The sequence below is a fragment of the Barbus barbus genome (assembly GCF_936440315.1).
Source record: "Barbus barbus genome assembly, chromosome: 3".
Lineage (NCBI taxonomy): Eukaryota > Metazoa > Chordata > Actinopteri > Cypriniformes > Cyprinidae > Barbus > Barbus barbus.
The window spans coordinates 4,986,341-5,050,923 of record NC_136731.1 but is presented as its reverse complement, the minus strand read 5'-3'; the positions used below and the strand labels follow the sequence as shown (position 1 = coordinate 5,050,923).

Here is a 64,583-nt window from a genome sequence, read left to right as displayed (position 1 = left end):
GGAGGTAGCAAGGGACTCATTAAAGATGGAAGTGAACAAACCAGCGAGCTGATCGGCGCAGGACCTCAGAACACGGCCGGTTATCCCATCAGGTCCGGCTGCTTTCCTGACGTTCACTCTCTTTAGCGCCCTCCGAACCTCATCCTCCGACACGGTGATTACAGGATCATCGCTGCTCTGCCTGCTGCTTCCTGACGCGCTGTTCGGCAGAAACACGCCGCCGCCGTTGCCATCGAAGCGGCCGTAGAAGATGTTTAACTCGTCGGCCAGCAACGGATCTGCTCTCACCTCCGCGGAGGATTTGTTTCCGAAGTCACAGATGGTCCTCAGTCCCTGCCACATCCGTCGAGAGTCGTTGAGCTGGAAATGAGACTCAATTCTCTCTCTGTATCTGTGTCTGTGTTTGGCGGCTCTTACTGCGCGTCGGAGAGCATAGCACGATGCTTTGTACTCTCTCGTATTCCCAGACAGAAGAGCCTCATTGTAAGCGGCAGTGCGTGTGTTAAACGTGGCACGGATTGTTCTGTCCACCCACGGTTTCTGGTTGGAGAATGTCCTTATCGTTATTGTTTCTGTAGCTTGCTCGGTTAGCGTGTTTACAAAACTTAATGCTACATCCGTGAACTCGCTGACGTCAGAAGAACTCGCCCGGAACATGTCCCAGTCGACGTCATCAAGCACCGCCTGCAGCATAGTCTCTGAGTGGGAGGACCAGCGCGTCACTACTCTCTGCACCGGAGGTTCCTGAACGAGCCTTTGTTTGTATCCCGGTGTTAGAAAAATGGCGGCATGGTCCGATTTGCCAAAAGCCGGTAGTGAGCGGGCTTTGTAGGCATCCTTGAACTGAGTGTAGCAATGATCCAGTGTGTTTGGTCCTCTAGTTGGACAGGATACGTGTTGGTGAAAGTTCGGCATGACCCGTCTGAGGTTAGCTTTGTTAAAGTCCCCCGCGATGATAAAGGCAGCGTCAGGATGTTTGTTAATGTAGCCGCTGAGCACATCGTGAAGCTTAGACAAAGCCAAGCCGGTGTCCGCCTGTGGTGGAATGTACACAGCAGTAACAATGATCGCTGAGAACTCCCGGGGCAGATAAAATGGGCGGCAAATAATGGAAAGATGTTCCAGATGAGGCGAGCAGGAACGCAACAGAATGGAGATATTCCTGGGATCACACCATTTCTTGTTGATCATGAAACATACTCCTCCACCCCTGGATGTACCGGCCTCTGCTGTTCTGTCCGTCCGAAAGACAGAGAAGTTATCACTCGGCATTACAGCAGTGTCCGGGACCGAGGACGAAAGCCACGTTTCTGACAAACAAAGGATGTTACAGTCCCTTATGTCCCGTTGGAAACTAATCCTGGCTCTAAGATCGTCCATCTTATTCTCCAAGGATTGGACATTAGCGAGGAGAATGCTTGGAAGAGGAGGACTGTGAGCCCTTTTCCTGAGTCTGACTCAAATTCCAGCTCGCTTCCCGCGGTGTTTCTTGATCCGTCGCCTCGGGGGGTTATTGTTCGTCTCTGCGTTCCGAAGAATCTCCAGAGGCCACGCAGGATTCGTGGATAAAGTGTCCTGAAGCAGGTTGGTGTAGCGGTTTCCAATGTCCAAAAGTGTTTCTATGTTGTAGGTGATCAGTGCCGACGTGAAATGTGTAAAAAGAGAAAGTAAAAGTAAGTAAAAAAGAAAGTTAAAGCAAAATCTCAGCGGAGCGACCCGAACGGCGTCCGAACACAGCGGCGCCATCTTTGAGCCAAACACACATCTAAAAATTGATTTATTTCCTTGTTCTGATGTGTCTCTATGAGAAAGAAAATATATGAATACTGAGTGTTGTTTATTTTAGAAGCTGCAGCTTTTATCGGAACTGGATCCATGAAGAAAAAGCAAGACCTGTTAATAACCACAGTCAATAAAATAAAACAAAACATGTTTAACAAAGCAAAAATGGAAATGCTAAAAAAGTTTAGTAACTTAAAGGTATTGATTTCACTTTCCTTAATAAGATCATGAATTCTGCTGTACAATGACTAAATGGAATCTTTTCTTGTTTCTTTGTAAAGCTGCACATAAAGAGTGCTCTTAAAAATGAATTACAGAAAGCAATAGAACGCTCAAAATCACAAACCAGCAAAAAGACACGGATGGGTAAGTATGTCATCCTACTATACCACAGAAGAGTACAAAGCTAAGTCTTTTGCCATGTGAAGTATTGATTGATTAACCTCAATTGTTGTCTTTCTAGATGTCTCCAGTGAGATTGAACAGCTGGAGAGACTTCTAGAGCAACTGTCTGACTGATGCTCATCAACCAAAAGAAACATAACAATTATGCAGTTAAGAAGCTCAAGAGAAACAGCACAATATCACAAAAGAAACACAGACTAAAATGTGCTTTTTTGTTTTCTTAAGTTTTACAACATTTTTTAACTCAACATTTGTTTGGTGGATGGTGAATTTTCTGTAAACTTGTGAATTTTTATCAAATTTCTGAACTTTGGGTTTTATTTTAGGGTTGCATGACAATACGTGTTGTTTTTAATGTAACTGTTTTATTGCAAGACATGGAAATTACTTTTAAAGATGTAGCTGTCCTGTTTTCAAGAACTTTGAGTAAGTAATTTCCATTATGTTTTCTCCTTGATAGAATTATATTACTTCATATTACCCTCACCTCTGCAGATAATATGAACCTTATCAATAATTTAGCAGTTTGGTTAATATTCATCAGTGATCCCTATGAAATATGGTGTTCCAATTTCTGCAAATCTTTCATTTCAACAAAATTTACTTACTTTATAGTTACTAATGACAAATATTTCTCTGTTTTATTAAGTATACTCTATGTTCAGTACATTTAAATCTTGCCATTTTTCCCTGAATTGTATTAGTGATCATTAAGAAAATACATATTTTGTGTTAAGGGGGGTGTACTCATTTATGCTATGCACTCTATATAACCACGGCTTCTTGGGGCTTGTTGATTTCATATATATCCATGTTCTTATTCTTAATGCATAATTGCTGTTTTTGTAACCATGAATAAATAATAAAATGTTAATTTGCAGTTATTCAAGTTGGCAATGAAAGGTGGGACAGACACCAAAGATGGAGTGTGGAGAATAATGGCAGCAACAATAACGAATTTGCTGGCCAATAATATAAATATGAGGGGTGTAAATGGGAAAATCAGCTTTAAAAGCGGATTTAAATGCCATTTTTAAGGTTGCTAATATTGTTTTATGAGTCTCCTAAAACAGGTGTACATGCATCCAAGGTCAAAAAACACTTTAGTTTTCTCAAAAAACAGCTTTAATTTTACCTCATTTCTGATTTTAACTTTTAATTTAGTTATTTGGATGCATTAAAGAGCAATTTTAGATTGTAATGTTCTAATATTCTGCAAACTATAAAAGGTACAGCTGTCACAAAACCAGAGAGAAAGGCTGCATGACTAGAAACTGTAAAAAATAAATAAATAAAAGTCAAATAATAGTATGTGAGAGAGTCAGTGGTAATATCATTGTGTTCCTATTGGTCAGTGTTAGAGGAGCTCAGCTTAGCCTGACAGTTGGTCTGCTTTAGACCAGGGCTGCGTTTCACAAAAGCATCGTAAGCCTAAGAAGTTCGTAGAAATGATCGTACGACTGATCTTAATATTACGGTCTGTTCCCAAAAGCATCGTAACTTAAGTAGCACTTGAAAATCTTCGTAGATCTACGAGTGCTCTGGAGTAATCGTAAAGCCTTAAGTGCATCGTAAGGAGACAAGAGTTATGAGGGCACCTGCTGGACAACTGGAAAATTGCACCTAAAATTTACTCTTCAAAGTCATTTTTCTTTTTTGTACGTATATTTTTATTCATTTATATTTTCTACTCATTACACAATTCAATATAGAAATAATAACGAATAAAGTAATAAAATAAAAATGACATAACTGAACATGAATAATTGTTAGAATGAAAAAAATAAAAAAAAGTACACTGTTGTATATGGACATTTCAAGGGTAGTACAAATGTTGTATTTAACAAAAAATATTTAATGTGCTGACGCAAATAAAGGAGGAACTCAAAAAAATGTGTCAATGACTTGCTGGCGTGCATGAAACCCAGCCATGTATTGAACATGTCTTGGCTGATCATCATGAAGTCGCATCTCAACTTCATTCTCTTCCTCCACCTCTTCATCTTCGATGTCCAAGGGCACTCTTGCCCGCACTGCAATGTTGTGCAACATAGCTGTTACTGTTATTACAGCACAGCACTTTTGTGGCACAAAGAGAAGACCACCACTGGACTTGTGAATAGCCCGAAAACGTAGCTTCCACCTCCCTAAAGTGCGCTCCACAATACTTCGGGCAACACGGTGAGCCTCATTGAAATCTGCCTCACTGTTACTGACAGGATTAGCAACAGGGGTGAACAGATATGGCCTCAATGGATATCCGCTGTCACCAAGCAGCCTCCACTGTCCTTTTGAGTTTTGGGCCTCTTGACCCACAGATGAGTTGGTAAAGATATAGGAGTCATGTGTAAGTCTGAGCTTTTTCAAATGAAGAACACTTGCACTGACTGATCTTAAAATATATCAGTGCCTTTTTTTTTCGTCTCAAGATGGACACCAGTAATGTTTTTTTCTACTGCACATTTATAAAAAAATTACTTAAATCTAATTGAAGTATGGCCTAATCCTGGCCCTGTCTGTGAAACTAGCCCATAGGGCTTGCATGCATATATATATATATATATATATATTTTAAAAAGGTACTACATGTAGCCATTTCAATTTGAAACACTTATAATAAGAGTTCTTCTGCTTTATAGTATTTCATTGAGCCTTAGGCTTTGAGTGGATTAACAAACATCAAAACGTTGAACGTAAACAGTTTTTATTGATTCAAGTTTGTAGTTTGTCCCCCAGGATCTGCAAAAGACATTGCAAAATGTGATAAGTGTACATATGGAAAATAATATTTCATGTTGCACAACATATTATATTAAAACATATAGTTATTCATGATTGAACAATGTTACCTGACGCATCTGGCAAGATAATGGGCACTGAAATGGAGGGCCTTGCAAATCTCATCTCCTCCAGTGAAAGTCTCCTCTCTTCCAAAGCCAGCTTGGCCTTCTTGAGTTCAATGATTTGCTTCTGAAAGTTGTTGCTCATCTCATTGGCCTCTTTAAGACATTGTCTGATGTCTTTTAGACCATGTAGTTTCTCTCGCTCCAGCTGTACTAAGTCCTGACTACAACCACAGACATTCTCAAATCGCTGAGGTGTTGTGGCTGTAGCCTGAACAACTGAAGATAGAGGCTGGGGCATGGATGGACTGTTGGGAGGACTGGGAGATGGTAGGTGTCTGTCAATAGGAGGAGAACCTGATTGCTCTTGTGAACATGATGGACCTGGCTCAGGTTCAGGTTGACGCAACCCTACTCCTCCACGGAGGTCCATTCCACCACAAATCCCATCTGAGGCAGTTGTTCCAAGAATTGACAGTGCCTTTTCTTCTTCTGCTGTAAGAAGGGGGGGCGTCATTAGGCCCACCACCTGTTTTATTAATTGTTGTCCTCTGCAGTGCCCTTTTTCTTTTAGCTAGGCTTGAATAGTCCTGCCACTTCTTCCTGACCTCCTTCCCTGATCTTTTAATGCCCCTTGTTGCAGTAAGTTTTGTAGCAATATCGTCCCAGATTTTTTGTTTTTCTTTATTTGTATGACTACCCTTAAACCTGCTGAAAATTATGTTTTTGTAGCTCCACCTCCTCTAAAATAATAGTAATTTCCTCTTTTTGAAAGATGTCTTTTCTTTGTTTTTTGGTTTCAGCCATTTTGCTAGTGTCTCCACCCCTAGGTATGTGCTTATTTACATTTTTCTCCTAATAGCAAATGCACATCAGGTGAAGACAATTAGGCTAAACTTTTTCAAAAATAAATGTAAGAGCTTATTTATTTTAATGTGAGATAAGCAATTGTTGATAAAGAAATTGATAAGTAATTCTACTTAAATAATTAAGGTTTCATATAAATATCGAAAATGATGCTGATGTCATTTCCGGCAAGGACCGTTAGAATTTGTTTTATGCAAGATTGGAGCAAGACAGTGTTTTTACAGTGCAACATTTCCAGTTAATTTATGTTTTTAAACTTGCTCAAGAAGAAATTAAAGGACTTTTTTATGTTATTCGAGTTGAATATACATTCACACAAGTAGAAGAAGAAACGGAAATCAAAAATGAGATAGATTGCTATAACAGCATGTGCAACAATGACGAGCCGCGTGACATTTCAGCACTTGACCAACGGATAGCGACTCCTAAGTAGCACTTAAAGCACGGCTACGTGCGACTGTGTTAAGTGCATTTTTGGGAAATGCACGTGAAACAATAACGAACGTTCGTAAAATGACTCGTAGAAAACGCTCTTAAGCGCTAAGATCAATCGTTATCGGGAAACGCAGCCCAGGTTAGTTTCCCAGTATAAGTTGCCACAGTGACTAAGCTTGAGCTAGGCATATGTTAAATTTGCTTTATGGAACCAAATCATTTAATAATGAGTCAGACTAAATGAAATAAGCCTGGCTTATTTGGTTAACTTGTTTTATGAAACAGGTCTCAAGGCATTAAAAGTGATCATATTTTCTCCATTGTATTGTATTGCATCGAATCGCATTGTGTTGAATCGAAATCGAAATCGTATCGCATCGGTAGCTGCTTCATATGTATCTTTAATGTATCGTATCATTGGCTATGCATCGAGATGCGTATCGTATCGGCCTGAGTCATGAGATGCACATCCCTAATAGACAGACATATAATCCTATAAAAAATAAATATACCGTATTGACCCGAATATAAGATGACCCCCCCCTTCAAGATGTGCCTTTTGTAAAAGGCTTTTTGAAAACCAAATCTTGGGTTTTATTAAGAAAAAAAAAAATTCTTAAATTATTTTCATATTGCCTATTTTAATTTTTGTTTCGAAAGTATGGTAAATACTGGTAGAATGTAAACAATCACATTTAAAATATACACTTTTTGATATACCATAAAAATAACAGGTAGCCCATCTGAATTATATAAGAATTAGGCTCATATTATCTCATAGTAGCCTACCAAAATTTCATTATCAGTAGAAGTGAAATCTTATAGGCTACTGTCTTACATTTTAAAAGTTTGGTCCCATCAGGCTAACATGACAGTCTCGACTCATGCTGCTGTAAGCTTTTCTTTTTCTTTTGCTTTCACTCGCGATCTTCTAACATTATTGCAGCACACAATGCATTATGTATTTCTTGGCACACTCGTTTTACACACATTTGGCACCATCTATTGTTGTAGGTGTATTATTGACATGTTAAAGTATAGACCCTGAATATAAGACGATAAATTTGATAATTGACTAAGATAATTGTTTTTGTTACATATTTAAAGTAAATTGGAACATGGAGAGAGATAAATTAAATTAAAAAGTAGTGACTTTTTGAAAATTGTCCTTTGTTATCAGAAGCTATATTATATATGAGAAATCAGCAAACAACAAAACTGCTGAAAACTGTGATGAACAGGTGATGAGTAAAACAGGAGAGATACACCTAAAGCTGCCCATCTTTACTGATTTTAAACACTATGGAAGAAGGAACGTGTGCTTGACACTTGACACTGATACTGTATGTTTTAAATTGTACATAATTGATTTTGAGCTTTATCTTCAGAATCAGCATATAGAAAGACAAACTATGTACATACCGTCAGATACGACAGGAACAACAGCCACAAAAATGAACATGAGCAGGTTGAGCTGACGTTTTGTTAGGTCATCTGTCTGGATCATCAGTGTGCAATCAGACACATGAAGACAAGCTGTTGAAACAGGATTAACTTTTGTTTAATTTTGAGGAAGAGATTTGTGAAACTGCATCTTATCCAGATAGACCTGTTCCAAATAAATGGGATAATATAACTATGACAAATGTAATACATCTGTAAATCTATTATTAACAGATCAAGATATATATACCATATATTCTGTTTGTGTGTCTGTCCTCATTGAGTATGATATCAATCCCTGACAGCAAAAGCCATCGGCAGGAACTTCATCTAAGGTTACACACAGAAACCTGACCAAGTTGTAGTTTTTTGTTGTTTTTCACTGTTCCAAATGATTTTACTAAATGATTTTCACTGTTGTGTTTACCATATCTGACGTTCATTGATCAACTGTGAAACAAATAAATACAATAAATCTGTTCATTATATGAAACTACTGGTTCACTTTAGAAGACATGGATTAAACTGCTCATATGGATTATTTTTTATCCACGTCTATTCTGTAATTTCATTAGTATTAAGAAAATTAAAATTGTTTTAATTTGTGTCCCTGAGACTAACAAAGTCTGTATTTTGGAATGACATGAGGGCGAGTAAATGATAACAGAATTATTAGTTTTGGATGAACTATTTCTTAAAGGAGTCATCAGATGCAAAATTCACTTTTCAAGTTGTTTGAACATAATTGTGTGTTGGAGGTGTGAGTTCACATCCATCCTATAATGATGAAAATCCACCCAGTGTTTTTTTTTTTTTAAATCCCCTTTCTCCAATCAGGCTGTTCTGAGAATCCTGTCAGAATGACGTAGTTCTGTACAGCCCCGCTAGGAAAATTTAAACACTACAACAATAACGAAACAAAACAATTCTTAAAACAGAAATACACAGAAACATACAGCATATTAAACCACAACAAATTCTGTAAATAATACATTTTGTGAAATTACAACCTATAAAGACAAGATATCATATTTTCTCTCCACTATCATTTTTTTATGTTATGAGAGGTTGCTGCGGTTTCTTCTCTTTACTTTTAAAGTTTGACTTTTTTTATTATGAGGTGTACATGTCGTGATTGTTAAAGGTCGTAAGCACTGTTTGGTTAAGTTGGTGGTGCTTTTCCTTTATATTCTGTTTTCTCTTGTTTTTGATCAGTAAGGAAGCTTTTGTAATTTTATTATCTGAATTCTGAATCTATAATCTGAATTTGTCTTATTCATTTTGGTCTTGCCCCCTCCTGAAGTATGTTGCCCATTTAGTCTTTTTCTTAATAAATTAATTTCTTGCATTATTAAAGTGTTTGGGTGTATTAAAGTCTTGGGAGTGAGAGCCTGCTATTTTTTTATTTAGATTAACACGATTCATAAGTTGGGGCTCATCCACCTTCTCTGTGATGCCTCCCGTTTGGCGAGTAATTCAAAAGTGAAAGTGAAACTGATAGGACTTGTTTAGGGATTTTCACGCACCCTTCGAATCTAAGAGACTGCGATTGCCTGGAATCAACCTAGTTCAAAGACATGATCGTTTTGTTTGATTTTGCCCATTTGAAGATGCACCTACCGAACTGTGTTTTGATATCAGTATTATTGATGATCGCTGATGGTAAGTATGATCTGATTTACAACTATGCAGGGCTGCCATAGTTCTACAGGGGAGCCTATACCTCGATAATAATAATAATAATAATAACAACAGAATTAACATATGCTAGTTATTGTTACGGGGCTGACGAGACGTGAGACGTGCAGATCCATATGCAAGGCTTTATTACTAAACATGGTCAGAAAACAGGCAGGGTTAGACAGGGGCAAACAGGTATGGCAAGGGCAAGACAGAGCAATCCGTGGAGCAAGCGTGGGTCAACGATGAGCGAACAGTATCCAAAGGGGCAAGGCAGAGAGAGAATCCAGAGACGAGAGCAATAATCCAAACGGGGAGCGACCAGAGTCCAAACGGCAAGGCAAAGGGGTAAATCCAGGAAACAAAGGCAGGGTCAGACACGGCAAGATAAACAAGGCAAGACAAGACTAAGACTATGATAATGGCTCTGTAGAGTTGCTATCGCTATGCAAGTGATATATGCTAACAATACTCGGCCCTGAGCAAGAGCAAGTCCCAGGCTTATATGGTGTGTGGTGGTGATTGGAAAATGGTGATCAGGTGTGTGTGATGTGTGAATGGTGACAGCTGTGATCTGTGCAATGGATTGTGGGAAATGGAGTCCAATGTGCTGTGAGTGTAAAAGTCACTGTGGTGAACGGGTGACCTCTAGTGGTGGTTGACAGGGAGAGCATGGACCAGATTCGTGACATAGCCCCCCCCCAAGGAGCGGCTTCCAGACGCTCTTATATAGTCCAGGAGGGCGGTGGAGCGGAGGCGGAACAGGGGGAGGGACGGAGGGCCAGGTCCATGAGGAAGTGGGAAGACCGGGGACTGAGGCAGAACCGGCAGAGCAGGACACCCAGGCGGAACCGGAGACCAGGACAGAGCAAGAGCCCACCAGGGCGGAGCAGACGGACCAGGAGCCCACCAGGGCGGAGTAGATGACCACCAGACCGGAGTAGAAGACCACCACGGCGGAGCAGACGACCACCAGACCCGAGCAGAAGACCACCATGGCGGGGCAGAGGACCACCAGACCTGAGCAGAAGACCCTCGCCAGGAAGCAGACTGGGCAGGAAACCATGGCAGAGTCTGAGATCTGGGGGAAACAGAGACAGACAACACAGGGAGAGCAGAGACAGACAATACAGGGAGAGCATTCATGATCTCAGGGGGCGTGGCAGGGCAGGACGAGGATTCATAGACTGCGTTTATAGCCGTGACAGGACAAGGCGTGAGCTCACAGACGGCATCTTTAGCCGTGACAGGACAGGGCGAGAGCTCACAGACGGCCTCTTTAGCCGTGACAGGACAGGGCGAGAGCTCACAGACGGCCTCTTTAGCCGTGACAGGACAGGGCGAGAGCTCACAGACGGCCTCTTTAGCCGTGACAGGACAGGGCGAGAGCTCACAGACGGCCTCTTTAGCCGTGACAGGACAGGGCGAGAGCTCACAGACGGCCTCTTTAGCCGTGACAGGACAGGGCGAGAGCTCACAGTTGGCCTCTTTGGCCGTGACAGGACAGGGCGAGAGCTCACAGACAGTGAGTTCAGGGGCGGCCTTCATGACCGTGACAGGGCAGACAGTGAGTTCAGAAACGGTCTCCATGGCCGTGACAGGGCAGACAGTGAGTTCAGGAACGGCCTCCATGGCCGTGACAGGGCAGACAGTGAGTTCAGGAACGGCCTCCATGGCCGTGACGGGGCAGACAGTGAGTTCAGGAACGGCCTCCATGGCCGTGACAGGGCAGACCGTAAGTTCAGGAACGGCCTCCGTAGCCATGACAGGGCAGACCGTGAGGTCAGGAACGGCCTCCGTGGCCGTGACAAGGCAGACCGTGAGTTCAGGAACAGCCTCCGTGGCCGTGACAGGGCAGACAGCGAGTTCAGGGACGGGTGCCACCACTTCGGGAGGTTCTGCAGCGGAAGCCGCCACCTCTGGAGGCACTGGAGCAGACTCGTGGACAGGAGAGGCCTCAGGAGCACAGTGTGCAGCCCACACACTCAAAATGGCAACCGCCATAACGGGAAGTACCGAGGTCAGGGGAACAGTCTCTGTAACAGACAGGGTTGAGGCCCTGGGAATGCCAGCTACTCGCACTGACATCAGTGGTGGGTCCATCACACTGGATATCAGAACTCGAAGGACCGACCTTGAATCCTTGGGTGTGACAGACTCTGGCTGGAGCACTGTGACGTGGTGTGACTCTGGCTTGACAGCGGAGACGTGGTGTGACTCTGGCTTGACAGCGACGACGTGAGCAGACTCTGGCTTGACAGCGACGACGTGAGCAGACTCTGGCTTGACAGCGACGACGTGAGCAGACTCTGGCTTGACAGCGACGACGTGAGCAGACTCTGGCTTGACAGCGACGACGTGAGCAGACTCTGGCTTGACAGCGACGACGTGAGCAGACTCTGGCTTGACAGCGACGACGTGAGCAGACTCTGGCTTGACAGCGACGACGTGAGCAGACTCTGGCTTGACAGCGACGACGTGAGCAGACTCTGGCTTGGCAGGGACGACGTGAGCAGACTCTGGCTTGGCAGGGACGACGTGAGCAGACTCTGGCTTGGCAGGGACGACGTGAGCAGACTCTGGCTTGGCAGGCATGACGTGAGCAGACTCTGGCTTGACAGCGACGACGTGAAGGGGTGCTGTTGCTGCCGCCATTTTGTGAGTGAGTGCGGTGTCGCGTTCCTCCGCGACACCCACAGTAAAAGAGCCCACACACAGCAAAGCATAGTCCATAAATTGACTGAGTGACGCACGGGGACCCTCACGGATTAACTGAGATTTGAGCGGCTGATTAATGCCCTCACAAAAAAAGTCTATTAGTGCATAGTCCGGCAGATCAGAAAAATAGGCGAGGTCTAAGTACTCCTGTATGTATTCCTCGAGCGGTCTCAAACCCTGCTCGAGGGTTAACAACAGTCGTGCAGTGTCCATACCTGGCCAATGTCCTCTGGAAAAGCCGCTGGATCCTTGTGTGGCCGAGTATTCTGTTACGGGGCTGACGAGACGTGAGACGTGCAGATCCATATGCAAGGCTTTATTACTAAACATGGTCAGAAAACAGGCAGGGTTAGACAGGGGCAAACAGGTATGGCAAGGGCAAGACAGAGCAATCCGTGGAGCAAGCGTGGGTCAACGATGAGCGAACAGTATCCAAAGGGGCAAGGCAGAGAGAGAATCCAGAGACGAGAGCAATAATCCAAACGGGGAGCGACCAGAGTCCAAACGGCAAGGCAAAGGGGTAAATCCAGGAAACAAAGGCAGGGTCAGACACGGCAAGATAAACAAGGCAAGACAAGACTAAGACTATGATAATGGCTCTGTAGAGTTGCTATCGCTATGCAAGTGATATATGCTAACAATACTCGGCCCTGAGCAAGAGCAAGTCCCAGGCTTATATGGTGTGTGGTGGTGATTGGAAAATGGTGATCAGGTGTGTGTGATGTGTGAATGGTGACAGCTGTGATCTGTGCAATGGATTGTGGGAAATGGAGTCCAATGTGCTGTGAGTGTAAAAGTCACTGTGGTGAACGGGTGACCTCTAGTGGTGGTTGACAGGGAGAGCATGGACCAGATTCGTGACAGTTATATAGTTGCCAGAGTCAACACTAGCAGAGAGTGTTGCTTTTCTTTTCATTGAAAAGTAAACTAAAAGAACCAGTGTATTAGAGAAATGGTTTTCAATCTTTATCTTTTCAATCAAAGGTAAAATTAATAGTTTTTGTGCACTAATAATACAGAACTCTTTATAAAAAATAATTTGTACAGCAAATTTCTACACAGCAGAAAGAGGCCATTTCTGTATTTATAGTTGTTACATGCTGAGCAACCTGGTGTTTATTATTTAATAAATATTGTTTATTCATATTTTAGGGTTGACTGTACACAGCCCCTCTGGTCCTCTGGTTGCCCCTCTGGGATCTTCAGTGGTTTTACCCTGTTATGTTGATGAACTTTTACCAGTGGAGGGTCTCAAGGTGGAATGGAGAAGAGCAGACTCAGAAACTCTGGTTCATCTGTTTCTGGAGGGTGAGAGCCGAGCAGAGAAACAGCAGAAGGATTATCAGGATAGAGCTCATTTCTTTACTGATCAGATTAAAGATGGAAACTTCTCCCTCCGTCTGAACAATCTGGGAGCTGAAGATGAGGGACGATACACATGTACAGTTCACAGTCAGCAGGATTCTGGCGAGACTGTGGTTCAAATAAAAGATGTTGGTGAGTCTGGATCACATGAGTTTGAGTCTGGATCACATGAGTTCCATCATTTTTTATGATTTAAAAAAAAAGTAATACTGGACATCAAATTCACTCTATATCTGATGTTGTAACTGTTTATTTCATTCTTTCAGAGCGTTTGCTAGTATCAGGATTGAGTCGCTCCATATCTGCGTCTGTGGGTGAAGACGTCACTCTGAATTGCTCTGTAGACTCTCACATCCCACCTGAACAGTTTGAAGAGGTTTCATGGAAGAAAACAAATGAAGATATTCTAGTTCTGCTCTATCAAAACAATAAGACTTTTCCAGATTCATCAGATGAGAGATACAGAGACAGAGCTGAGTTCTTCACTGCTGAAATCCCCAAAGGAAACTTCTCTCTCAGACTGAAGAGTGTCAGAACTGAGGATAAAGGAGTTTACGTGTGTCAAGTGTTTGCTGGAGACCTTTCAGCCAATGCAACTGGAGTACTGGAGCGGATGGGTGAGTAACAGATAGACTTACATTACACAATTGAGCTAACTAACTAACTGGTAAACAAACCAGTTTACTCTTTCAAGTCAATACAATAGAGGAATTCATTTTTGGTTTGGCTTCTTTTTTTTCTAGCTGCAAGGAATTTTAAGAAAGTAAATACGCAGTGCATTCAGAAAGTTTTCGGAGCCTTTTCACTTTTTCAGTTTTGTTATGTTGCAGCCTGATACTATAATATTTAAATTCAGTACCCCATAATAACAAAGAGAAAACTGAATTTTAGAAATGTTGTTAATTTCGTAAGAAGAAAAAAAATGAAATAATGACATTTACATAAGTAAATGTACACAAAACACAAACTTTGCCATGTGAAAGCAAACCGCACCAAGAATAAAAAGCAACATTGTAATCCTTTTAATCCCAGTTTCGGAACAAAGCAATCGATCTACAGGTGTGAAAGTAATGTGTTGGAGATTCATCTGTATTTTAAATATTGCTAAATATTGGTAAAGACTAAGTCAGATGTGACAAACAATAGTGGGTACATGTTCTATCTGCCCCACTAATAAATGAAACCAACTTTGTCTTCTGTGTATAGAGTCTAATCTCTGTATTTTGCAGGGGTCCAAACTAACATCATTTAATTATCACAGTCTAAAAATGTATTGGCTCATTGTTACTGTAGTGGCCTTTGGGAAAACATAAAAAATTAATTATGAAAAATGAATTACTATCTTTATATTATGAAGAATTGTATTGAATTTCTATTAGTACTTACAATACTGCTGCCAGCATGAGCTTCCACCCCACTGTCAGCACCGCTGCTCAAGTTTTCCTGCGCGTCAGAACATATACAGATCTGCTTAGCACAATGCAAATCTGTCCTTTTTTGTGTGAGAAAATCAGTGTATGAATGTTAAAAGTAGTGAACTCTGGTGAATTCAACACGTGTTGAAAAACACCCAATTCCAATAAATGTGATCGGGCGCGAGAAGACGAACGCAACGATGTCAACGAAATCATTTCATTTTGACCTGAGGCCGAGTCAAACTGTTGACCTTGATTCTAATTTTAAATGATTAAAACTTGCAAAATGTGTGAACAATTCCTTTGAGGACATGACAGCTTGTTTTAACATTTGCACTTAATTGCATGAACATGCTGTGCTGAACGCATATTGTATATTGTGTTTACATACTGAAGTCTATACAAATATAACATCAAACCATTTTCTTTCATAGCTCAGTTCAGAATATTGCCATTGTGAGGCTTAGTTTTGTTATTGCAATAAGGCTAAGTATACATTCTCTATTTCCACAAAATAAAAAAATAGGACATTAGTCTGGTTTTAAAAGATGGGATGTTTTTTTTTTTTCAAGGGATCTATAAAATTATTTGCCATTTTACTTCCTGTTGATTTGATCTGTTGAACTATCATTGTGAGGAAACGTGTGCTTAAACAGATCATTCTCAAAGTGCAAAGTTTCTCAGTTTAGGAGGCATAAATATGGATCAGCTGATTACAAATAAAACTTCAATTTGGACAACTCTGGATCTCCTGTGGATTTTCACGTATTATTGTGAGAGACAATCGCCAAATAGCAAATAAAAAGTTGTACCGTGAGGATGTGTTGCAACTTGTATTCGCCGATTCTGACTCTGAACATTCCCCACACAATACACACACACACATATAAAAAATGTAGAAGAAAAAAAAAAACAGTTTTTTATGGATAAAGCAGATCGCTAAGTTACGCCCCGCTCAGATGACAGTTGCGTCACAGAAGCGTCACTGCCGGTGTTATGGATCAACTGGGGATCGTGTTAACTGGGGACATGCGCGTGCACGCTAATAGTTTTACCCGAGTTTCCAGCAGATGTTGGACCTCTACAGATTCGTCACAGGGAATTTTAAACGGAACAGATTTCAAAGCTTTCCACATTATTTGTGAATGTTTGTATCATTATTGGACTCTGTTGTTCCCCTGTCCATATTCCAATGTATCTGACGCGGTTTAAGGGAAGTTTTAATGGGTTTTCAAGTTGCGTCCCTGACCACGTCCAGATTAATTTGTTTAGGCTAACTTGCATTCGTTTATATATATATATATATATATATATATATATATATATATATATATATAATTTTTTTTTTCTTTCTAATGACACCTGAAAATGCATTAAATAAGGTGTTACTTTGTTTCTTTGCAACGCGTGTGTAGGCAGTTGTTCAAAAATATTACTTAATTTGTGTAAATGAATTTGAGCAGCAATATTGCTGTGGTCAAAGGAAAGTCAAGCATTTAATTTTCTTTCTTTTTTTATATTTTGCTAAAGAATGAGTGATAAACAAGCTATAGTTTTGCATTATGCATATAATTTCGAGTTGGTGACACAGATAAGATGCAGTGAATTATCCTGAATAGGGAATGTTCAACAAACATATATACATAGGTGTTGAAGCAAAATCACACACACACACAAACACTTTTAATAATACATAGCTTCAAAGCAGCTTTACATAAAATGCTTTTTCTTTTTTTTTCTTTTTTTAATATGAAGAGAAGTCTGCTATGTCAGAAATGACTGTCGATGTAATGTCCATATTGCAGGAATGTACAGTTTTATAATAGAGGTCTGTCAAGTCAAGTGAGGTCACCTTTATTTATACAGCACTTTATACAATAAAGATAGTGTCAAAGGAGCTTAACAGTGTTAAATACTGAAATAGTGTGTCAATGCAAAGAAAGTTCAATTCAGCTGTAAAGTAGGTCTAATATGAGGACAATAGTAAACAGTCAGTTTATCAGTTAAAGTCAGTTCATCGTTGATTCAGTGCTCAGTTTAGTTGTGCTGATGACTGTCGAGGTGAAGAGGTCTTCGCAGGGGATCTGTCTGTAGGGCACATCTACTTGACATGGTCTCTACTGACATTCAGAGATGTTGTGGTCTTCTCTAGGAGCTGATGCACCATCAGGACTGGAAACGGGCTGGATCTGGGTAGTGAACATCATTCAGTTAAGCACAAACATGTTTAGGCAATGATTGTGATCATAATGATTACAATATAAGGATAATTTTGCAGTTTTGTATGTTGATTCGGAGTTGGGATCATACGTTTTTTGCAGGGGTTATCTCTTCACAGGTGTTAGGGTCATCTAAAATCTTCAGAAAGGCTGAATCCGAATGTTAGTGAGTTTGTTACCACTGAAATGAAGATAACTGGCATAATTCAAAGTTATATATATTTAACTCCCAAAGACACACAAAAACACTTTCACAGACTTTTTCATTAACTGTTCCCATCTGGTGGAGTAACCTGCCCAATTCAATCCGTGTAGCCGAATCCTTACCCATCTTCAAGAAACGGCTGAAAACTCATCTGTTCCATCTTTACTTGACCCTCTAACTCTAGCACTCTCTATTCTAATTTTATTTGATCTATGTCTTTTTATTAAAAAATAAATAAATAAATAAATAAAAATGAATAATAATAATAATTATCTGTACTGCGTTAGGCTAACCAAGACTTGTAATAGCACTTGCACGTTGTTGCTCTTTTGTTGGTTTTGATTGCTTCTTATGTCCTCATTTGTAAGTCGCTTTGGATAAAAGCGTCTGCTAAATGACTAAATAAATAAATATATATAAAGAGGCCCACAGTCATTATTTATGAAACTGACAGACTTTTGTGTCATGTTTTTAGTTCAAGAAGTCTGCAATAAATTAGATATTGGTTTTCCTATTCAAATTAATGTTTGGGAGAGAGGTATCATATTTGTGTAACATGCACAACAACAAATGATTATGAAGTTAGTGATGTATAGCTACTGTCTTTTGCAATATTAGCCATATATGTAATTATTCATCATCACAGTATCATGCTCTGCCTATCAGTCATGAAAAAAGTTGTGGCTGTTGAGTGATTGTCACAGGACTTTCATAAAAAAGACAGTATGGAAAATAGAAAAAGAAGCTATGAGGCAGTAAGAAAGATCCTACAGCATGGTTCACTTTTATTAGACGCCTGTCAATCACTTTGTCACCTTAAAAATGTAAACATGCCATGTGACATATATTGCTTATATAAATTGTGGAAAAATGCCTTCCTGTGTTCATCACACATACAGTATTAAAGAGTGTGGCTTGAATCCTGCTCTGCTCATAACATGTTTTCTACGGTCGGAAGCACAAGCATAGTCTGGCAAGGGGTCAAGCCTATATTTAAAATTAAAAGCAGGAGTTATGAACTTAGAATTAACTTTAGACAAAGTGTTCTCTACATGTTCAGTGAAAGACATCTCCGTTGTATTTTTCTTCACCCCCCCCCCCCCCCCCCCATCTATAATCATTCAGAAAATAAATAATTTGATTAAGATCAATAGTAAACTCAATGAACAGGCTTGTCAATAAAAAAATTAAAGGACTTTGCAATTTTTCAATACATTTTTACTTCAGCTCGTGGTAGAGTTTGATCATCCATTGAAACAAATGTCCCATGTTAAAGTGGACGTGGTTGTGAGCGTGACATTGGAGCATGGTAAACTTCCCTAAAACCGCGTGACATACACAGGTACAGACACCGCAGAATCAAAACGCTTTATTATGCTTGATGCCAATGTATACAACCGGTGAAAAACGTTTTTTAATCTATGACCCGTGGAATATCGCAGTGACGAATCTGTCGCCGTGCTGGAAATCCAGGTAAACATATTAGCGTGCACGCGCACACCCCAAGTTAACACGATCCCCAGTTGATCCATAACACCGGCAGGAGGGAGCGCCAAATTCAAATAATCTATATTCCGCTTTTCTGAGACTTTTTTTTTCCGTCGACGGTCTCATTCTGTTTGTAAAACTGTATGCTGCAACACCGTGTTGTTTTTTTACCACCAAGACGCTGTTTTTGAGCGTAATTTATTCCATAACGGACGCGAACAATAACTCTCTGAAGAAATGAAACGTAAACAAAGGAATATTCATCCTTATTACAACGTTATTGTTTCACTGGACTAAAAGTGCTCGCTGGGATGTTGTTCTGTGGACCCTTACCTCTCTAACTAAACTGGGATTTCAGCAGTGGCTCGTTATTACAGAGATAAAGGTACGTACGGCTTTTTTACTCTGCGTACGTGGGTGATTCTCACGAAATCCAGGTTTAGAAGGTTTCAGGCATCAGAATTTTTAAAATGCCCTTGAAGCCAATTTTCTTTTTGCACATATAAGATTAAGGTCTGAACTTACTATAACCATCATTTTTAGAAGATTTAAAAAAAAAATCCTATATAATTATTTACATTTTTTAGATGAAGTCCATAAAAAATTATCATTACCACAACATGACATTACATTAAATATATGGTTAAGTAGACTCTTATTACTTATGCTCAAAACTATGTAAAACTCTGGAGAGATAATTTTTTTATATTTATTATTTTTTGTAATTTCCTTATTTTCTCTCATTACCGAAACACGTGATGATTTACAGTTTCTTTTATTTAATTGTTTCACTAAAAGATAACGTATACATTTGTTATGTAGCAGACCTTAAATAAGTAGTGTTGTATAATATGTATATACATTTAAAAAAATATATTTTATCTAATTATTACTTAATTTGTAAAAAAGATCCATGTTGCGGTAATGAAGATGCCATTTCGGTAATGAGGATCAATGTTTCGGAAATGAGATTTAGCTCACACATTCACTGTTGACAAAGGGGTTTGATGCCTAACCCTATTTTACATATTTAAAACACATACACTTTTTAAAAGAACATTTATTTAGTTTAAGTATTACAATTCTAGTATAACATACAATCATGTGTTCATGAGAACATTTTCAATGTAACATACTATCATGTGGTCCTGAGAAACATTTAAATGTAACAGCATCATGTGCTCTTGTAAAAAGATTTTAGTTTAGCTAAAACACTTTGGTCCTGACATTCAACCACACAGCCTTTTCTCTGAGAATAATTTCATGTGAAGAACTTGAATGGCAGCAACTCGATTTATGATTGGTCAAACAACTAAAACAAACAACTGGAACGACTGCTTTATACCAATCACGTTTCCCCCCAACTGTAACTCATTCATGAGCGTTTTTTGTGTTTTGCCCATATGTCAGGTAAAATGCAGAAATGTCTAGCAGAGGAGGTGACAGGAAGTGGTTCTGGGATTATGTCCCGTATGTCCTGACGATAGTACCAGACCCTTTCTCCTGGAAATCTGATGCTCGGTACATAGAAGCGGTTCTCCCCAGCACAATTCATGGTGTCGACTTCATACTGCCCTTCAGCAATCTGTTTTAAGAAACATTTTTATAGTCTCTACAAATTTTGGCTGGACAGCATGTACTATAATATAACTGGAGAAATATTCACATATTAACAGAAATCTTGAAATTAAATTCACCTGTGTGACTGTACCAGGGAACAAGTCACCATCGTATTCAACCAGGACCCACTGTCCAACCTCTATGGTGGCCTCTGTTCTGTCAGGGTCCTCATCTCTTCCCTCAGAGAACATGTGGCACTTTGCAGAATAGCACTGGCAAATATAAACCCTTTGCGACTTTTCGATCGCGCCCACGCACCCCCCCCCCCCCCCCCCCCCCCTCCCCTCTCTCTCTATCACACACACCATATTCCAGCATTGCAATCTTTACATCGCAGCCTGCTTCAGATCTAAGGCGGGGCTACAGATTAGGTGTCCCTAAAGAACCCGCATGTCTAACAGCAGTTCCGCATTACATTAATTAATTTGCACATGAGTTTTATTTATTTTTATACTGTGTATTCTCCGTGTAAATTTATGCACCGAACCGTGACCGTTTTTTTCCCTATTATGACCCTGTCCCCTGACCTCTCTCTCTCCTTTCTTTTGTACTCCTCAAGAAGGATTGCATTGCTGTATATTTTTTCCCTGTGCTTTTGCTGATGCCTTTTTTTTATCAGCTGATGCTTGCCTGTAACAAAATACACAATAGCCATCTTGAATGTAACATTTCGTAAAAAAGACATAGAAATAAATTTTTCACAGTAAAACTATTAAATATTAAATAATATTACATTTATAAGGTCCTTTTCAAAAAATTAGCATATTGTGATAAAGTTCATTATTTTCTGTAATGTACTGATAAACATTAGACTTTCATATTGTCACGAGGCCGGACTGCAGGTCTGCCCTTCCCCACCAGAGGTCGCCATCTCCCTTCCTCCCGGACTCCACTCACAGGATTACACGCATACACCTGTTTCATTGCACACACCTGGCTAATCATTACACCCACAGCTGATCCCCATCACCACGGACTATATAGCTTCCACCTTCTCACCACTCTGTGTGCTTTCATTATATGTTTGTTACCCGTGATTCATGTCCTGCTTCATGTTCTTAGATCTGCTTATGTTTTGGTTTCTGTTTATTGTGCCGTGTTGGCCTGTGTGTTAGTTTGTTTTATTAAAGACACCTCCCTGCATTCTTGGACCCAGACCTCGTTTCTGTATCGTGACAGAATGAAAGCACCAACGATGGGTCCAGCGGGGAGGTTATTGAACATGCGCCAGGGGGATCGGAGCGTGGAGGATTACTCCAAGGAGTTCATCGGGTTGGCTCGGCAGTCGACCGTTGAGAAGGAGTGTCTCGTGGTTTTTTTTTGGAGTGGTCTAGCTGAGCCGTTCAGGTCCCGAGCACCATACTGGGACCCTGAGGAGTCGTTGGATGGTTACATCGACAGGATTCTTCAGGTGAGCGGCTCAGCCTTCAGGGTGGAGTTAGCGGCGGAGATGTCGGCGGGGCACGCTCGCAGCGCTCCCGAGGCGGCGGTGGCCGCTCTCTATCCCCCAGAGGTGGCCGAGAATGCCGCAGCGGCGCCCACTGTGGAGGCTGAGTATGCCACGGCATCCCGCTCCCGGAAACGGAGGAAGAGACGGAAGAAGGCTTCCGTCTCACAAGGCCAGGAGGCCTCCCAAGAGCTCACTGCTGGCCAGGAGGCCGTGTTAGAGCCACTCAAGCTCCTCGCCCTGCCGGCGCCACCCGTGCTCCTCGCCCTGCCGGCGCCACCCGTGCTCCTCGCCCTGCCGGCGCCACCCGTGCTCCTCGCCCTGCCGGCGCCACCCAAGCGCCTTGCCCTGCCGGCGCCACCCAGACTCCTTCCCCTGCCGGCGCCACCCAAGCGCCTTGCCCTGCCGGCGCCACCCAGACTCCTTGCCCTGCCGGCGCCACCCGAGCGCCTTGCCCTGCCGGCGCCACCCGAGCTCCTCGCCTTGCCGGCTCTACCCGAACTTCTCGCCCTGTCGGCTCCACTCGAGCTCTCTGTCTGCCCTGTCACGGCCACAGAGACCGTTCCTGAGCTCACTGTTTGCCCTGTCACGGCCACAGAGGCCGTTCCTGAACTCACTGTCTGCCCTGTCACGGCCACAGAGGCCGTTCTTAAACTCACTGCCTGGTTTGTCCCTCCGGCCCCACCCTGGCTGGGCCCTGGGGTTCCTGTTGGGCTGAAGCCCCCCTGGTCCGTTCCTCCAGACCCGCCCTGGCTTCCTGCGCTGCCTCCATCTCCAGACCCGCCCTGGCTTCCTGCGCTGCCTCCATCTCCAGACCCTCTGCCCCCACACGGACCTGGCCCGCCATCCCTCCCCCTGTTCACTGTTTCACCCCCCTCCGGACTGTTGGATCTTGGGGAACGTCTGGAAGCCGTTCCTTTAAGGTGGGGTACTGTCACGAGGCCGGACTGCAGGTCTGCCCTTCCCCACCAGAGGTCGCCATCTCCCTTCCTCCCGGACTCCAGTCACAGGATTACACGCATACACCTGTTTCATTGCACACACCTGGCTAATCATTACACCCACAGCTGATCCCCATCACCACGGACTATATAGCTTCCACCTTCTCACCACTCTGTGTGCTTTCATTATATGTTTGTTACCCGTGATTCATGTCCTGCTTCATGTTCTTAGATCTGCTTATGTTTTGGTTTCTGTTTATTGTGCCGTGTTGGCCTGTGTGTTAGTTTGTTTTATTAAAGACACCTCCCTGCATTCTTGGACCCAGACCTCGTTTCTGTATCGTGACACATATATTTTAGATTCATTACAACACAACTGAAGTAGTTCAAGCCTTTTATTGTTTTAATATTGATGATTTTGGCATACAGCTCATGAAAACCCAAAATTCCTATCTCAAAAAATTAGCATATCATGAAAAGGTTCTCTAAACGAGCTATTAACCTAATCATCTGAATCAACTAATTAACTCTAAACACCTGCAAAAGATTCCTGAGGCTTTTAAAAACTCCCAGCCTGGTTCATTACTCAAAACCGCAATCATGGGTAAGACTGCCGACCTGACTGCTGTCCAGAAGGCCATCATTGACACCCTCAAGCAAGAGGGTAAGACGCAGAAAGAAATTTCTGAACGAATAGGCTGTTCCCAGAGTGCTGTATCAAGGCACCTCAGTGGGAAGTCTGTGGGAAGGAAAAAGTGTGGCAGAAAACGCAGCACAACGAGAAGAGGTGACCGGACCCTGAGGAAGATTGTGGAGAAGGACCGATTCCAGACCTTGGGGGACCTGCGGAAGCAGTGGACTGAGTCTGGAGTAGAAACATCCAGAGCCACCGTGTACTAATAATGAATAATAATGAACTTTATCACAATATGCTAATTTTTTGAAAAGGACCTGTAGTAGGTGGCCTATACTGCATTCATAATGCTTTTTGTCGGAGCACTTCATAAAAATGAAACATTACTAACTCCTGCTGGGGGGTGGGGTTGTAATAGCTATTTTGTTTATCTGTTCAAGAAGTGTTAAGGCAAATATCAAGTTATATTGAAATGAGAAAGAGTTATAGTGCACGTCCCTCCTTCATAAGTCTGTTTGGTAACACTTTATAATAACTGTACACTATTAATCATTAGTTAAGCATTAGTAAACAGTTAATTCATCATTTATAAAGCATTAATAGACATTAATAAGCAGTTTATAAATACAGTTATAAATGCTGTATTCTTGATTTAAAAGCATATCTATAATGTTTAATATTTGTATTTTCATACTTTATTAATTATCAATTTATCATTTCTAAATGAAGTATAGCATTATTTACAAAATAGGTTATTTAGGAGTTGTCAGTGGTTCATAAGATCACTTAGAAAGTGTAAGTAAATGATTAATAAACTATTTAAATGTACATTCATACATATTATTATTCAGACATATAGTAATAGTTACTTAGTGTGTCAATAAATGCTTTATTAACATGTTTCTACTGTAATTCATGGTTAGATCAGGTAGTTATAAAGCATTTAGTAGTGGTCTGTTAACTATTTTTGTGAGCTCATCTAAAGTGAGGACTATTTATACTTTGTAAAGCATTTACAAAGGAGATTAAAAGGCTGTTAAATATTTATATGTTCTGTATCACTGTGTTGTGCTTCTTTCCTTTTTCTGTTTAGAAGATCAGTGAGCCTTTAAATCTCCTTAAATGCTTTACAAAGCATAACTAGTCCTCACTTTACATGACAAGCTCACAAAAATAGTCAACTGATCACTAATAAATGCTTTATAACTACCTGAATTTACTACATTTACTTACACTTTCTAAGTGATCTTATGAATCAATGACAACACCTAAATAACTGGTTTGTAAAAAATGCAATACTTAATTTAAAAATGATACAGAGATCATTAATAAATTATGAAAATACAATTATTAAACACATTATAGACATGCTTATAAGTCAAGATTAAAGCATTTATAGCCGTATTTATAAACTGCTTATTAATGTCTATTAATGCTTTATAAATGATGAATGAACTGTTAACTAATGCTTAACTAATGATTAGTGTGCAGTTATTATAAAGTGTTACCGTCTGTGTCTCATTACCGAAACATTGAGTATCTCCACCGCAACAGGCCTCCAATTGTTGCGGTGTATGATAATGATGTTGCGGAGGATGAGTGTCCTTAAACATTCTTGCTAACTGTGGAGGCTAAATGAGGGTTAGCTAAACTTTCCCTCTCTTTTTATATTTAGACCATAATGGGGTAGATAGTAATCAAAAAATTAAAACGGAAACATTTTTTAAAACTTCACAAACTCATGTTTCGGTAATGAGAACTAAAAAGTCGTGTATGTATTATGACAAACAAAATTTGTATTTTTATCTGGAGAGAAAAAATAACAACTGCTTACCTGGTAGCCATCTTGAGTGTCACAGTCAATTATGTCCCTTCCAACAAAATTCCTTGAAAATGTTAGTTCCTAGATGACTTAAACAATGGTTGAAAATTGTTGCGGAGGATGAGAAAATTTGTCTTGGACACATTTATATTCCTTATTATTGTCACTACATTTACCAATGATCACCAAATACCACATGTTTCTTTACTGTAAATGTTTATATTATAACATGCACTGAAGCTTTTTATTTTTCTTATTTTTTAATTATAAATATTTCCATCTCAAAGAACCCAAAACCAGTCATGGACACGTTGCGGTAATGAGAAATTTCCCCTTAAATGTGGAAAAAACAACAAAATTTGAATTTATGATGTAATTTGAAATCATGTGCAAAATAGTACATGAAGAGATGTTTATAACTGTATTCTTCTTATTTTGATAGCATTTACTTTTATCATCAAAATGCTTCATGACACCTCATAAGTCTAATTTCGCGAGAATTGGATGTGTACTGCTTACACAAATGTAGCAAATACATTCCTTATCAGCTTTCCATCGAAAAACAGCGATCTGTCGTCGATGCTTGAGGCTTAGACCCTCAGAATGATATATAGTTTGTCAAGATTAACTTTGTCCCGTTTCATTTATTCTATTAGAAAACAATGACACATGCAAACAAAGAGCGTTCAGTGCGACGTCGCTCTGGTGAACGGTAACAGGTTATTAAAATTAATAACTAGAGAAGGCTAACTATATTCAGCTTGCTTCCATTTAGTGAGAAACTAATTCAAGCCTACTTTTCACTTGAATTAGAAAAAAAAAGCTTTTCTGGTCTTCAGTGATGCGAGGCTAACGTTTGAACATACACACAATATCTGAGTGAGACCCGAGCCAATTCATAAAAGAACAATGTAGATTTAAAAGCACACGTCCGGTTTTGTGCGAGTGAAGGAAATCCGCTTGCGAGTGGAGAGATTCGTGCTCGCGCATTACATGATCGCGTAACATTATGCGCTCTCGACATTTGTCATTTAGATCACGCTAAAATGCCTAAAATTAATAAAGAAGAGAAGAAAGCGGCCCTAGGCAGCTGCCTACACATGCCAAGATACGCCAGATGCAGTTAGAAACTGAAAACAAGCCTATCGCAAGACATCTGGTAGGGGGGGCACCTGGGGTGGCCAGCCAAATTTCAGGGGGGGCCGGTGCCACCCCTGGCCACCACGTAGACACGCCCCTGCAAGAGTGCTATACTGCTTCATTACACAAGCAGACTAGCTAATATTACCCCGAAGAGGACAGGAACTTAGTAAGTTTTCCGTTGTTTATCATAGCCATAAACTTAAGTTTTTGATCACCCCTTGTATGTTTAGATAGCACGACTATTGTACCTTGTAGCTTAGATTTATTTACATGTTTGCAGTAGAAACTGTTTAAGGCAGTGACTCGGCACAGCCAAAGATATCGAAAGTATATTTTTACAGGCAAGAACTTTACTTCCTTTTCTCTGTAACCTTTTGTCCTTCAATGATTGTAAAACTGAATTTTATGATCTTTAATATGACATATTTAATGGTGCCATTCAATGTCATTGTGCGGGGTATAGTTGAAACACAGTCTCAGTTATACCCGCTGTTGAATCCTATTGTGTGGGATGAACTGATAGCTATAACTGCTTCTGAAACCACAGTTAGTAACTTAAAAAGAGTAAGCTGATTAATGAATATGTGAATGAGTCACTGTAGGTAGTGAATAAGTGAATGTTATTTGTGCTGTTTTTACAATTATACACAGTTTTTGTCATTTGTTTTAACATGAACTATTCTTAATTTTGAGATTAACAACTCTAACTAGTCTTAGTTTTCAGAGAAAAACTATTATTATAACTCTTAACCTCTTGTTGTTAATAATAATATATTATAACATGAATTAATATACTATATTATTATTAAGGTAAATGAAGTTTTATAATGCACCATGACACTTCCAAGTTTTAAGGGTTTATACAATAACATCATGACACTTTATCAGTCATGACTAAGCAGAAATAGAAATGTCAAATCTATAATGCTATATAGGTTTAAGTCAATCATGAGGAATTCTGAATGCTTTATAATCCCTGACAAACGTGAATATAATGTGTATACAATATTATGGATATTGAGTTTATCGATCAGTTAAGTTTATCCATTGTAATGCAAATCTTGGTTTTAGGCAATTCCTATGTAATTTCTGTGTAATGGCAATAGTTTGTGAATATTTTTTTTTTTATCAACAACACTCAGTGTGAGTGCTAATCAGTAGAAAGGGGCGTTTAATTCACGCCCATGTGTAGAAATCGAATATTCAAGCTGTTTATTCGTTTTTCTACCCCTGAACAAAAAATTAAAATTTAAGCTGAATTATTTTTTATTTCTTTTTATTTTTCTACTTTCAATATTAAATAAAAAAAACCGAATGAACGAATAATACATGGATTTTTAACTCTAGGGGAGTTGTAAAATGAGCCTATTTTCAAAAAAGTGGAGTGTTCCTTTAAAGCAACGTCAATCTTAAAATCTTGAATCTTCAAGCTTTTCAAACTGCTTCAAACTTTCTGGCTATGCTATTTACATTTGGAATTTATCAGCTTACATAATTTCACTGCATGTTTAAAAATAGTTAAGGGTACACTGAAAATGCAACACCTTATAATATGACCAAATGGTATATGACATACAGTAGTGTTGTCAAAAATATCGATATTTCGATAAATATCGATACTGAAATATCTGAACTGTACCAATATTAATTTCCCGAAGTATCGATACACCGATACTAGCCGAGCTGTCACTTCCACTTCTCTCCAAAGGCGCGTGGACAAGCACCACACGTGACCGCACTCGTCTCCTTCGCTCTGGTTAAATAGCAAAAGTGAAGTGAATAGAAAGACTGCTCTGGTTGTTAAAGAACACAGCAGGAGCGCTATCTGTAGAGATCTATGATCTCCGCGATGCAGAGAACGCGCACGGAATCCAGTCATAAAAACGGAATTTACAGTTTAACGCGGAATGTCACCAAATTTGTAAAAGTTTGGATGAATTAATCAAAAGTAGGTCATTACACTTAAATCAAATCGCGATAAGGACTAGTATCTGTAAATATTAAGGTGCAAAGGTCGATTTAAATATGAATCCTGCATGTTCTGCGCGTCTCTGTGTGAATGTGCTGCGCGTGCGGTTTTGTTTACTAATGTGGCGCTCGCGGTGATTTCAGCGTCTGCCGTCTCAATGAGGACATACATACATCAACAATATCTCCAGAACTGATCTGAATGGCACTTTACCAGCATTTTACCATTTAATTCGAGTAAAACTAGCTTCATATCATACACACACAGAACTTTAGAAGTATTCACGGAAACCCGTCAAAATAAAAGTTCGGTTTAACTTAATTACTATTATTTAGTAGAATGTACATAATACTACTACTTACTACTACTGTTAATTTTTTTAAAGAAATAATCACAAAATATTTTAATTTTAATAGTAAATCCCCTTCATTTGCCAAAAATGTAAATGTTTAATTTTCATTAATTCAAATATAAATGAATTAAAATTGTTTTATGCCTTCATCTGATATCCAGTAAAATTTAAATACACAACACAGAATTTCTGAGGGGGAAAACACATTTCATAAGGCTACTGTAAGAATAAATACAAATTGTTTGTATGCATTCAAATAGCCTAATAGACATGCTAAAACACAGAATTTGGTAACAATAAAACATTTCATACGGCCCTAAACGTGTCATTTTTGTTACACTTTTAATAAATTAAATGTTAAATTGTATAATTTTCATGATTTTAATGAATTAGACATGCTTTTAGATTAATAGCATTTAATTTGACCATTAAAAAAAAAAGAGTCCAGAAAAATTCAAACGGGAAAAAAACGGAATCCAGAAAAATTTAAATGGAAAAAATTGCATGTAGAAAAAAATAAAACGGAATTTGGGGAAAAATAAAAGGGATTTCATAGGGCCCTATATCTGGAAATATTTTGGTTATGAAGCAAATGAGAATATCAACAAATAGAACTTTGGATTTTAATTAGTACATGTATTAGTAAACGTTAGTTTCAATTAACTAAGATTAATAAAAGATTAATAAATAAATCAACAAATGCAGTACCTCAAGACATTTTTTTTGTTCATGTAAAATATACCGCATGTTCTCGACTTGTTACATTTATCTTTAAATTAAAAAAATTACCCCCTTAATATTGTGGCAGTTTTTTTCACCGTGGTATCGAAAATGGTATCGAGTATCGATATTTTTCAAGGTATCGTATCGAAGTTAGAAATTCCAGTATCGTGACAACACTAACATACTGTGCCCTTCACAAGTATTGGAACAGTAAAGACTAAATTGCTCTGTTGGCTGTGGAGTCAAGACATTTACAAATATGATTAAAAGATGAATATGAGACAAAACTACAGAATTTCACGTTTTATTATTAGCTGTTTCAACACATACATGTTTTACCAAATAAAAATAACAGCACTTTTAGAGTTCATCCCTCTTATCTGATGTGAGCATAAGTATTGGGACAGTTGAACATAAGGCAGATATAAAAGATTAAAAGCTATTATTTAGTTGCAGATCCCTTGCGCACAATCACAGCAGTGAGTCTGTGACCCATAGACATCACCAGACTCTTGGTCTCATCCTTTGAAATGCTTTTCCCAGCCTTTAATACAGCCAATCCCAATTGTTGCTTGTTTTGGGGGTTTCTGCCTTTACTCTCCTCTCCAGCTGGTGAAATTCATGTTCAATCAGATTTAAATCTGGAGATTGACTTGGGAAATCTAAGACTTTCCATTTCTTTGCCCTTATAAATTCCTTGACTGAACTGGCAGGGTGTTTTGGGTCATTGTCCTGATGCAATATGAAGCACTTCCCAATGAATCTGGTGGCATTTTCTAGAATATTGGTAGACAAGATGGTTTTGTACCCTTCCAAATTCATTCTGTTACTGTCATCATACATTAAGTCATCAGTAAAGTTGAGAGGGCCTGTTCCAGAGACAGCCATGCATGCCCATGCCATGACACCACCTCCACCATGCTTTATAGATGAGGCTGTATGCTTGGGATCATTGCCGTTCCCCTTTTTTCTCCACATTTTTGCTTTCCCATCACTTAGATAAAGGTTCATCTTTGTCTCATCGGTCCATAAACATAGTTCCAAAACTCTTCTGGCTCACCTTTGTGCTTTTTTGCAAACTCTAATCTTGCCTTTCTATTTTTGGTGCTGGTCAGAGGTTTGCATCTTGCTGTGTAGCATCTGTAATTCTGTGTCAAAGTCTCCTGAGGACAGTAGATTGTCAGAGCATCACCCCAGCTTTCTGGAAGTTGTTGGTGATTTTACAGACACGTCTTTTAGGATTCATTTTCACAGCTTTTATGATTTGTCTGTCATCAACTACTGTTGTTTTCTCAGTCGATCAGGTAGTTGTTGGTTGCTGGTGTCGCTGCTGGTTTCCATACTCTTGATTTCTCCATGCCCTTCATTTTTGCTAGAGCTCTAACTGACTTCCTCTTTTCTTTTAGCATCCAAATTGCTTGCTTTTCTCTCAAAGTCAGCTCCCTCATCTTCATCCTGGTTTGTGTGTGTGTCATCATCGATTGCAAGATTCAGAATACAGAAGTAATGGATATAACTGATACGACACATTCCCTGCTTTTAGAAAGACCTGTGAGGCAACTGTTAAAATACTTATGTTCACATCAGATAGAGGGATGAAACTCTTCTTAAAGTGCTGAACTTCTTAGCTGGTTAAACATCTATGTGTTGAATCACCCAATAATAAAATGTGACATTCTGTAGTTTTGTCTCATATTCATCTTTTAATCATATTTGTAAATGTCTTGACTCCACAGCCAACAGAGTAATTTTGTCTTTACTGTTCCAATACTTTTGGATGCAAAATCATGAAATTAATTCTAATAATATATTTAAGTAAAATAAATCTACTTTTGATCTCTGGGATTGTCTGTTGACTCTGTAGTTATGATTGTTGTTCAGTGTTGACAGCACAATTGAGTCATATTGGTTTAATAGTCAATTTCTGTACTTAAACCAGGTGTTTCATTACTCCTCCTGGAACCAAGAAATTCAGGTAATTAGAATTTTCATTTACATTATTAAATTACATTATTTAAATAAGAATCATGTCTCTAATTCTGAGCATTCACTAATGTTTAAGTTTGCCGTTCAGAACATGGAAAATCAAGACCCTGCTGTTGTTGATGCAATCAAGGGATCGGGCGAGTCCACTCTGGAAAAGGCTACAGCAAAAGCCAAAAGAAAATTTGACCAGTTTCTTAATGTCTCACTTAACATCGCTGTGACTGGAAAGACAGGATCAGGAAAATCCTCCTTTGTAAGTGTACTTAGAGGTCTAAAGGATGAAGATGTTGGAGCAGCACCTACTGGACTCACAGAAACTACAACGGTGCCCGCCATGTATGAACATCCTGGAATGCCAAATGTGAATATCTGGGACCTGCCAGGAATAGGAACCCCAAGCTTCAAAGCAAAAAAGTACCTGAAAGATGTCAAGTTTGACACCTATGATTTCTTCATTATACTTGCCTCAGAGAGGTTCACAGAGAATGACATCATGCTGGCTAAAGAAATAAGAAAACAGAAGAAAAGCTTTTACTTTGTTCGTTCCAAGATTGACAATGACATGACTTCAGAGAAAAAGAAAAAAGGATTTGATGAGCAGAAAGTTCTTTCCTTAATAAGAGAGGATTGTCAGAAAAACCTGAAAGACCTGGGAAACCCCAAAGTTTTCTTGATATCGTCTCATGATTTAGAAGAATATGATTTTGAATTACTTCAAAACGCTCTCGAAGATGATCTTCCAGAACACAAGAAGTATGCTCTTCTACAAGCCTGGCCGGTGTGTTCTGCTGCATCTCTTGAGAAGAAGATCAAGATGTTTGAACGGATGATCTGGGCTGTATCTCTTGCCTCTGCTGGTGTAGCAGTTATCCCAGTGCCTGGCCTATCAGCAGCATGTGATGCAGGCATGGTCGTGCTTTTCCTCACAAGGTGCTACTATGCATTTGGTTTGGATGATAGGTCACTGACAAGGCTTTCAGAGAAGGTTAACAAGCCCCACCTGAAAGATATGGCCAAATCTAAATTTGTTACTGCCATCCGAGAAAAAGCACTGATCAGATTGCAAGTGTCTGCTGCGCTCGCTGGCATTGCTACTGTTGAATATTTGGCGAGTCTCCTTCCAGGTTTAGGCAGTGCTGCTGCTGCAGGAATATCCTTTGCTACCACTCAGTACCTCTTGAGAGAAGGAGTGAATGATCTGGCAAATACGGCTCGAGTTATCAGAAAAGAAGCTGGGCTTGCTTCTGTTCATTGAGATTGTTTGCTGATATGGGGTTTAGAAAAAAAAAAAAACTTTGAACGGACAGTAGTACAAATAAATTTTTTTTTTTTTTACACATAGATGTGAAAATACTAAATAGTATATTAAATTATAATGGTATAAAATCTGCAGCACCTACATACAAGGAATAAATACTTGACAGTGCAACATGTAACAGCCTATGTGCTGAGTTTTTCTTCATAATATTAAAATAATTTATGCCAATGTGCATGCAAACCATATACAGTACTTGAATATGTGATCACTTTCATTTGTTACTGCACTTTCTTCGTTTATCCATTGCTATAATTTCCCATTACTTTTACTGATTCTTTTATCTCAAATACAATAATCTGTTTTAAACAAAATTAAAAAAATATTTTCAGTTGGATTTTCTGTGGTAAATGACAATAAAACTTTAACTTTTCATTTTCATTGATGAATTCTGGGTTGTTGTTTTTTTCCAATATCAAATATAACCATGTATAATGTCTCACACATTATAAAATACAAAATGTTTTTTATTGGCTCTTTGTGATAACTGTTTGTATATGCAGTTAAACTATACTCCCAATATTATTTGTTGTTTTAATATAACATTTTTCCTAAATCTACTTAATTATACTAAAAGTCTTGACTAATAAATTACCTACTTTACAAATATACTTACTACACTCACTGGCCACTTTATTAGGTACACCTGATAGACGGCTCGTTCACACAAATATCCAATCACATGGCAGCACAGTGAATATTACATGTTGATACCTATGCAACATATTAGTGTCCTAAAAATCTTTAAAAGTTTGTGCATTAACCCAGCTGAATTACCTATGCAAATTACTATGTTCAGAGACAAAGAATCGTAAAACTTTCCCTCCAAAAATCCATGAATCCATTGGGTATTTGACACCCCAGATGTGTGACCTCTATAGCAGATAAAGCTCTCACGTAAGTGATGCCCCGGCAGTCTGCGGTTCTGTTAGATCCTAAGAGGATGAGGAAGATGTAAGCTAAAACTCTTCTGAACACCTTAAGTTTTGTGCCAGGCCTTTGCGGCCTTGTCTTTCCATTCAACCAAGCTCCTTGTACCTCAGCAGATCTCTTTCTTAGCTCTTTTTCCACTCACTACTTGGAAGAACATTTCTACCTGAGAACATCTTGGGAATTCATTACTCTTCAACCCGGAAGAACGTGATCGGGATCCAAAACTTTGAAACCATTAAGACTTTCATCTGAGACTGCATTCCGGACACTCGACCCGACCAAAGGCAGTGCAAGTATAACATTTAACTAAATGAAACAAGGTTTAGTATAAGTTATAGACAATGTTATAAATGGCACTGATGGTTTTACTCAGGTGGTTAAATTACTTTCTCCATAACTGCATTCTCTGGTTTTCCTGATGGCTTCATCCATCAACTCTCATTTGCCCTTTATCCAATTTATAGTTTATGCAAAGACTGTTTTAAGTTCACTTACATTAAAAGTCATATTTTTTCAGAGCTTATTAAGTGTTAAAAATAATGGCTTTCAATTATAATGTAATGTTGAATGGCTATAATTAATGGCTAAAATTGAGGGAAAATTAATGCAGAGATACCAGTAAAATTACTGGTATCAATGATACTGGCCTTCATTAATAGTACATACCTAGTAAAAATGCTATTAAACCATATTTAAAACATGCCATCTTTATGTTGTTCACTGTGAAATGATGATAAAATAGATATATTAATATGCAATTGATCACAATTACATAAAAAATGTGTGATTAGTTATTAGTCATCGATAGCACTTAATGTTAACCTTTCATAGATGTTATTATTGGTATAATATTTGTCTATTTTTAGTCCCCCCCCCCCCCCCCCCCCCCAAAAAAAAGACATTAAGACGACAAATGAAACAAGTTGAATAGCCCTGATCTAAAGGCTTCTTCCTCATTCAGTTAAACATCAAGGATTTTCTATAGTGCTTTATACAATACAGATTGTGTCAAAGCAGGGTTGGGAGACAATGCTCTAAACAAGTATACCGACTTCAAAAGTAAGGGTTTAGGGACCAAATATGTGTTTTAAAGTGGTGACGATCCAATAATCCATGTAATAATGTCAAGCAACTCGAGTGCAGCACTTCTGTCATTTTTATATGCATACGTGCTGCAGGTTTTGATGAATTGCTTCAAATAGATTAACTCAAGTAAATCAGTTTGTGTTATGTAATTTTATTATAAATCACATTATTTTGTGTTATCAGTTTGTGGGTTACTTGAAAACACCCCCAAAATTGTATATATTTGTTATTCAAAGGCCTGTCTCGGATGTTTAGTTTTTCTTTTCATGTGTAAAGAATAAGAGCCAGTGAAATTTACTGAGAACACCATGAAATCTTAAAGTAATTTGAGTGAAATGTGTATTTGAAACATGTTCTTTCACATAAATGCCCACTAAAGCACTTCCTCTGATCTGTAATTGTCTCATTGCATTAGTTTGAATCTCTGTGTATTAAACTCAAGTGCTCAAGAGACTCAGTTACTTGTGACTCACGCTCAACTCTAACTACCATTACTAGTGTTAGCGGATGCTCTAAACCAGTGTTTTGAACCCAGTTTCACAGCAACGGTACACATTATAGATGTGTATATTATCTGACCCATCCTTTTCAAATAGTGAAGTCTCTACCAATGAGCCAATGACTTGAATCAAAGTCAACTTTACTGTCATTAATCAAGTCTGTTTGATTAAGAGGAGATTGAAAACGTGAGTTTTTGTGTGCTTCCAGGAAAAGTTGGGAAACACTGCTCTAAACCAGCGTGTCATCTCCATAGTTAAGGGTTTATGGAACAAATATTTGATTTAAAGTGACAATAATCTATTAGGCCATCTGATAATGTCAACCATAATATGCATGAACAGAAAATATGATTTTGAGATGTGATGTGATTAGATATGGACAAGTGGCACGTCACTGAAAACACTACTAGCACTCATAGTTCATCAACAAGAGGAATTGGTTATTTTTGCATTTTTCAGAGCGATTTCAGAATCAGAATCAGAATGAGCTTTATTGGCCAAGTATGTTTACACATACAAGGAATTTGTTGTAGTGACAGAAGCTCCACAGTGCAACAGAAAGACAGCAACAGGACAGGACACAGATAATAAAAGAATAATATACAAATAGGCAATGTACAAAGCAGCAAAAACACAATATATAATATAGACAACTATGTATGTACAGGTCAAGTATGTGCAAATTAGAAATGAGAAAATAAAAATAAAATTAGTGAGTGTGGTGAATGGATAGTGTATTATAGTTGTGTGTTCCACGTTAATTGTTGAGTGTTCATGAGATGGATTGCCTGAGGGAAGAAACTGTTCCTGTGTCTGGTCGTTCTGGTGCTCAGAGCTCTGTAGCGTCGACCAGACGGTAACAGTTCAAAGAGGGAGTGTGCTGGATGTGAGGGGTCCAGAGTGATTTTACCAGCCTTTTTGCTCACTCTGGATGAGTACAGTTCTTGAAGAGTGGGGAGGGTTGTACCAATGATTCGCTCAGCAGTCCGGACTACCCTCCGTAGTCTTCTGAGGTCAGATTTGGTAGCTGAGCTGAACCAGACAGTTATTGAGGTGCAGAGGATGGATTCAATGATGGCAGAGTAGAACTGTTTCAGTAAGTCCTGTGCCGCCATGTTGAACTTCCTCAGCTGGCGAAGAAAGTACAACCTCTGCTGGGCCTTTCTGACAATTTTTTTTTTAATCTATGTGAATATCCCACTTCAGGTCCTGGGAGATGGTGGTGCCCAGGAATCTGAATGACTCCACTGCAGTCACAGTGCTGTTCATGATGGTGAGTGGGGGGAGAGCATGGGGTTTCTCCTGAAGTCCATGATCATCTCAGTTTTGAGCGTGTTAAGCTCCAGGTTGTTAACCTGTTAGCCATCACTCCCCATTTGGGGCCTCAATAACATACCTAAATTAAATGGTAACAGTTCCTGACAAAGTGTGCTACACAAACAAATTAGGTATCTTTGGAAAGAAGACACTCTGGGCTTTACTATCTATCATCCAGAGTTGATAATGTTCAAAAAGATAAAAAGTTATAGACACTGACGTGCCTTGAAAAATATTTTTCCACACTGAATGTTTTTTTTATTTCATATACAAATAAATGAAATAAGTCCTGGAGCAATCCAGAAAAATAATGGATCGAAAGCCACATGTCTCATGATGATACCATGAAAAATGAGATTCCTGCAATATTTTTTTCTGAAACTATTTATACACATCAGGAAGCACATCAGTGTGTGATTACTGACTGTATGACCATGTCTGCCAATATCAGTTTATGTCTGGCAATCAGAATACTTCAGTATACATACTATATACAAAGCATTCTTTTCCCTTTATTACTCAATTATTTTTGTATTTTTTTAGTGCTCAAATAAATCACTTATATAATGTCTAAAATTCTGTCTATTATTCTATAATTGAAAAACTATGCAGGAATATGTATAATGACTAAAATAGCTTGTATAATTCTGCAATCCATTTGGTGGTTATTTTTCCTCAAACAGGGGGGTGGGGGGGACTATAAATAGTTTCTGAAAAAATATTGCAGGAATATCATTTTTCATGGTATCGTCTTCAAATTTTAAATATGAACTCATGAGACACATGGCTTTCAACCCATTACTTTTCTGGATTGCTCCAGGACCTATTTCATGTATTTGTATATGAAATAAAAAAACATTCGGTGTGGAAAAATATTTTTCAAGGCACGTCAGTGTCTATAACTTTTTATCTTTTGAGCATTATCAACTCTGGGTGATGAATAGTAAAGCCTAGAGTGTCTTCTTCCCTGCTGAAAAAAACAGTTTAAACCAGCCTAAGCTGGTTGGCTGGTTTAAGCTGGAAATAGCTGGTTTTAGCTGGTCTCCCAGCCTGTCTAGGCTGGTCAAGCTGGTCTCCCATCCGGGCCAGGCTGGTTTTAGCTGGTCTCCCAGCCTGGCCAGGCTGGTCTCCAAACCTGGCCAAGCTGGTGTCTATTTTACCTAATTAAAAATTAATCAGATTGTTCCACTTACCGACAAGGTTAAATTCAAGGGTAGTTTAGTATCATAGTCAAGCAGGCTAGATGGTACAGCTTAAATGATTCTAGTTGCTAATGATATAATATATCTGAGAGGAGTCTAAAACAAAATTATAAAACTGGTTTCAGAAATAAATTATAGCATAAATCTGTAGCATGCACTGACTCAAATCAGATTAAATTATTGTCTGAAGAAATACATTCACCATAGTTGTATGACCAAATATAATCAGTTTTATTTTTAACAAGTGTTTGGGATTTGAATAAACTTGTACACAAAATACAAATGAAACAAACACAGTATTTATATAATAAATAACAATTTTAGTGTCATCAGTAATTAAAAAAATACTAGAATTTTGTTTTTACAATATCTTTGATAAGAAATGCATAAAGCATAATCTGATACACAAGTTTATATTGATTTAATTCCCATTCAGACAAGTTACACATAGATAAATATAACTACTAGAATGTTTGAGTCATCGAGGACTGATTGAGGATGTTTAGTATGTACAGATTATCATTTTATTTGTTTTCTGTAACACTTTGTTCTATTTTGCATATACTTCAGTTATTTCCAAGGATGTAATTATTTTAAAACTATAAACACAAGCACCAAAGTTACAAAATCAACTGTGTGATGTTTGTAAAATAATTAAACACTACTTGTTATAGAGAATGTAAACTCACATTTGTTTTTCATTAACATCTTTTCTCTGTTCTGACAATTTTACAGTTAAGGCAAGACATGTTGTTGTTGACTCCTGGCAAATTTCCAGGCTAAAGTAATCACAAGTCAACTACTTCGTTGTTCAAAACTAGGTTTCTCACTTACTGCTAAATACAATTCTCAAAAGCATGGCTGACAATAGCAAAGATTTGAAAGTGTAGGTTGTGTGTGTTGAGTGGGGTTTGGGGGTGAGTGAGGGGAGAGAACAGACTGAGAGTCACACAGAAACAGCATCACTATATGAAAAGAGCTGCACTGTGACACACCTACGTCTACAATCCCCCCACCCTAGACTCCTACACACACACCCACTCTTCCTCATCGACACCCCCCTCACCCAAATCTCCCACAGCCATACACCCACAACCCACATCCCACAAACCCGCTCTTGCCACCACACTTTCCTCACCCAACCCACACCCATACACCCTCCTATACCCTCTACACCCATCCACACCCCTCACATCAACTACCTCTCACCCAAACCACTTCTCCCACATCGATATACCCACCTGTACCCTGCACTTACTCCCACACCCACCAGCAAAAAAATAACAACTCACTAATACCCCTTAAACTGACCCAGACACTCACTAACATCCCTACTAACACCCTGTACACCCACTCAAAAACTCACTAATACCCCCGACACTGACCCAGACACACCGTTATTGTATGGGTTATGGGTGAGTTTCACATTGCTGGTGGATGTGGGAGTAAGTGCAGGGTACAGGTGGGTCTATTGATGTGGGAGAAGTGGTTTGGGTGAGCGGTAGTTGATGTGAGGGGTTTGGATGGGTGTAGAGGGTGAAAGTGTGGTGGCAAGAGCGAGTTTGTGGGCTGTGGGAGATTTGGGTGAGGGGGGTGTCGATGAGGAAGAGTGGGTGTGTGTGTAGGAGTCTAGGGTGGGGGGATTGTAGACGTAGGTGTGTCACAGTGCAGCTCTTTTCATGCAGTGATGCTGTTTCTGTGTGACTCTCAGTCTGTTCTCTCCCCTCACTCACCCCCAAAGCCCACTCCAACACATACAACCTACACTTTCTACACTGCTTTAATCTCTCTCATATGAGTTTGGAAAGTCACAAATAAAGACATTATCTGAAGAAAAGATGTTAAAACATTTTTGTCTGACGCTGTTTAATGGGACCAATTGCAGAGGAGACTGACTGTCTCTAACGAGTTTAATATGTGGCACAAAACCAGAGTTCTGAGGAAGTGCGAAGATGGGCTGCGAATCAAATCTCTTGAAGAAGAAAGCAATTTCTGTCCCCACTTCTGCTGTAAATGACACAATGTTCTGTATTTCACCATGGCATCCATTTGTTAATTGAATGCAGCTCTCCCTTCTTCTCTTAGCACGACAGTAGGCCTTGCTGGTGTAAATCAGACCTTTATGTACCATCCTATTATGTATTAGTACAGTTTCCGGCACTTGTCTCTCTGCTGAAATGAAGGTATTTATCTCCTCATCTCTTAACTGTTTAGTTGTGCCACTGTCTAAAACTGTGGTTTCCTGCCACCGCAGATATTTCTGCACTCTCGGATATTCACTGAATTCTCGGCAGAAGTTTAACACACGGTTACTGATCAAATGTTTTGTTGCAAAGCATGCCAAGGCTGTATGCAACAGAAACTTGTTGACAATCTGAACAGCAACACATTTGGTTCCATGGACCAACTTCAACAGACTGCCGTTTGTACTTTCAAAAACAAAAGCAGAGTGTGCCCACAATGGGCCCCAGAGTTTCACAGACTAAGCAAGGTGAGTGAGAAGATGTACATTGAAAGTCATGGCTGTCTCTCCATAAAGTAACTGAAATTTAACGACAAATTTAAGAAGCATGACATCTGCTTTGTTAACTTCCTCATAGGTGACAGACTCCTGTAAAATTAGGAAGACAGCCGAGACCAGTAGACTGAGATGTTTCAAGTACCGAGAATCAAGAACACCTTCAAGACACAGTAAGCAATAAAAAAGCAACCAAGCTCTCCATTCTGATGCCTTCCAGTATCTGAACTCCTCAAGAGGCCTAGGCAAGCGGGTAATGAGATGTGGAGGTTGGATGATTCTGATGCGATTTTCTATTACCCGTATTGTGTCTGGTCTACCAATGTAATAGGGCTGCTCACTACTCTGAAGTAAAAGTTCTGTGATCTGTCTGGTTACACCAAGAAGGACAGCATGCATATAATCAGGTACAAAGCCCCATACAATGTCAAAGAATGGCATGTTTATAAGTTGTGATGGACCTTTAACGCCTCTGACAGGCCTACCTTCAACTAAGGCTACCTCCATATCTCTTATCGTAGACTTTGAGTCTCTGTCATCATGTCCTGAAGCTGACACAGTGTACTTAACCTGTCTTTCAACTAAAACACCGGAATGAAGACAGAAGCCACACCCATAATAACCATTCAATTGAGTGGTGTTCTGCATTGTAGGTCTTGCTTTGGAGCCTACACAGCAGCAGATGCTAACAATTTTGCTATTTACTTGAACACCATTTTTTCTCCACACGACACCTTTAGAGCTGAGTGATTTTGCTTGTTCTGTAAATGGCTTCAGGTATACTTGCATAGATGGCTCATGAGTTCCAAACCACAGACCAGCAAGGATTACATGCTTAAATCTCATTTTAGGGGGCAGTTCATTCATGTGTAGTTGTATAGGCCATATAGAGAATTTTGAAGATTTGTAAACAGGGGACCCATCAAAATTAAAATTGTATGAAAAATTGTTAGGATTTGAAAGAATCCCACCAGGTTGTGACAACTTTTCATACATAACTCCATCAAAGATGTCTGAGATAACATTCTCAACACTGTGTGGTCTGTCAAATCGATAGCTAAGGTGCTTCTGAATTTCTGGATTTTCCAGAAGGTTCTGAATCTGTGGTGCAACTGGCACATTGATAAAGAAGCTACCATTATTTAAAGAAGTGATCTCAACTGTTTCATTACAGGATGGACATTGTGTTATGTTCTGGTCAGTAACTAGTTTTTGTGTTCCAATGTTACATTTGCAGGCTCGACAGCAAAGAGGAAACTCAACTATCTCAGAGTTGTTCTTGAATATCTTATTAAACAAATGTTTGGACCATGGGACTACTTCATTACCAAAAAGGAAATGAATCAGTCTCAGCAAGTCATCTAGTTGACAGCCAGTAATATTATGTACAGCAGCATGAGTCATTATCAGCAGCAGAGCCTCTGCCTTTGTGATGGAGCCTGTTGATTTGAGAAATGTGTCCATCCCTGTGTCTGTGCCAATTTTGTGAAGTGGATCATCTGTTGGCGTTTGAACCTCACTTTCACTATCCGTTGAATCTGTATCTTCAGAAGATGTGCTAAAAGTGTTCTCATCCAATTCATCCCGACCAAGCAAATCTGAGACAGCCTCACCCTAGAGAATTTCAAAAAGACATTTTAGTATGGGACAGGATAAACAACTGCATTTGAATATGTAATGATTTTTAAAGCTGCACTTTGGAAGATTTTTTATTTGGAAGATTATGTATATAGCTTCTGAAAAAAAAAAAATATATATATATATATATATATATAGTATATGGCTGTTGTAGCCTAAAAGTTTATGTGTTATAAATTCTAAACTGAATCAAATAAAATATTTCTTATACTTTTTGAATTGCCTATTTGATGCTTTTTTTAACACAAATTAAACACAATGACTTTTTTTGGTTGTAATTTCTCAGCAAAATTTCATGTGATTAATCTACAATTAATTAGATTAATCGCCATATTGTGTAATTAATTGGATTAAAAGTTTTAACTGCTTGACAGCGGCTGCACATTTTTGAGAATAAAAAGCATATCAAGAAACACACAATTAATACCCGTCGCTCCTGATGTCATATTGAGGTCTTGTGAAGTGAAATGTTCGGTCCGTGCAAGAAACTGAACATTATTTACAATATTATTACCTGTAATCCAAAACCTCAGGCAAACTGGGAAATCTGATTATTTTCTGCACACTGGTTCTTTCAGACAGTTACATTCAATGAACTGGTTCAATTCACTAGTTTCAATGAAATGACTTAAACACATATGCAATTATATTATTAAAGCACCGAATAATGATGTGGAACTTGGATGTTTTACATGTTTAAAGCATATAAAGTGAATATACTAGTCTTCATCAGCTCACCTTTTTACATAAACAATGAGAAACTTTAAAAACATTCATTTCACCCCTTCATTGAAGTGTTCTGTTCATGTATGTGTATATCAGCAGCTCATCTGTCTTCAGTCTGATTCAAATTGTTTCCTCAGTTCAGTGACTGTTGGAGGAACTGGAGCACTAAATCAGTTCATTCATCACGGGATCAGATACGCCAGTATTTTGGCTCAATTAGAGGCGGAGTGACTGTCGGACATCCAAAAGTGAGTGTTGATTGAGTAACTTGTAGATCTGTGCAGCTCGAGCTGTGAACTATTTCAGATGCTTCAGTCTGATTTGATGAACTGGTTCATCTAGTTCACCAAAAAGAACCGGTTCAAAAGAATGATTAGATCCCGAACTGAACATCACTCCAGACCGTCTGCCTGAGGCTCTGGATTACAGGTAATAATATTGTAAATAATATTCAGTTTCTTACACAGACCAACTGTTTCACTTCAATAAGACATGGTTATTCTGTGCAGCCGCTGAATTACATTTTATGAATCACAAAAGAGCACAGTTTCAGCTAAAAATCTTCTTTACTCTTCTACTGAAGAAAAAAAAAAAAATCACCTACATCTTGGATGGCCTGACGGTGCATAAATGAATTGCAAACATTTCAGTTTTGGGTGAACTATCCCTTTAAGACACAACCTGACTGTATGCTCGTCAAGATGGCATTTTGGCATAGTTCTGTGCATATTTGTCAATTCAAGAGCAAGTAAACACAACTTGATTTAAAGCCCTTAATATAAGCATGTCATTTGATTATGCACTTTCCCCACAGCAGCTCACTCTGTGGCGTCTGCTATTTTTCAGATTAAAGTACTGTACTGTATATCTGTTACGGGGCTGACGAGACGTGAGACGTGCGGATCCATTTGCAAAGCTTTATTATAAAACATGGTCATACAGGCAGGGTCGGGAGACAGCAAACAGGTATGGCAGAGGCAAGACAGAGCAATCCTAGAGCAAGCGTGGGTCGACGATCGGCGAACAGTATCCAAACAGGGCAAGGCAGAGAGAATAATCCGGGAACACGGGCAAGAATCAGAACACAGGAAAACCAAACTGAAACAAATAAAGTCTTTATTTGCATAATAACAAAAATGGCCTCTGTAGGATATCAGAGACTGAATCAGACAATTTTAAGATGCATCAGAACACTGAAACCTGAGGAGCTGGAATGCAGAGAGGCCTTAAGGAACAGGACGTCATAAATCTAGTTTGAAGCAAGCAATCCCAACTAGCAAGCCTCTTTCACCAAACAGCTTGCAACACTGAGGAAAAAGAAACACTTATTGATAATTCCCATTCAAGAAGGAGACTGTCAAATTTGTTGCAAGTAATCAAGACTGATGTTCACATGTAAACCTGTGATAGAAAATCATTAGCTACAGACTCTTTCGGGCGTGTCTCCACACATAAAAGACCGTCCAAACCAACATTCCTTCGTCTAAAGAACATGCCTTCGTTCTCCATAGAACTACAAAGACTTTATTTTTCATATGCACATAAAATCATCCTAAAAGGACATTTTTATGCAGAACCTCATATTATGTTGTAAACCACATATCATGTTTTAATCAAATAATATGTATGTCTTTTCAATAAGTATTGAATAGCTCGAGCCTTAAAGGGAAATATTGCATATTTAGTATGTAAGAGCTTGAAAATTCATGCTGTGAATGTTTCTTCCAATCAATTCTTTGTCAAATGCATCATAGTCTTATTATGAAATCATGTTCAAAAAGGTATACTTTGCCAAAGACTGTAAAGTTTGGACCTCTGACTGAATGGATAATGTGACGTCCCTGAGTCTTCTCCGGATCCTATTGGGCAGAGTGTGGCAGGCTCTGATTGGTGTTCCCAGTGTTGATTGTTAATTAGTAGCATATATAAGTGTGGTTTTTGTTATTTGAGGCAGGCACTCTGTGGGGATGTTTTCTCCAGAGTGTCTCTTTCTGACTCCTTACATATGTTCCTTTTTGCGTTTCTTATATCTTGTAGTTAATGTTTTGTTGTTGTTAATTTCTTTATTATCCCTAGACTTATGCTTTATGTTATTACTGATTGCTGTTGTTTTACTTTAATTAAATAAAACAATTGGTATTAATATCTTTTGGACTTTGACCTTCTTATTTTGTTACGGCTTTTAAACGAGCTGGTCGTAACAAAATTGGGGGCTCGTCCCGGAATTTCTACATTTGTAAGAAATGCATAGGGTTTTCAGTGTGTTTACCTGTGTAAATGAGGAGACTTCAGGTAGTTAGAGTGTCCTCAGCTGGGTTTTAATCCTTCCATCGAGGCACTATTTGTTATTTTAGTTTGTTATTTTGCCTTTCTTGTTTTTGAAGGTTATTCTGGGCGGAGGTTTTAAATCTCTGTCGGGGGTACGCTTCGGGCTTTTGGTTTGAAATACCAAATGTCCTCGAGTTCAGCGTTTAAACGCCGCCCCGAGTCCGGTACACCTTTGAAGAGCAGGTATAGGCTTAGTTAGTTTTATTTTTGGTTAGGAACTGAAGTCTCTCATTATTCATAAGGTAATACTTTGTATTCTGTATCGGGGTTTTCGATGCCACCCGAGTTTCAAGATAAATTGACAGATGACTTGTGGTAAGTCTTTATTTATCTTGTAAAGGTAAGCGTTTTTGTTATTTGGAGCGTGTTTTCTGTGATGATCCCTGGCGAAGTGGCTGATGGGATTTGCAGTTTTAAAGCTCTAAATACACGTGAGTTCGCGTTGTTGTTTGTTTGCTCTGTTTCTTTAAACAGTCATGTCGTCGTCGTCGTTAGTTGAGGATTTCCTTGCATATCCTTCAGAAATATTATTGGAGAGGTGCACGAAGGAAGAGATCTTGCATATTGCCGAACAATTTGATGTGGAGGTAACGAGCAGTGATAAGAAGCTCAAGGAAACGCTGATGAAAGTTGTGAAGAGCGCACTTTCCGAGCGAGGCGTTTTAGAGGTAAGAGCTCAAGTTATTGACCCTGAGGTGTCCTTTCCTCTTAGTAATGTCGGTCAAAGTGTAAAATCTAGCGAGATGGCTTTACAAGAGAAGCAGTTACATGTTGATGCAGAAAAACTTCGTGCGGAACGGGATGTTTTTGCTTTAAAAGAGAAAGAGTTGGAAAATGATTTTGAAATAAAGAAATTGCAGCAACAGTTAGAGTTACGGAAAATTGAGTTACAGTTTGAAAGGGAAAGGGAAAGAGAAAGGGAGGAAAGAGAGTTTCAGTTAAGGAAACTTGAGCTGGAGTTGAGTGCAAAAACAGCTGAAATTCCCATTCCTCTGTTGCTTGATGAGTCTGTGCATGTTGCACCTGTGTTTGATGTTTATAAAAACATTAGACTAGTGCCGCCGTTTTTGGAGAAGGAAGTAGAGCAGTATTTCCAACATTTTGAACGTGTTGCAGAGTCCTTGAAGTGGCCAAAAGAATTTTGGACCTTGTTATTGCAATGTGTTTTAGTAGGTAGTGCACAGGAGGTGTATTCAGCACTGACTATTGAACAGAGTGGTGATTATGAAATTGTAAAATCTGCTATTTTGCATGCTTATGAATTGGCACCGGAGGCATATCGCCAGAAATTTAGAACTCATTTTAAGTCTGAGAAGTGCACATATCTTGAGTTTGCTAGAGTGAAAGAGAATTTGTTTGACCGTTGGTGTTCCTCTGTAAAAGTTACAACTAAGGAACAACTAAGAGAGCTCATTCTTTTGGAAGAGTTTAAAAATTGTGTTCCAAGTGCTGTTGCGATGTATCTTAATGAACACAAAGTGACTGAATTGTCCGATGCTGCTCTTATGGCAGATGAATTTGTTCTTACTCATGTACCTGCTAGTTATTTGAGCAAATCTAAATTGAGTGTCTCTGAGAGAAATAAAAGGATGGTTGTACATCAGAACGTTGTGTCAAAGCCTTCTGTTGATAATAGTTCCGTTACACGCACAAAAGGTGAAATGGTTTGCTTTTATTGTAGGAAGCCTGGACACCGAATTTCAGACTGTGTTGCTCTTAAAAAGAAAGACAAATCTGTTAAACCTGTTGGGTTAATTTCATGTGTGAGTTCCTCTTTTCCGTTCAACCAGCATAAATGCACTGATATCACTGAGAGGGAGAACGGTAAGGGCGGTGTTGACTTTGGGGCATTTCTCACTGATGGAAGTGTTTCTTTGCCTGATTGTGATGAAATTGTGCCTGTTCGTATCCTTAGAGATACTGGGGCAGGGCAGTCATTTTTGTTAGCGGGACTTTTGCCTTTGTCCGAACATACGGCCACTGGTTCTCATGTTTTTGTTACGGGGCTTGAAATGAGTTACATGGAAGTTCCTCTGCACCGTATCCGTTTTAATTCTAAACTTGTGTCAGGTGATGTAGTGGTTGGAGTGCGTGCTAGACTTCCTGTTCCTGGTGTCACGTTCATACTCGGTAATGATTTGGCCGGGGGAAATGTCTGGGATAAGTCAGATGTACCACCTATCGTAGTTTCTGATGTAGAGAAACTGGATGGATCATCTGACTGTCCAAATTTATTTCCTGCATGTGCGATAACTCGAGCGATGGCCAAGAAATCTGTGCTTGATGAACCTGAAAATATTCTTAATGACACCTTTATTGCTTTTGAAAATTCTCTTCCAACAGAACCTGATACGATGTACACCGTGGCTGAAGATGAGATTCGTGTGCATGAAGTACCGTCTGTTGACGATCAGACTGACAAGGCTTCCATGTTTGAAAAACCATTTATTTGGGATGACCATGTTAACACTTGTTCTTTGTCTCCACTTTATAGTGTGACTCGAGATGAACTAATCAAAGCACAGCAGGCAGATGAAACTCTTGAAGGATTGTTCTCTTTGGTTGTTGGTGCTGGTGGGGGAGGAAATGAGATTTCCTTTCCTTACTATTTTCTTCAAGAGGGATTGCTTTGCAGACAGCAGCCTGTGAGGACTGGTACTTCATTTGATCCTAGGATCCAAATTGTAGTTCCTCTTATTTTTCGTCATGCTGTCCTACAGTTATCACACCAGGGCCTTGCTGGTCATATGGGGGTAAGGAAAACGTATGATAGAATTTTAAGGAAGTTTTATTGGTCTAAAATCAAGAGAGATGTGGTTAACTATATACGGTCTTGTCACATTTGTCAAATGACCGGAAAACCAAATCAAAAGGTTCCATTGGCTCCTTTACAGCCTATTGCTGTAGTTACCACTCCTTTTGAACATTTGATCGTTGATTGCGTCGGTCCTTTACCACGATCAAAGGCTGGGCATGCGTATCTGCTCACTGTAATGTGTCAGTCCACACGTTATCCTGCAGCTTATCCTTTGAGATCGATAACAACTAAGTCAATTTTAAAGGCTTTAACGAGTTTCATGTCTGTTTTCGGTATTCCAAAAACTATTCAATCTGATCAGGGCTCAAATTTTATGTCCAGACAATTCTCTAAAGTCATGCAACAACTCCAAGTGAAACACAATATTTCGAGTGCTTATCATCCTCAGAGTCAGGGTGGGCTTGAAAGATTCCACCAGACTCTTAAGTCTCTTTTGAGATCATATTGTGTTGAACTTGACTGTGACTGGGAGGATGGACTTCCTTGGATGCTTTTGGCTATTCGTGAGGTTGTGCAAGAGAGCACGGGTTTTATCCCAAATGAGTTGGTGTTCGGACATACGGTTAGAGGCCCTATTGCTGTTTTGGCAGATGAATGGAGAACGTCTGATCCGCCTGAAAATGTCTTGGACTATGTGAGCAGTTTCCGTTATCGACTCTATGAAGCCAGAGCTATTGCTCTTCGAAAATTAGGCCAGTCTCAGAAAAAAATGCAGAGATTGTTTGATCGCAAGGTTAAGTCCAGAAACTTTCAAGTAGACGACCAAGTGTTGGCTTTATTGCCTGTTGTGTCTAGTCCATTCCAGGCTAGATTTACTGGACCTTATACGATTATGAAATGTTATCCTAATAACAACTATTTGTTAAACACGCCTGATCGTCGAAAGAAAACACAAGTCTGTCATGTTAATTTATTGAAGCCTTATGTGAGTTCTGTATTCTCTTTATCTGTTGATGTTGTGACCACTACTGAGACTGCAGATCTGAGTGTTTCAGCAGCAGATGCAGAGATGGTTGACAGTTGGGAGGAGAATGGTCCTTCTCGAGGTGTAGTGGAGGGTCGCCTCAATAATTCTGAAGTCCTCGCTAATCTAGCTTGTTATTTGTCTCATTTGTGTGAACCAGAGAAGACTGATATAATTAAGTTAGTAAGTTCATTCCCCTCTCTCTTTTCTGATGTTCCTACTCGAACTCATGTCATTGAACATGACATTGATGTTGGTTTGGCTCATCCTGTGAAACAACATCCATATCGAGTAAATCCTATAAAAAGGAAGTTGCTACAGGAGGAGGTGGATTACTTGCTTGCTCACCATTTAGCAGAACCTAGTTTCAGTCCTTGGAGTTCTCCCTGCATTTTAGTGAGTAAACCTGATAAGTCTTATCGTTTTTGCACTGATTACAGGAAGCTTAATTCTTTGACAAAGCCTGACTGTTTTCCTTTGCCTAGAATTGACGACTGTGTAGACCGTGTGGGTTCTGCACAGTTTGTTAGCAAATTCGATCTCCTGAAAGGTTATTGGCAAGTGCCACTAACATCTCGTGCTAAGGAATTATCTGCTTTTATTACACCTGATAGTTTCCTGCAGTACACCGTTATGCCTTTTGGGGTTCGAAATGCTCCCGCTACATTTCAACGGTTAGTAAATCGAGTGTTGTCTGGGCTGTCTGGATGTGAAGCTTACCTGGATGATGTTGTTTTGCATAGTTCTTCTTGGTCGGAACACCTCACACAAATTCAAGAGCTTTTTGAGCGGTTGTCCAAAGCTAACTTGACTATTAATCTGTCCAAATGTGAATTTGGGAAGGCCACAGTGACGTATTTGGGTAAGGTAGTCGGCCAGGGTTGTGTAAAACCTATAAATGCTAAAGTTGAGGCTATCTGTAGTTTCCCCACTCCAACTACCCGACGTGAATTACGGCGATTTCTCGGGATGGTGGGTTATTATAGGGGTTTTTGTCAAAACTTTGCGAGTAGTTAGCCCATTGACTGACTTATTAAGCCCAAAGAATAATTTTAAATGGTCAGAACAATGTCAAGGTGCCTTCGATCATGCAAAGTCGCTGTTGGCCAACGCTCCTGTATTAATTGCTCCAAATTTCGACCTTCGACCAAACTTCAAGACCTTTCTTACTTGTCGTTGATGCTAGCGCTTATGGCGCTGGTGCTGTTCTTTTGCAAGAAGACACCCATGGAATCGAACATCCGGTTAGTTATTTTTCAAAGAAATTTAATAGTCATCAGCAAATGTATTCTACCGTGGAAAAAGAGGCCTTAGCCCTTGTTTTAGCCGTTCAACATTTTGAGGTCTATTTAAGCTCGGTCTGTGGTCCTATTGTCGTATATACTGACCACAATCCATTGACTTTCTTAGATCGAATGCGTGGTAAAAACCAGAGAATTATGAGGTGGAGTCTTATTTTGCAATCTTTCCACTTACAGATTAAACACATACGCGGTAAGGATAACTTAATTGCTGATGCTCTTTCACGGGTGTAAGAGATTCCACTAGTGTTAGGTTGTTTCTTCTTTCTCTTTTCTTGTCTCTAGATTTCTTTTCGCGGTTTTCTCCTTTCTCTCTTTGTCCTAGGGCCCAGGAATCCAAGAGTAGAATGGAGTGGAGATGAGTATTAATGTTACTATAAACTGTTATACATTTAAATGGTGGTTTGCTTGTGTATGTTTTTCTTGTTTTTTGTCGGTTCTTTAGGGAACCTCCTTTTGGGGTGTGAGGTGTGACGTCCCTGAGTCTTCTCCGGATCCTATTGGGCAGAGTGTGGCAGGCTCTGATTGGTGTTCCCAGTGTTGATTGTTAATTAGTAGCATATATAAGTGTGGTTTTTGTTATTTGAGGCAGGCACTCTGTGGGGATGTTTTCTCCAGAGTGTCTCTTTCTGGCTCCTTACATATGTTCCTTTTTGCGTTTCTTATATCTTGTAGTTAATGTTTTGTTGTTGTTAATTTCTTTATTATCCCTAGACTTATGCTTTATGTTATTACTGATTGCTGTTGTTTTACTTTAATTAAATAAAACAATTGGTATTAATATCTTTTGGACTTTGACCTTCTTATTTTGTTACGGCTTTTAAACGAGCTGGTCGTAACAATAACAAGTTGATTTATGATTTGGTGGAGAAACAGACCAACACCCCAAGCAAGGACAGTATCTAATTGGTCAAGACATCCAGAGGGGATGTGTCCAGAAGCGAGTTTAAAACTGTTGTCCCTCCTTCTTTCTCTCTCTGTTACATCTCTCTTTTTACCCCTGCTCTCTCTCTCGTCCCTCTCACCGCGTGCTGCCCTTTGAGCGTGCTCTGGCCCACGTGCCGTAATGAGAAAGAAAACAACTTAGTCTCGTTACATCTTTTTTTTTATTCTTTTACTTTAGTTTATTTTCTTTCCGTGGAGTTTCGTGTTAATGTAAGTTTGCTACAAAGTCCAGCTCCGACCCGCTTCAAACTTCAACCAGAAAGAACTCCGCATCCTCAGCCAACGCCCAAGAGACATCACTTCAAAGACTACTGAACTTCCAGCCAATCAGACACTTCGGGGAACCCCCTGTCTGCAACGACGACACAAAGGAAACCCCTAACAAGGCAAAGCACGCAAGCTACACCTCCAAATTCTAACTGAATCAGGTGCAGTTAATATAAATGTTAGCCTCATTGAGAAACTCAAAGCGAGGGTTAAATAAGTGATTGATGGTTGTTCAGGTCTATGCAATTGAACATATTGCTGTGAACTTGGGATTTCATATTTCCATTCTCTTAAACTCATCCTTTCCTCACTTTCTCTCTTTCTGCAACGTGTGAATGCTTGTGTTCATGTGTTAGATTAGTTTATGTCTTAGGTTTATATAAATAAAATCTGATTTATATTGAAAAGAGAAGTATCTTGTGTTTTCTGCTCATAAGTTAATGCCTTAATCTGTCGATTTTGTTACTGTGCTATTTAATAGTGTTTTCACTATATTTTGGATTTTAATATCCAGTACAGAGTTTGTCATACGGCTCGTTCAGTGAATCGCCGTAACACTGATTCTGTTCAAATCCCTATAAAATCATAAATTATTTTAATTTTAATGCTAAATTAAACTATTTCTTTAAATTACGTATTAATATTATATGCAATAACCTTACACCTCCTATGCCTTTCATAACAGCTTGCATTCTTGCTGGCATTGTTTAGGTACTTTTTGACTGTAATTGTGCAGCAACAAAAAAAACACTATAACCTGTTAGCCTGCACCAGAGCGACCTCGCACTGAACGCTCTTTGTTTGCATGTGTCATTGTTTTCTAATAGAATAAATGAAACGGGACAAAGTTAATCTTGTCAAACTCTATATCATTCTGAGGGTCTAAGCCTCAAGCATCGACGACAGATCGCTGTTTTTCGATGGAAAGCTTATAAGGAATGAGTGGCACAAATTTGCTACATTTGTGTAAGCAGTACACATCCAAACACGCAGAGTAAAAAAGCCGTACGTACCTTTATCATTGTAATAACGAGCCACAAACGCGTCCACTGCTGAAATCCCAGTTTAGTTAGAGAGGTAAGGGTCCACAGAAAAACATCCCAGCGAGCACTTTTAGTCCAGCGAAACAATAACGTTGTAATAAGGATGAATATTCCTTTGTTTACGTTTCATTTCTTCAGAGAGTTATTGTTCGCGTCCATTATGGAATAAATTACGCTCAAAAACAGCGTCTTGGTGGTAAAAAAACAAAACGATTTTGTAGAATACGGTCTTACAAACATAATGAGACCGTCTACGGAAAAAAAAGTCTCAGAAAAGCGGAATATAGATTATTTGAATTTGGCGCTCCCTCCTGCCGGCAGTGACGCTTCTGTGACGCACGCTGTCATCTGAGCGGGGCATAACTTAGCGATCTGCTTTATCCATAAAAAACTGTTTTTTTTTTCTTCTACATTTTTTATATGTGTGTGTGTGTATTGTGTGGGGAATGTGGCCGTGTCTGCATGATTATAATCTGTATGGACGCACATCAGCGTGTTTATTAGCGACTCTATGACGGCTATCATTGTGATTCATTGATCAGCTATTATTGATTATATGGCCCATCTGTTTGATTATAATCTGAATGGAAGCACATCAGCGTGTGTTTACTGACTCTATGACCATGTCTGGCAATATCACTTCACGTCTGGCAGTGATATTTATCATTGTAATAACGAATAACGAAGAATACTTCAGTATACATACTATATACAAAGCATTTTTTTCTATTTTTTTTCCTTTTTTATTACTCAAATAATTATTTTTGTATTTTTTAGTGCTCAAATAAATCTGTCTATTATTTTATAATTGAAAAACTATGCAGGAACATGTATAATGACTAAAATAGCTTGTATAATTCTGCAATCCATTTGGTGGTTATTTTTCCTCAAACAGGGGGGTGGGGGGACTATAAATAGTTTCAGAAAAAATATTGCAGGAATCTCATTTTTCATGGTATCTTCTTCAAATTTGAAATATGAACTGATGAGACACATGGCTTTCGATCCATTACTTTTCTGGATTGCTCCAGGACTTATTTCATGTATTTGTATATGAAATAAAAAAACATTCAGTGTGGAAAAATATTTTTCAAGGCACGTCAGTGTCTATAACTTTTTATCTTTTTGAGCATTATCAACTCTGGATGATAGATAGTAAAGCCCAGAGTCTCTTCTTTCCAAAGATACCTAATTTGTTTGTGTAAGCACACTTTGTCACAAACTGTTACCATTTTAATTCAGGTAGGTTATTTTCACCTGCGAGGCCCTAAATGGGGTTGAAGGTTAAAGTGATAAAGCGCTTGACAAATTTTTCTGCCTTTCTTTCATAGAAAACAGCAAATATCATATTATAGCATTATAAATAGCCTACTACTGTTACTAAAAAGCTTACACAAACTGGAAGACTAACCAATACAGAAAGCTAAAAAATTATTTTGGTAATCACCAATACTGTTAGTTTAGAGCAGCAGTGGCACAAACCTTACATAATTTGTTAAACACCTTACATAAATTTGTTTTAAGAAATGACCAAATGGAGTGAACCATCTTTGTATTTCTATAGACTTTGTTTTAAATAAAACACTTTCTAAAAATATTTTATATTCCCCTGCATGCCATGTGATCATTAATCAACATCAAACAAACCATGAACATGCATATGTGATACTTAATTATTTAAATATTTATTTTAAAATCTCAGGGGTACTTAAAGCAAATAAATTTAGCGAATAAGGTTTAGATGCCAAAAAGTTTTGGAATGCCTGCATTGCATGTGACAAAGAAATAACGTGAATATGTGCATTTTAATTAGTTATAATTAATAATACATGGTTAAAAACCTACAGAGTAATAATTCAAATAAAAATGAATGTTTTCATCAGTAGTTGATGCAATGTTGAAACCCTTCTTAAACCTGAAATGATTTTTGTAACTCCAGTGGTCAAATGCTGTCGCCACCCAACTAATGACTGATCTCTGTGTTAATGTCCACAAAACTGGACTATATACAGCTGCATCTCAAAAAATTTGAATATCGTGAAAACGTTTTTTTTTACTGTAACTTATTTCAAAAACTTCAACTTTCATACAATCTAGATTCATTGCATGTAAAGCAACGCATTTCAAAAGTTTTTTTGGTTTTAATTTTGATGATTAGAGCTTACAGCTCATGAAAGTCAAAAATCAGTATCTCAAAATATTACAATATTTACATTTGAGTTTCAATTAATGACCATCCATACAGTATAAATTCCGGGTATCTCTTGTTCTTTGAAACCACAATAATGGGGAAGACTGCTGACTTGGCAAGGATCCAGAAGACAATCACTGCTACCCTTTAACAACTTTTTGGAACAATTTTATTTTTACAGCGTACATGACAGATGTACATGCACTGTATAGGAGACTGTGAATGTTTCAGACAGTGTACATTTGATTCCATTGGGTGAGAAGTCTGGTTTAACGTCAGTGTCACACAAATCTCTGCAGAGACAGGGTCACCGAGAGTGGATCATGTGGAAAAGGCACAGACCACATCGCATATTCGATTAGATCTCAAATCTCCTGCTGTATTTTAAAGAGCTATAAAGGAGATAAACTTTGTAAAAAAGCTGTTTTTGAGAGGGTAAAAAGGTGTTTTTACACTACCAATGAGAAATTTTAACCAAACTATGTTAGACTTTTCATTAAGACTCTAAAGAATAACATCAACTTGTGGAAAATGGGCATTATATAACCCCTAAAAAATATTATGATTTTTATATTTCACTTACCCTGTGCAAAATAACCGTAAACATTATACTAAGAACTAAACTTGTCCGACTTACACTCTGCACACTATGGCATTTAAGGTCACGGTATTGGTAATCGGCAATTAATGCCCTCATTGCGGATGGGAATCGCAATATGATTACTCAATCATTTTTGTCACTTCAACACCTGATGGCAGTTTATGATCACACATAGATCAGTGGGATATAGTGTAACTACCTCTGAATCAGAAGACAACTCATTTATTTCCAAAAAAGGACTCATCTGTATCTGAACAGGTCTCGTCTGTAACCAAAAGGGCTGTGTTTGTCTCCATAATGCTTTCCACCTAAAAAAAAACCAAAAAACCAAAAAAACTAATGAATTTAAATTGTTAAAATGTGATGTTCCTTATGTGTGTCTAAAAAGAAATTTGACACTTGCACTCTACGAATTTACATGCATTTGAAAACAAAATACCAAACAAAGTGTCATCTGTAAGCAAATTATTTCAGACCTTTTTTCTCATAACTAAATTATTTTTCCATGTTTTTCCATTATTTTTTACCAACTGGTTCCAAAGTAATGCTTAGTATGAAGTATCACAGATGAAGTTAATAAAATTAACTATGGACATTTTCGACTAACATTTGACAAACCGAAAGCCACAATATTTTCAGTAATTTTGAATATTAAATCTGTTGTTTTATAATGTTTCTCTTTGTAGTGTACTTTTTAGGTTTGATACCTTGAAAAGTAAAGTAATTAGTAATATGATTACTTTTTAAATGCAGTAATCAGTAATGTAATCAAATTACAATTTTAAAGAAGTAATTAGTCATTTGTAGTTGATTACTTTTTTTTTGTAACTTAGCCAACACTGATTATAATTATGAAAAATTATTAAAATAATCCATAATTTTGGCTACCTCTGAGTCTAAACTCTAGGAGCAAAGAAGCTTCAGAAGGGTACCGTACCATGTCAGCAGGGGTCTGGTATGAATGTGAGGTTTTTGCCCATGATGGATCTCCCGCCTATAAAACAATATAAGGGCTTTGGAATTATGCACTACTGTAACAGTTTATAACTTTCTTTGTTTTATTTATTTATAGAGCACAATTAAAACAACACAAGGTTGACCAATGTGCTGTACAATAGCAACTAATAAAAATGAGACCAACATAAATAGGTATGTTTATTTCATATGAAGTTGTTATTTGGATAATTAATAGAAACATGTATAGTTACCTCAAAACCAGCCTTCTCAAGCCTTTGTCTGGTTTTGGCTGGTATGATGGACACACTGCCAGGCTCCAGGTCTTTTTAATATTTTCGTTTCGGCATCTCAAGATGGCGCCGCTGTGTTCGGACGCCGTGAGGTTCGCTCCACTGAGAATTTGCTTCTACCTTCCTTTTTACTTAGTTTTACTTTCTCTTTTTACACATCTCACGTCGGCACTGATCACCTACAACATAGAAACACTTTTGGACATTGGAAACCGCTACACCAACCTGTTTCAGGACACTTTATCCACGAATCCTGCGTGGCCTCTGGAGATTCTTCGGAACGCGGAGATAAACAACACCCCCCCGAGGCGACGGATCAAGAAACACCGCGGGAAGCGCGCTGGAATTCGAGTCAGACTCAGGAAAAGGGCTCACAGTCCTCCTCTCCCAAGCATTCTCCTCGCTAATGTCCAATCCTTGGAGAATAAGATGGACGATCTTAGAGCCAGGATTAGTTTCCAACGGGACATTAGGGACTGTAACATCCTTTGTTTGTCAGAAACGTGGCTTTCGTCCTCGGTCCCGGACACTGCTGTAATGCCGAGTGATAACTTCTCTGTCTTTCGGACGGACAGAACAGCAGAGGCCGGTAAATCCAGGGGTGGAGGAGTATGTTTCATGATCAACAAGAAATGGTGTGACCCCAGGAATGTCTCCATTCTGTCGCGTTCCTGCTCGCCTCATCTGGAACATCTTTCCATTATCTGCCGCCCATTTTATCTGCCCCGGGAGTTTTCATCGATCATTGTTACTGCTGTGTACATTCCACCACAGGCGGACACTGGCTTGGCTTTGTCTAAACTTCACGATGTGCTCAGCGGCCACATTAACAAACATCCTGACGCTGCCTTCATCATCGCGGGGGACTTTAACAAAGCCAACCTCAAGCAGGTCATGCCGAACTTTTACCAACATGTATCCTGTCCAACTAGAGGACCAAACACACTGGATCATTGCTACACTCAGTTCAAGGATGCCTACAAAGCCCGCTCACTACCGGCTTTTGGTAAATCGGACCATGCCGCCATCTTTCTAACACCGAGATACAAACAAAGGCTCGTTCAGGAACCTCCGGTGCAGAGAGTAGTGACGCGCTGGTCCTCCCACTCAGAGACTATGCTGCAGGCGGCGCTTGATGACGTCGACTGGGACATGTTCCGGGCGAGTTCTTCTGACGTCAGCGAGTTCACGGATGTAGCATTAAGCTTCGTAAACACGCTAACCGAGCAAGCTACAGAAACAATAACGATAAGGACATTCTCCAATCAGAAACCGTGGGTGGACAGAACAATCCGTGCCGCGGTTAACACACGCACCGCCGCTTACAATGAGGCTCTTCTGTCTGGGAATACGAGCGAGTACAAAGCATCGTGCTATGCTCTCCGACGCGCAGTAAGAGCCGCCAAACACAGATACAGAGAGAGAATTGAGTCTCATTTCCAGCTCAACGACTCTCGACGGATGTGGCAGGGACTGAGGACCATCTGTGACTTCGGAAACAAATCCTCCGCGGAGGTGAGAGCAGATCCGTTGCTGGCCGACGAGTTAAACATCTTCTACGGCCGCTTCGATGGCAACGGCGGTGGCGCGTTTCTGCCGACCAGCGCGTCTGGAAGCAGCAGGCAGAGCAGCGATGATCCTGTAATCACCGTGTCGGAGGATGAGGTTCGGAGGGCGCTAAAGAGAGTGAACGTCAGGAAAGCAGCCGGACCTGATGGGATAACCGGCCGTGTTCTGAGGTCCTGCGCCGATCAGCTCGCTGGTTTGTTCACTTCCATCTTTAATGAGTCCCTTGCTACCGCCGTGGTTCCCACCTCATTCAAAAAATCCATCATTATCCCTGTGCCAAAGAACAATAAACCCTCTTGCCTGAATGACTATCGCCCAGTTGCCCTCACATCTATAGTCATGAAGGTTTTTGAGAGACTTGTAAAGAGCCACATTTGCTCCTCCATCCCTGATACTCTGGACCCTCTTCAGTTTGCCTATCGCCCAAACAGATCCACGGACGATGCCATTTCTCACGTTCTCCACTCTTCCCTCACACACTTGGATAGCAACAATGGAAATTATGTAAGGCTGCTATTCATTGACTATAGCTCAGCTTTCAACACTATAGTCCCCATCAAACTGGCATCTAAACTCACAGACCTCGGCCTAAACTCCTCACTCTGTGACTGGATTCAAGACTTCCTCACCGGCAGACCTCAAGTGGTGAAAGTTGGCCAGTTCACCTCAAACTCCATCACTCTGAACATAGGAGCCCCACAGGGCTGTGTCCTGAGTCCCCTGCTCTACTCTCTCTACACGCATGACTGCGTGTCCTCTCACAGCTCCACATCTATTGTCAAATTCGCTGATGATACTGTGGTTCTGGGCCTCATCTCCAACAACGATGAGACCGCATACTTGGACGAGGTAGAGAGACTCACATCATGGTGCCAGGACAACTGTCTCTCTCTGAATGTGAGCAAAACTAAAGAGCTGATCATGGACTTCAGGAAGAGACAGCAGCAGCCCTACACACCTCTTATGATCAGTGGGACCCCTGTGGAGAGGGTGAGCAGCTTCAAGTACCTCGGTGTAAACATCTCCGAGAACCTGACTTGGACTACACACATCCAAACTCAGGTAAAGAAAGCCAGGCAAAGACTGTACCATCTGCGACAGCTGAGGAAATTCAGGGTCTCACCAGCAATCCTGAAAACTTTCTATTCAGGGACCATAGAAAGTGTATTGACTCAGTGCATCTCAGTGTGGTATGGAAACAGCTCCAATCAGGACTGCAAAGCACTACAGAGAGTTGTGCGCTTAGCTGAGCGCATCTCAGGGTCTGCTCTCCCCTCTCTGCAGGACATCTACCTCAAACGCTGCAAAAATAGAGCTGTCAAAATAATCAAGGACTCAAATCACCCTGGTAACCAGCTATTCACTTTGCTTCCTTCTGGTAAGCGCTTCCGTAGCCTGATGGCAAAAACTGAGAGACTTAGGAGGAGCTTCTTCCCCCAGGCCATCAGGCTCCTAAACTCTAACTCTGTGTCATAACATCACTTGACTCCATGTAAATATCACCATATCAATAAGCTATTCATAATTTTTCTCTACCTCATATTGCTGCTATTATATACCCTGTACAACTTTTTTGCACATTATTTTGCACATTCCTCTTAGTACTATTTAAGTCAACAACATACTGACCTGCACATTTATATTTATATTTTTTTATCTATCTTTTTATTTTATTCTTTTTATTTTATTTTATTTTTTTCTACTCTTCTTCTCTTAATATTTGTATACTTTATAATTGCACTGTCCTTGGAGCGGACCTGACCTACATTTCACTGCTGGTTATACTCTGTATAATTGTGTATGTGACGAATAAAACTCTTGAATCTTGAATCTATACAGAGACATTTTAGTGAGCAACCTTGTACATGCACACACACACACACACACACACACACACACATACACATACATATATATATATATTAAAAGCATATTATAAGAATTGTCCAAAATTATTAAAACTAATTAAAGTGATAGTTTACCCAAAAATAAAAAAAATAATAAAAATGCAAATATTACATTCTAAAGCTTTTTTTTTTTTTTTTTTTTTTTTTTTTTTTCTATTTAATGCTTTTCTCATTCAAAACAATGGCTTTAAATTATGTTTTGGGGCTGATTTCTCAGTCATATATATATATATATATATATATATATATATATATATATATATATATATATATATACGCAAAATACGATGGGACCATTGACTGGCTCTAGAAACCCATTTCAAATCTATCTGTCTGTATCTATCTATCTTTCTATCTATATATATATATATATATATATACACACACACACACATATATCTAAATTTATATGTTTTTTATATATATAAATTTTTATATATATATATATATTTATTTGAAACAGGTTTGGGTGATAACCATGCGCGTGCTACCAACCTGAGGGCATAAAAGAGGGCTCTCGTGCCAACAGGATTTAAAAAATAACGGTATTTTAACTCAGAAATGTTTGCCTATGTGCGGTATTCGGACGGGCACAAACAAGTCGTTCCCATAGAAGACATTAAAAGATTTGACCCTAAAAATTATAAACAGGATTTTTTGTATCTTGTTCGCTGGGAAAATACATATTATCAAGCTCAGATACTTCTGATAAAAGGTACGTTTCGGTGAAGTAATTTTGATTTCGACTGACTTAAAAATGTCTGTCTGCGCTAACACTACGTTATCTAACGTTACTTACATTATCTGTGGTTTAATTGATCACCTCCAAGAGACCCGTGAAGAGATGGAGGAGGAGTTAGCCAACCCATCCAAGCGGATAAGAACGGCTAAAATCCTTAACGTTATCCAGGATGATACCAGGAACGAGACAGCAACTGAAAAAGAAAAAGGACCGCTGACGAAGAAAAACGTAACGTTAATGACTTAACTCCTGGATGAACGTTTACCCTCCTTGCGCTCACCGTTTAGTAACTTCCGGTTCGCAAATGAATCTCTTTTGAATTAATAGATTTGAATTCAACTCACTATGGCAGTCTGAATCGCTGCAGTTTTTTTGTTGTTGTTGTTGTTTTTTTGTTTTGTTTTTTTAAAACAATATCGCAAATCGGTTCTTTAGAACTCTTCAATGAACCGGGCTTATATATGCGCATATGCGCTTATATATGCGAGTTTGTTTTTAATTCATAGACTTTTAATGCTAATTGTATATATAATGTATTCTTAATATTTTAAATAATTACTTTTAATTAAATTATCAACACTTATGGAAACACATATTTCTGAATTTTAGGCCTACTTATTTGTTATAACTTTAATATTAAAAAGTATTAAAACATTTTCATCAAATTTCTTTACTAAGTTTAATGTCTTATGTTTTTGACCCTATAATGTATTGAATACCATTATAATGAATAGCATGTAGAAATTTAATGCATTATAACTTTTGTTAAAAGAATGAGAATATATAATGCATTGTGTAAATTATATAATGCATATATAATGCAAATTAGAAATGCCCTTCTCATGGATATTATAGTTTGTAAAGTTGTCAAGAAAAGTCTTTAAAAGGATAGCTCTAAAATGCCTGTAATCATTTACTCACTGCTTCCAAACCATATGAATTTATTCCTTTCAGTCTTTTTTTCTCTCCATGAAATGAAAGCAAATAGTGACTAAGTCCATCAGTCCTTAACATTCATATATAATATAGCTGTATTTTTTGGTGACCTACATTTAAATATTTGACAATGTAACATTTATCGAAAGCTGGTGATTTATTACAATTTTGTAATAATGTATTTATTACATTTTTATCAATAATCATGCTTTACAGAAAACACTGAAGACTGTTGAAGCATCTGAAAAAAGAAAAAGCCTTCTGAAAATTCTTGATGAAAGAAAAGCAAGGAAGAGAGAAGCCCCACTTTTTGAAACAGACCCCCAAAAAAAGAGAGAGGAGTTTTCTGACAGTGAAGACGAAGATGATGGAGGAGTTGTACCTCAAAAAGCGCATGAAGATTTGCAAAGAAAACGTACTCGGTTACTGACGTAACCTCGGTTCCCTTAGATACGGGAACGAGTACTGCGTCGCTAGACGCTATGGGGAAAAATTCCTTTTTCTCTGAGGACTGAAGACTTTTTCAATCACGCAGTGTGACTGCACGGCCATTGGTTCGTGCAGTAATAAAAAACGAACCAATGGCTTGTCAGTGGTACTGCACGAGCCTATGGCGGCAAAGCCCGCCAGAAGGGGCGGGGTCATCTGGCTATATAAGCGGGCGCTTCGCCATAGGAAAATAGGCCAATTCGACTGAAGCGACGACCTGAGTCGTGCAGCTGCATGGCATGGCATAGTACGCAGTACTCGTTCCCGTATCTAAGGGAACCGAGGTTACATTAGTAACCGAGTACGTTCCCTGTCTGAGTACGTTCCCTGTCGGTTTTGAGCGACAGTGTTTTTAAGCTTGCAGATTGCAGTGACTCAAAAGGAGGGCCCTTAAGGGCTCTCAGGACCGTGGGCAGGTCCCATGCAGGGACTGTGAGGGGTCGGGGGGGATTGAGCCTCCGAGATCCCCTCAGAAAACGGACAACCAGGTTGTTCCGGCCCACCGACTGTCCGGCTATAGGAGCGTGAGAAGCTGCTATAGCTGCCACATAGACTTTGAGCGTGGAAAGGGCGTGGCCCTTATCCAGCAGCTCCTGTAGATATGACAATATCACTGATATGTCACATATTGTCGGGTCTTTACCGCGGGCTTGACACCAGGCGGAGAAAACCGACCATTTAGAGGTGTAGAGGCGTCTCGTGGACGGGGCTCTAGCCTGTTCAATGGTGTTCAGGACATTCTCGGGGAGATCTACTGAGTCCCATCGAGTGCCCATAGATGCAGGTCCCACAGCTTGGGCTGGGGGTGCCAGATCGTTCTGTTCGCCTGGGAGAGGAGGTCTCGCCTCAGGGGAATAGGCCACGGAGCCGCTATTAGCAGCTGCATTAACTCCGGGATCCAAAGCTGGTTCTTCCAGAGTGGGGCCACTAGAAGCACTTTGTGCTTGCATTCCCTGATCCGCCTGATTACCTGAGGAATCAGAGCGATCGGGGGAAAAGCGTAAAGAAGGAGGTTGGGCCATTCGTGGGCCAACGCGTCCTTGCTCTTCGAAAAATAAATCTGGCAGTGAGAGTTGTCTTTGGAGGCGAAGAGGTCGACCTCTGCCCTGCCAAAGATTCGCCAGATTTCTTGAACCATCTGTGGGTGGAGCATCCACTCCTCTGAGGGGACATTGTTCCGAGAGAGCATGTCTGCTCCTTGGTTCAGAATGCCGGGCACATGAGCTGCTCTCAGTGAACGCAGGTTGAGATGTGCCCATAGTAAGAGGCGCTCTGCCATCTCGAAAAGGCGTTTCGTGGTGAGCCCGCCCTGGCGATTAATGTATGACACCACCGTCATGCTGTCCGAGCGGACTAGCACGTGGTGACCTTTCAGGACTGGCAGGAAGAACTGAAGAGCTCGACATACTGCTTCCATTTCGAGGCAGTTGATGTGCATTTGTCCTTCTGCGCTCGTCCAGGAGCCGAAGGTCGGTTTGCCGTTGCACAGAGCTCCCCAACCTGTGTTGGAAGCCTCTGTTGTAACAACCTTCCTTCTGTAAACCAAACCCATTGTCACGCCTTATTCGAACCATCGTGAGTTCCTCCAGGGTACCAGGGCTGACATGCAGGCCCGGTTAACCCTGACACGAATGCGTCCATGATGCCACGCATAAGTCGTAAAAAAGTCGTGACGTATTGTCAAGTATGGTGACCCATACTCGAAATTGGTGCTCTGCGTTTAATCCATCCAAGTGCACACACACAGCAGTGAGTAGTGAACAAATGCACACACACACACACACCGTGAACACACACCCGGAGCAGTGGGCAGCCATGGGCAAGGGCTGCTCAAGGGCACCTCAGTCGTGGTATTGAGGGTGGAGAGAGCGCTGTACATTCACTCCCCCCACCTACAATCCCTGCCGGCCGGGGACTCGAACCCGCAACCTTTCGATTACGAGTCCGACTCTCTAACCATTAGGCCACGACTTCCCAAACGCATGAGGCGGAATTAGAGGTTTCAGCCAGTACTGAAGGGGTCTCATTTTGAGAAGGCCCAACCGAAGAATTGGCGATGCGGAGGCCATGAGGCCCAGCATTCTTTGAAATGATTTGAGTGGGTAGGAGGCTCCAATCTTGAAGGAAGCCGCGAGCTGCCGTATGGCCAGAACGTGATCTGGCGCGACTTTCGCCGTCATGCAGGCGGAGTCGAAAACTGTCCCGAGGAACGACGTTCGTTGGCTGGGGGACAGGGAGCTCTTGGCTAAATTGATCCTGAGTCCCAAGTGCTTGAGGATGAGGGACCTGTGTGCTACCAGCTCTGCCTCCGACTGTGCCAGAATGAGCCAGTCGTCGAGGTAATTCAGGACACGGATTCCCATCTGTCTCAGAGGGGAGAGAGCCGTGTCAATGCACTTCGTAAAAGTGCGGGGAGCTAGAGCCAGCCCGAAGGGCAGGACCGTGTATTGATAAGCCACACCCTCGAAGGCGAATCTCAAGAATCATCTGTGATGGGT

General features: G+C 39.7%; 2 protein-coding genes and 1 long non-coding RNA gene across 8 annotated transcripts; 2 read left to right on the top strand and 1 right to left on the bottom strand.

The window, feature by feature from the left end:
- Positions 1-9,352: 9,352 nt before the first annotated feature.
- LOC306858131 (junctional adhesion molecule-like) lies at positions 9,353-14,163 on the top strand (the record flags this gene model as incomplete). The annotated part of the gene is made up of 3 exons (XM_079398528.1): positions 9,353-9,437; positions 13,326-13,670; positions 13,805-14,163. The coding sequence occupies 3 exons, from the start codon at positions 9,353-9,355 to the stop codon at positions 14,161-14,163; spliced, it is 789 nt and encodes a 262-aa protein (XP_079254654.1).
- A 5,423-nt stretch (positions 14,164-19,586) lies between these two features.
- On the bottom strand, positions 19,587-25,364 carry LOC306854933. Its single transcript, XR_013782877.1, has 3 exons — positions 25,342-25,364; positions 20,563-21,115; positions 19,587-20,450 (listed from the first exon to the last, which is right to left on the bottom strand). It is a non-coding gene; the product is annotated as an uncharacterized lncRNA (long non-coding RNA).
- A 1,205-nt stretch (positions 25,365-26,569) lies between these two features.
- LOC306854671 (interferon-inducible GTPase 5-like) lies at positions 26,570-35,216 on the top strand. 6 transcript variants are annotated; one of them, XM_079392870.1, is made up of 4 exons: positions 26,586-26,638; positions 30,923-31,019; positions 31,456-31,491; positions 31,591-33,415. In XM_079392870.1, the coding sequence occupies exon 4, from the start codon at positions 31,594-31,596 to the stop codon at positions 32,755-32,757; it is 1,164 nt and encodes a 387-aa protein (XP_079248996.1). In that variant the 5' UTR covers positions 26,586-26,638; positions 30,923-31,019; positions 31,456-31,491; positions 31,591-31,593; the 3' UTR covers positions 32,758-33,415. The 6 variants fall into 6 exon arrangements, with proteins under 6 accessions (XP_079248994.1, XP_079248995.1, XP_079248997.1 ...); XM_079392873.1 differs by having other exon boundaries at positions 26,612-26,638; positions 31,579-33,415; XM_079392868.1 differs by lacking the exon at positions 30,923-31,019 and having other exon boundaries at positions 26,570-26,638.
- The last annotated feature ends 29,367 nt before the right edge of the window (positions 35,217-64,583 follow it).

Excerpts from the sequence above, each read along its gene's own strand:
- LOC306854671 (XM_079392869.1), top strand. The coding sequence starts at position 31,594 with ATGGAAAATCAAGACCCTGCTGTTGTTGATGCAATCAAGGGATCGGGC.